The sequence below is a fragment of the Colius striatus genome, chromosome Z (genome assembly GCF_028858725.1).
Source record: "Colius striatus isolate bColStr4 chromosome Z, bColStr4.1.hap1, whole genome shotgun sequence".
Classification (NCBI taxonomy): domain Eukaryota; kingdom Metazoa; phylum Chordata; class Aves; order Coliiformes; family Coliidae; genus Colius; species Colius striatus.
Genome location: NC_084790.1, coordinates 74,954,278 through 75,015,225, shown reverse-complemented (window position 1 = coordinate 75,015,225; position 60,948 = coordinate 74,954,278). Strand labels below are relative to the sequence as shown.

Genomic DNA, 60,948 nt, shown 5'->3' with positions numbered 1-60,948 from the left:
TGTGCACCAGTCATTGAGCTATAAGAAAGCAAAGCAGATAGATATTACAAAGACCTGAACCGCTATTACTATGCTAACATACAAAGTTAGTGAAAACCTTGAAAAGAATGGCTGTGTTTTTTTTCAAATTAATGTGGCGGCTATCTTGATGAAATGGGTTTTCTTTTCTCTTTTCTTTTCTTTTCTTTTCTTTTCTTTTCTTTTCTTTTCTTTTCTTTTCTTTTCTTTTCTTTTCTTTTCTTTTCTTTTCTTTTCTTTTCTTTTCTTTTCTTTTCTTTTCTTTTCTTTTCTTTTCTTTTCTTTTCTTTTCTTTTCTTTTCTTTTCTTTTCTTTTCTTTTCTTTTCCTCTCCTCTCCTCTCCTCTCCTCTCCTCTCCTCTCCTCTCCTCTCCTCTCCTCTCCTCTCCTCTCCTCTCCTCTCCTCTCCTCTCCTCTCCTCTCCTTTCACATGAAGTATTAAAAGATCATCTGTTCTTCTTCTAAAATTAAATGGCTTGTCAAGCTTGATATTTGTGCAGTGGTGATAATTACTATATTGGCAGGTATATGATTTACTGCATTTTGTTTCTTTATGAACAACCATAGTTTTATTTTCCAAAGGTCAGGCCTATAGTAAGAACTGTATATTTTTTCTTTTTCTTTGGGATGATATCTAACATTATGAATTAGCCAGTTTCCAAGACTCCATTAAAAGTGTACACTTCTAATATCTGGTATAAGCTTCTTATTTTCCTACTACTAAAGTGAAAAACTGTCTCTGAGAGAGAGTTTACCTCAATTCATGGTGAGGACTGGAAAAATCTCACAGATCCCTTCTAAAATCCTTTTTGCCCACCTCTTGTAAGTATTTTTTTCAGAAGTACTGCAGCTGCTCCTGCTGACTTTGAGGGATTATCCCCTCTTGAAACATAATGTTTATCCTTCTGGTCCATGTAAATAAACAAGAATCTCTGGAATCTAAAAAAGGATAAGACTTTCGATTTTAAGCACTTCATTAGTAGGTGTTTGTTCTTGAAACTACAGAGGCTGACCAGCCACCACCCTGCTCAACATGTCCCAGCAATAGCTTTACGTGGAAGGTAGGACTGGGGCTAAGGTGCATTTCCCATTTCTGACTGTTCACTTGCACTTTTTACAAAAAAATTTATCATGTTAGTAAAAGCACAGATCTAAAGGTAGTAACAATGAGAAAAAGGCTAAACTAAACTGATGAGTACCTCAAGCATTGGCATCCTGTCATGCTTACAGCACAACTACATGACCTATGTGTACTGATAAACAAACAGTAACAGTCTCTGTTAGTTTTATCTGAACTTTTATTGACTATGATAACATTTTAATGCTAATAACTCTCCTAATAAACTGAAAGAAAGTACAGGCTCAGATAGGTAATACAGGAAGACACAACATTGAGAGTCCAACACAGGGCTACCAAGATGGTGAGAGTACTTTGTTGTACTTTGTTGTACTTTGTTGTACTCACAACATCTTTGTTGTGAGGAAAGGCTATGGGACCTTGGGCTATTTAGCCTGGAGAAGAGGGGGTACTGCATCACCACTTAAAAGTACCTAAAGGGTGGATGTCAGGAGGATGAGATGACACTTTTTTTCTGTAGTCTATGGCAACAGGACGATAGGTAATGGGAGGATGCTGGAACACAAAAAGATCCACTTAAACACAAGGAAAAACTTCTTCACTGTTCAGGTGAAGGAGCCCTGGCACAGGCTGCCTAGGGAGGATGTAGAGTCTTCTTCTTGGGGGGTTTTCAAAACCTGCCTGGACACATTCCCATGTGACCTCATAGAGATGAATCTGTTAGCAGGGATGTTGAATTGGATGATCTCTAGAGATCCCTTCCAACCTCTACCATTCTGTGATTTTATGCACATGAAACCACTGTGTTCTGACAGCATGCCTGGCTTATCATAGTGTGCAAAGGTTGCTAAAAGCCTTTTCCTTTCACTAAATTGAAGGCAGAAGATCCTTTCCCCACCTCTCCTCCAAACAAGTGTTTTGGTCTGTCTCAGAAGATGTTGCACGCTTTTTTAGATTAACTAAGCTTACAGGCCCTCTTATGACAGAGTATGTACTGGTGTAAATATGCTAGAGGAACAAGCAAGATTGTCAAATTAAATTGTCAAGGTTTTTTGTTTGTTTGTTTGTTTGTTTGTAATCCTCCCTTCCCCTTCCCCAATGTAGAGCCCTGCAGGAAGAGACCAAAGCCTTAGTGACCCAATGTGACTGTAAAGCTGTCTGGCAAAAAAGGGACCTGGGGGTGTTAATTGACAGCTAACTGAATATGAGCCAGCAGTGTGCCCAGGTGGCACAAGAAGGCCAGTGACATTTTGGCTTGTATCAGAAATAGTTGGCCAGTGAGACCAAGGAAGTGCTTGTCCTCCTGTACTTGGTGCTTGTGAGGCCACACCTCTAATACTGTTCAGTTTTGGGTCCCTCACTGCAAGAAAGACACTGAGGTGCTGGAGTGTGTCCAGAGATGCACAACAAAGCCGTTGAAGGGTCTGGAGCACAAGTTTGATGAAGAGCAGCTGAGGGAGCTGGGGTTACTAAGTCTGGAGGATACTGAGAGTAGATTGTAGTGAGGTGATACTTGGTCTCTTCTCCCTATTAATGAATGACAAGAGGAAACGGGCTCAAGTTGCTCCAGGGGAGGTTTAGGTTGGAGTTTAGGAAGAACTTTTTCAATGAGAGAATTGTGAACACACCGTCCCAGGCTGTCCAGGGAGGTAGTGGAGTCCCCATTCCGGGAGATATTTAAAAGCCACATAGATGATGTGCTGAGGGACATGGTTTAGTGGTGGGCTTAGCAGTGCTAACTAAGGTTGTGGTTGGACTCGATGATCTTAAAACCTTCTACAACAAAAACGACAGTATGACTGTATGACCCGGTGACAGAAAGGGGAAGCGGTGCTTTCCTGGAGAGCTTCCTGGACAGCGCCTCAGGTGCCCCGCGGGCTGCGGTTTCGGTATGCAAAGCCGCCGCAGCGACGCCGTCTCACGGCGGGCATTCCCTCGGGCTCAGCTGCTGCCCGGGCGGACTGAGGCTGATCGAGGAATGGCTGCAGCGTGCGGAAGGAACCAGCCGTTAACCCCTTTTAGGTTTTTGTAAGGCTTCCTTTTAAGCATGGCAGGCCCTAGCCGCCACGCTCAGCGGAGGGCTGGCAGAAGGCCCCGTCTCGGTCGTGCGCCCCGTCAGCAACCCCGAGTGGTCCAAGCCGCCGGCGGGGCGGCTGAGGCCCTGCCCGCAGCCCCAGGGGCACCTTTGTGCTGCCGTCAGTGCTTGACTGGCGTAAAGCAGCGGGCGCGGAAGACTATCGCCGCTGGGCGGGGCAGGCAGGAATGAGTAACGAAGGGAACGCGTCCCCTTTAAACCCACGCCCCCCGCCTCCGACACGTGGTGCACGGCAGGGGCGGGGATTCCGCGCGGCGTCACTTCCGTGTCTGTCGTGGTGTAGAAGAGCCGCGTGTGGAGCAGGACGTGAGTGTTGGGGTCCCCCCTCGCGTCCCGTCGGGGCTGCCGCCATTTTCTTTGCCCCTCGCCGCAGATGCTCAGGGTCTCGGTATCTCCTCGCCGGCTCGGGGGAGGCGCGTTGGGCAGCCGTGTGGCGAGGTTTGGCCTTTTCCTCGAGTGCCCGCTGTGCCCTGCGGGGGGGATGCCTCGCTGTGAAGAGGGCCTGGGGCGGGAGGAGGAGGAGCCGCCGCTGTCGAGGAGAAGCTGCCATGTTGGGGGGGCAAAGGGGATTCGAGTAAGGGAGAAAATGGCGGCGAGGAACCGCCCGGCGCCGTTCCCCCCACGCCGCGATCAGACCCTGCCCGCCGACGACCCCAGACCGTTTTATTTTCGTGCTGCCTTTTCTGGCTGCCGCCAGTGACCGGCAGCCGACTTGCTGCCACCTTTCTCCAGGGGGACCTGGATGTCCTGCTCGCGCCGCTCTTTTCGGGCCTTCGCTGCTTTCCCTGAGGGGGCAACACGAGCTGCGGAAAGGAGGAATACAGGAGGAAAATGGCGGCTGAGTTCCTCCTACCTGGTGTTGCTAGTTGGGCCTGGCTCGTCGTTCTCCTGTATCCATCGTCCTTGCTTGACCCATCTCTTTCCACCCTCCCTCTCGCCGCTGCTTTAGTGTCTCCTCACGCTCTGCCTGCCAGCCTCTCCTTAGGATCACCTGCCACCCCTCATTTCTTTTTCCCCCTCAGTTTTTGCCCCCACTTACCTCCATATTGTTACTCTCCCATCCTGATATGGACCCTGGGATGATGTCTTGCTGGTGCCTGTGCTCCTTGCTTATCGGTCTTCTCTTGCAAGCTCCACGATTTCATGTTCTTGGTGTGCTTATTTTTGTATTGTTTGACTCCAGCTCTTCTCTACCTCTGTCCTGCAGCGTGACTTACCTGTGTTTCCTCAAAGCATAGTTCATTTTCAGTGCTGCAGCTTCCATTGTTGTGCTTTAAGCTATTACGGCAGAAGTTGCCCCACTTCAGAGTCATGTTGATCCATTACCATTGTTCAGACCCAGTTTTTTTATTTCCCTATGTTTTTTTTTCCACTACCATTTAAAAACCAGTGATACAATGCTTCTTTAATATCTCTTTAGTCTTTCCTAGCTGTGATTTGTTACTCGGTTTCTCACTGGGGTGATTTTTTTTTTTTTTTTTTTAATTCTGAAAATACAAATGAGCTACTTAATTGTTACAAAGTTTATAGCAGCTGACAAAACATGCAGCTGCAGTATCTAACCACTAGTTTGCATACTAGAGAGGTGTAGAAGCACATCTGGCAGTACACTTTCAAGGAAAGTTGAATGAATGTCTGCTTACCTGGCAAATGAATAGATTGAGGTATTAAAACTGCAGTGGAAGTATCAATTGCGATACTGTAGTTCACAAGTGTTTTTCAGATGTTTGTATTATTGACAAGAGCTTTGGCTTCATCTTTGATGGTTATGCACCATGTGGCTTGCAAATATTCAAGTGGGCAAAATGCTCAGGTAGAAGTAATAGATGCTAGAGCCTAAATAGTTTATATTTGTGGATGTAATACAAAGAGTTCAACTGGAAGACACTACTGTCTTCTTTGCATTACAATTTGAGCCATAAATAAGAGTATGTGAAACTGGTGACAAATGGTCCATTTGTAAAGAGTTGAGAAATGAAACCACTACATTTAATGTAGCTGCAGCAAAAAGAAGAGGTATAAGAGGGAAGAGTGATCGAGGTCTCATATACAGTGTGTATTGAAGCTTTTACAAAAAAGCAGGGAAGACTTCAGGATGGTTTTGAGTAAGATGAACTGTAACAAACAGATTTGAAGGTGGCTTTCCAGCTGTAACAAGACATATTTGTTGTATAGCATTCTCATGTTATTTTTCTCTTCCTAGAATGCCTAAGTCAAAGGAACTTGTGTCTTCAAGCTCATCCGCCAGTGATTCAGATAGTGAAGTTGACAAAAAGGTGAACAATATTTCCAATTTATTACCACTTTATTAAATTTTCTGTTTCAGGCTATGGTTAAGGAATTACATGAGCATTATGTCACAACATGCATGTCATTCCATACAATATGCAGCCCAAAACACCTCCCTGTCTCCAAAACAAAAAAAAATCCCCACCTTGCAAGATTAGAGTTTGAGAGAATGGGATGCTTTTTGTCTTGGAGTAAACTTTTTTTGGTCTAAGTTGCATTTTCCTCTTTTCAAGGGATTTCTTTATAATATATTTAATCATAAGCTTGCTGCAATTCTTTGCTGCTTTTGGCAAGTGATAGAAGGCCTCTATGTAAGCTGCCCTTGGTGGCAAGAAGTTGGACTGATTTTTGAGGACAAACACACTCCACCCTGTTTTTTGGTATCTGGATTACTTGTCCAGAGGAAAAATCTCCACTTGCCCAGTCCTTTGTGTGCCACTTGCTTATCTTCTTTGCATGTTCTTTTTCTCTGTTTCAAGCTCTTTCATTTCCTGTAATACCATCTGCTAGTTTCTCACTGAAAAGCTCAACTGCCCTGAATGTCATAGAGTTGATTAATTTTAACATATGTTGACAGTTTTAAGCGTATAAATTGGGTGTTCTTGTTTATTTTTAATAGTTACTTGATTTATAAATTTGTATAGATATCATTTAAAAAAACCAGAAAATAGACTTGAACTCTTCTTTTTAAAGAAGATAATGCAGACATTTTCACGTGAAAGTGAAGAGACTTGGTCTGTTATACTGAATTTCTTCAGATGTGACTTGGTTGCTCCATGTAAATTAGGTGTTCTGTCAGATGTTTTAACAGAAAATTGTCAGGTGAATTTTTTTATTCTTTTTTTTTTTTGATAGGGAACTGTGTGCCTGGAAAAACTTGTTCTAACAGTCTATTTCAGTGGGCAGGAAGGTTTCGTGTCTTTTTGTTTGTTTTTCTATTGGAACCTCTTATATTTGTTGGAGCCATTTGCCTTTAAAAGAGGTTATCCACAATATGATTATAGTAGATGAGACCAATTTTTGATATCTTTGTATTCCTCTTTTTTAGTGGGATGGATATGGCTACTGTGTAACCGTTAGTAGAAGTAGTAACTTTGTACCATCTGCGAGTAATTTGATTTACAGGTTATACTTTCTGTGTGTTTTAGAAACCTGTATAGTTTATCCTGCTGTAGACAGAGATTGGACACTTATTTTTACAAAAGCCCCAAGCATTGATGGAGGTGATTTCTAGATCCTTTCTTATCTTTTTTTTTTTTTTTTCCTTTTTACAAGAATTGAAGCTGTCCTGCATTTTCTTTTGTGCTCAGTGGAGAGGAAGGTGAAACTTCCATCCACATTTTTATTACAACTATGGAGATCGTACAAAGTAGGATTTTTGAAAGGTGTTTTGATGTAATACAGTTCTCTTTTAAGCTGTAGTATTAAGGTGACTTCACTAGGAACAGAATGGGACTCCTTTGAAGACTATTTTCTTTTAAAATTCCAGTCTAAATGTACAGTATTGGATTCCTGTCTTCACAGCAGGAAGGTGATAATGTGCATGACCTCTAACATAAACTTTTCTGTAACTTAGAGAATTAATTGTAGTTCATGCTTTTTCTGTTGTTTTTCTGTGTTTTTTTTTTTTAATTCTTGCTCCAAGGCAAAGCGGAAAAAGCAAGCAGCTCCAGAAAAGCCTGTAAAGAAACAAAAGACTGGTGAAAGTTCAAAAGGTGCAGCTTCTTCTAAGCAAAGCAGTAACAGAGACGAGAATATGTTTCAGGTAAAATTGATGACTTAGCCTGGTTACAGTAACATGTCACATCATATTCAGTATAAATTTGATGAAGTGATCTGAATGTCTTGACAGGACAGTGCTTGATCTGCTGAAACCTTGCCCAAAGGTGAATCCAACAATAACATGCAGATGAGATACTCAGAAAAAAACATTGTCAGTCTTCAGCACTGTAGAAGAGTGAAAAAAAAAAGTTATAGCAATTGATCTGGAACTCATGTCTTTGCCCCTCGTAACTTGGGCTAGTCACTTTGTCAGTAAATATAGCACTTAGCGTGAGTACAGTGTAAATATGAGATCAGGACTGTCTGTACATGGACATGTTTTTTAATCAAGGCTCTTGAAAGAAAGACTCTTGGAAGCTAAAGTATGGACTCATCATTCCTATTTATCTAGGTCAAGGACAGCTTGGCATCCAGTATTGTAAGGCAGTGTCTTGGACTAAGTTTTGCATGTTCCTTCATTTTGTGATGCAGTTTTTCTAACTGAACATCTGGGAAGATTGTAATTTTTTACATTGTACCTGTTTTTTAGGTGAGGTGAATGTACGTTTTTTAAGTAGCAAGATGCATTGGTTATTTCAGAGTATTGCAGTTCCTGGGATTAGAGGCAGTAACTGTGTGCTGAAAGCTGTGCAAGAGTATATGTAGCTCAGAATCAGCTGTTTCAGGGGTGTGTATCAAGACATAAAGTATCTCTGACTAACTGTCTCTAATGGAATTTAAATTGTTAGAGACTTTGACTCTGAAATTTGTTAAAAGTTGTGAGAAGTGCTTATGGTCCCAACACTGAATTAAGGCCAAAAAAATGGTTTTGGACTGTAGCTGTGCCAAGTAATTTGGCAAAAAAAACCAAACCCAAACCTAATTTAAGAGGAAAGCTGCTTAACTGGTACTGTAATACAGGATGGTTATTTTTAATGTATCAGTTCTTAGTTTCCACTTTGCATGTACTTGACAGGGAGGGAGAGCTTCAATTGAAGGCCATAGCTGAACTTCCTCATTGAAGGAGGAATATCGTATTTTTAGTTCATCTGGGGTATGCTTTGAACCGTGTAGGAAAAATGAGACAGTGTCTTCTATACTAGAAACTTCTTTCTACGTTCCCGTGAGAGTAAAATAATCTCTGAAGTGCAGGTAACTTTGCAGTGTAACTTGCAAGTGTGGCTTCAGTTGATGGAAATCACACTGTAAAGCATTCATAGGATGGCCCCATGGTGTCTATGTTGTGTGTGGGAGTGGCAGCAAGTGATGTGAAAGAGGTTTGTTGTTCTCGGACTGCATTCTTAAAGTTTACAACTTCCCTTAATAAAGAGCTTATTGTGACTGCTGTACTCAGAAGATTCAGCATTTTCATAAAGATCTACATTTTATTGTTTTTGTTTGAGACTATTGTTGGTGTAATGGTGTTCTTCAGACTGAATATGAAGAATAGTAAAAATTTGAGTAGAAGGGAATTAATTCAGCATAAGAGACCAACTTGGGCTTTTTAGCTTTTATAGGCAGCCTAGAGTACTTTGGCATTTATTAGAGGATTTGAGTTCAGTTGGAGTATGAAAATTTATCTTAATCACGTTTGTGCTGTCTTACTGTGGGCCCTAAGGACAAGCTTTATTAATGTTAATGTGGAGGAGTTTAGTGTTGATACACTAGATTCCTGTCTGTGGCTTCAAGCCAATGTGAGCTCTGCATCATGTGCTTTGGTTAGTTTGACAGATCCTGTCATCTACCTATGCCTGTTTTGGATAAGGTTTGTTAATGCTGTCAGGATGCAGTATTAATGAGTACTCAGATTGGAACCACGTTGCATGATCAGACATTTCACTGGAATTGTTAATTCAAAAGTATTCTAAAGTCCTCCATCTGTATGTTGTGTCTCCTGTCTCCCCTCCCTGCACTGCTCCCCTTTTTTTTTTTTGTTGTTGTTTTAAAGTTTGGATTTTTCTTTTTGACGTAAGAGAAACAAGTTTTTTGTTTTCCCAGTGCAATGTCTTTATCTGTCACGGGCTCCTGAAAGTAGATCGGTATATGTTTGTGATGTTCTGGAGAGATGTTTGGTTTAGCACAATCATTATGAAACTTAGGTGGTCATTGATGCATTTCAACCAGTTTACTCTGTTACAGATCTCACTGTGTACAGGGTTCTTTATTGTGCTCTTTCTGATGCTATATGTATAGTTACCGGGTTAGAAAGAAGGATGCTTTTTTCCTGTATCTACTTGCACAGTGTGTATACAATTTCAACAAGAGAAACTGGAAATAGGAAAAATGGTGAAGAAAACGCTTGAAACTGTTAGAGGAAGTCAGTTGCACAGGCATGAAAGGAACTGAAACACAGTTCAATGCATTTCATTCTGAGGAACAGAAACCTGGAAATAATGCTTTTAGTGTCTTCCCATTTATGTAATTCAATAGAATAGCACAATGTAAGGAGCTATAATATTTAATAAAAGGCATGTGAACTTGTTTGTGAAGGTTGATTACCGTGAATCAATACAACCCTTGGAATGATACTGTGGTTATAGACATACAGATATTTATTAGATCAGAGAAATTATTCTAGACCACCAGTGCAAAAAGAAGGGTTCATAAATCAATCTGTGAAAGAGTTGCAGGAACTGAACATCAAGAAACATCAGTTTACTTAGTTAAATCTAGATTTTTGATTGAGTTTATTAGCCTTAATGTTAATCAAAATTGTACTGTACTGTTTAAGGCATTTAGCAGTGACAGGTTTTGCATAGAGTTCAACTAAACATTCAAAATTAAGAGTGGACATTCAACTGTCATCTAGATGTGATCTAAAACCTAACTTGATGTCAACATTTTCTTTTGAAACTGTCTCCATTTAAGGTAGATTTGATGACTTGAACAAATGTGAACTTTGCATTATGGCTCCTTGCCTTACGTATAGTCTTAGTGTTAAAATCCTAAGCCCTTTTGCTGTATTTGTAGTTGTAGCCTGCTATATCAGACTTCATTTCTTCAGTATCAGATTTCATTTCTTAGAGCAAATCTGGAATTATTTGGCAGTGCACTACTGCTCTTTAATGGCCCTCGGAAGGGAAGGTGTGGTACTTGAAGCTGTTTTTAGAGTTAACCTTAAAAGTCACTGAAGTATTGAAGGGTAAAACTAAGAAATGTTGTTCATGTAAGCAATTTAGGATGTTCTTTGCCAGCAGTGCTGACAGAGTTGGGCATGGTACCAAATTTGGTCTGAAAGAAACAAGCTACCATGAGATCATGCCTTATTTTTTACTGTTAAATTTGTAGTATGTATTTAATAAATCAATAAAAAATGCTATCTTATAAACTGTAATGTCATGTTCATTTTAAAGGATGCCTTACTGAATTAGGTGAACCGCTTCATGCTTATAGTATCTAAAGATGTCCAAACTGTTTAAAAATCAGTTTTACAGTTACTTAGCATGATCTGCATGAGAAGAAAAATTACTTTAAGTGAACATATAGCAATTCTACATGTATTTTGTGAAATAACAGCTTATGACTTAAACATCTCTGGATGATTTTAGTTGATCGGAGAATTCCTCAACCTTTCTGTTCATACTTCATGCTAGTAAGATGTGTTTGAGCCTTTGTTAAGTTGTATCAAAATGTAAGATGCATAAACTAGGAAAGTTCACAAGTTAACTAAATGTTTTAACTGGACAGAATATTTTATTTTAAAATTGTTTACTTTAGAGTATGTTCTTTATTTGTGAGTGTGTCCAGAAGGTGCATACAGAATTCTAAGAGTTTCTTTACATTAATTGTATTTGTGCCTTTATCTGATTTCTGATTCTCAAGTTCATACTATACTTTAAATATATGTGCAATAGTTTTGTGTCAAATTTGGAAAGATCTTTAATGAACCTGAATGTATAATGTAACAAATAGTTCTTGATGTGACTGCTCCCAATTGCCCACCTTCCCCCAAAAAGTGCCCTCATAATAAAGTTAAGACACTGTAGTGCAGGAAGTAGAGAATTCCAAAGTAAATTCATACTGTACTCTGTGCTGGTAAATTTGAAGGATTTGAATGGTTTTTTGAACACCTTGAACCATAAGATAAACTTTTAACTACAGTTCAGTGAAATACCATGAGGACTTGGGAGTGGGCATGGGACAGTTGATGGCTGACTGTTTCGATCTGTATTCACTGTGTTCAAAAAAAAAAATAAAAAAACCACCCAGACAAAAACCCCTCTAGAAACCATGATTCTGTCATCTGAATGTTCAATTTGCTTTCTGTACATATGGACTGGACTAAAATCTGGGTTTGAGAGTAGAGGTCTTTCCCTGTTTTCTGACAACTGCTGCAAACAAAGATTGTTACACTAGAGGCAAAATTTTATTTCAGAAAATGGTAAATTGGTGACTTCTGCAAGAAGTAAGCATGTAAAAAAAAAGAGATTTTTATTCTAGGAGAGCTACTTTCACAATTAGCTTTGAATGCTCACGTCATTTTAAGTCGTTCATCCATTTATATTGTCATTGCTTATTAGCCTACTGACTACTTTGCATTAAGCTTTTGATCTAGTTGCTTTTCGGGTGTCTAAAATAAGCTGCAGCATGAATTGTCACATGTCTGAATCTGGTACTGATAAGGAAAGTGAATGCTGCAACATGGAAAATACCTAAAAGGCCTTCATATATGTTTTGACAGATTGGCAAAATGAGGTATGTCAGTGTTCGTGACTTCAAAGGTAAAGTCTTAATCGATATTAGAGAATATTGGATGGATCAAGAAGGTGAAATGAAGCCTGGCAGAAAAGGTATTGTTCTGTTTCACATTATTTTATACTAAAACATTGTCTGCAGTTTTTCTTAATTGGCCTGAGTTTTTCTGAATAGATCCTCCATGATTTATGAAAAACAGGGAGTCAAGATATGAGCAAAGTTGTTATGGGTGTTATAAGCATAGCCACACTTTTTTTCCCCCCCCACATTGATTAACTTAACCAGTGCAATTTCTTTTATTCCAACTCGATTTCTTATTTCAACATTTCCTGAAAATACTTAACTTACTCATTTGCGATGTCAGTTTCTTTAAAACAATCACATCCTTCAATTTCTATCAAATTTTAGATTAAAATAATGAAAACATTTAATGTGATTGACTTTAGGAAAAATACATAAAGATTTTAGTTGAGGTGAAAATACCTCAAGTGTTCATGTTTTGGTACTGTGTTTCTAATCTTCAACACAGCATAAGCACTTTACCCTTTCTGCCACTCCTGTACCAGCTTTGTATGGCATACCTTCACTGAACCATTTTCTGAACTTTGCCACCTGCAAGATGAGGATGTGAGGATAGTTGTAGTAGTAGCAGTGTTTTACTTGATGTCATGTTGTTTATATTAGAAAATCCTGCTTTTAATGATTTTTCATGTTGTGCAAAGGAAGGAGGTAAGTGTGAAATGTTCTGTCCTGAAGACATTTGATACATAATCAGCATAAAGTTGTTCCATTCTTCTGCTGTATCCAGGAGCAGGTTAGCGAACAGACATTTGGAAAGCCCAAGGAGTATTTCTAGCATTTTTTACATAACCACTGAGACTGGTATTGTACAGGGAAGTTTCTTGTTTGGTTTTATTGTTGCTACTTTAAAAAGATTACCCTTAAATTCTAAGGGCTTCCAACCTGCTGTGTTCTGAGGTAAAAAAGTCAAAAGTATATGCAATTTGAATGGCAAACCTTGGGGCGCAAACCACAGCCAAGGACAAATTACGTGATGTACATAGAAGTGATTATCAATGTGGCAAAAAGCTCTCAATTTTATTGGGATAATATATGAGCGTAATTGTTATCCGATGCACTTATGCACTTATCTGAGTATCTTAAAAACAATATAAGCAGCTGAAATTCTTTAGTAAAAAAGACAGTCTCCCACCCCCCAAACATCTTCCTGTGTCAGGTTGTTTCAAACAAAAGGTCCAAAATGCATGCACTTCATGTGGTGTGTGATTCAGGGACATCTTGATAGCATTTGGTCCCTTAGTAATTATTATCACACCTGGCCTAACTGTTCTCTGAAGAAACCTGACCTCAGAAGATCAATGTAAAACTGCTCAGACTAGCTTCGTGCAGACTGCTTAAAATTATGGTGGTACTTGATGAGATAGCAGTGATAGATTAAGAGAAAGAACAGCAATGAGCCCCAAAAATGGAATTCAAAGTTTCGTCTATTTTCAGGTACTGCTCTACGTACAGGGAGAAAACTATGAAGGTAGCCTGATCACTGAGGGGGGAGAGTGGGGGTAAATAGTAGAAGAGCCTGACTGGAGAGTATGAGAGGTAGGCCTATGAGTCTGTACTTGCGTAGAGTTGGCATAGACACTGTAGTAGAAGAGTGAGGAGACTAGAGCAGAAAAGAAGTGTGTGCCTGGACACAAGCTTGAGGAGGTACAAATTTAGAACTGGGGAGATGGGTTATGAGGCACTGAAGTGATTATTAGTAGAATATCACTAGAAACTATAGTGAACTGGAAGTGAAAAAATAAATCCCATGTTGGTTTGTGAGTGCTTGGGAGTGGAATGTGAGACTCCAAAATGTTACTTACACTGTGTGTTATTTACAGTGCTTTAAGAAACAGGAAAGGAAAAAGAACCCAAACTGAATAATGGTAGCTTACAAGTGCTTAGAATTTCATAAAAGTACAGCTTTTAGGAGCCAAACTATACAGATGATTTCCTGCTTCTCACCCAGGGCCTTTTTGACTCCTGCTATCAAGGATAGCACTTTAGTTCGCTTCCTGTGTTTAACCTAATAGTTGTGAATGAATTTGTTACACTGTATTTGGGGTTTTTTTGTAATGTAAACTTTTCAGTGATACACTAAAATCTAAACTGTTACAAATGAGCCCTTTTCACTTTTTAACTGAGATGGTTGTTGAAGTAGCTCAAGCATTGACAGTAATGACATAGACTTTGTGTGTGGAACCAGCCTTGATAGTAATTATGAAGGTGCTGCATCACAATTTTCTTTTTGCCTTAAGTGTTTATTTTTTAATGCATTTCAGGTATTTCTTTAAATCCAGAACAGTGGAACCAGCTGAAGGAACAGATTTCTGATATTGATGATGCAGTAAGAAAACTGTAAAGACAAAGCCATACAGAAACGTTTATCATTTTAGTTGTTTAAGCGTTCTTTTTACATTGGCTTTTGTCTTCTAAAAATATTGTTTTCCAAGCTACTGTATATTTGGATTGCAAAACAATTTGTAAGATGGATACTTTTTTTATGTGCATTAAAAGTGTATACCGAGTGAGGCTATTTGTGTATACTTTACTAAAAGGAGATGTGTTGCTTTCACCTCATGGTGTAAAATAAAAAAAAAATCAAATAATATGTAAAACATATTTGTTTATGGCCTTTTGATTGAGGATGTTTGCTGCTAAGGCCACGTAATAGACTTTTATCTTAGTTTCATTTTAGTTAGCGGTTAATAGGAACTTGTTTTCTGAGGAGATTTCTTAAAATGTCTTCACTTCATGTTTTGTTTTATTTCATACTCTTTGGTATTACCCTGACAGCTTTCTGCTTTAGAACTTGATAGAAACTGAATACTTGGTGAAACACACATTTTTGTAGATAATTTTAAATACTGTATTTGCTGATTTACCCTATTTATTCAGATGTATACAATCTTGAGCATATAGACCTTTTGCATTACTTGCATGAAGTGTTATGCTAAACAATAACACTTGAATACAAGCCACTTGCAATTTATTCCATTTTTCTATAGCTTGCTTGTCTTAGAAAATACAGTTAGCCTTTTTTTCTTGGGCCCTAGATTTTAGAATGTGATGCATAAACTTTTACAATAATAGACATATACCTCAGAGTAAAATAGTATTTAAAATCTCCAAATGTGGTTATTAGTTAGGTTCCCTTTTCAATCTCTGCATTAAATTGATTCTTGAGCACATACTAACTAGTCATTCAATAGAAAAGAACAGTTAACCTGTCCCTGTAGGACTTTTGTTTGTTTGAGATTATTGCATAAAGAACTATGCTTGAGTTAGGCTGTAACACAGGTTAAACAGTCAAACAGGATTAAAGCCGCCTCAGCCAAAATGGTTGGCTGTAATGCTCCTGCTCTGTCTGCACTGCCCTCCCAGACCACTTGACTTGGCTTGCTTTATGAGGCTTACATGTGCACAGCTTTTGTCTTTTGTACAGAAGTTATTCAGCGTGTGCAATGGAGCGCTGGGGCAGAGTGGATCATGATTGTAGTGAACTTGGCTTGTCAACCATTGTACTATCCTGATAAGAGAAGCTTCTGTCCTGTGGAAGCTATGTTAGAGTAGAAGCTACCCCAGTTGAAGGGCTTCATGGTAGATGTCACAAACAATGGAATGAAGAAGGGAGAAAATGGTGTTTGAGTAGAACTTGGAAGAGATAAGGGGCATGCCAGTATTGAAGGTAATGGTGAAAGATCAAAGCTGCAATGAAGAAATGTATGAAATAAATGTTAGCAGAATCGGAGGAGAGTGTATTTTCTGACTTAAATGCAGTTACTCAAAACAAGGTGATGAAACAACAATGAAATTTGACAGTTTAAGACTTCATAATGAGTGTTAAACATTGTGTAGATTAAAATCCTGTTAATCTATACACAGTTTTAATATTTGTTTTATTTGGGGATATCTTATTATAGTTGTTTATATTGCAGACATGTGGAACTGCCACATGGAGACTATTTCTGTGTTAAAGAGTTTGTAATTCAATACAAATAGGTGTTGACAGGTGAAGAAATGTGACTTCATCAAATTTATATTATTTAATATTCTATCAGATACCTCTACCTGCTTTTTAACTTGGAACAATTATTGACTTACTACAAATAAAGTTAAGATGTGTGTTTTCTGTAGCTCTGGAAATTTGAGTTTTTAAGAGCTGCATGGGGATGAATAAAAAGATGGAAGAGATGGTTTGTAGTGGCAAATGCATTTTGGGGCACATCATTCTTTCTTGAGTGACACTTAACAAGCATGTAGGGTGTTTGGACCAAATAAAATAAACATGAAATATCTGCTGAAATTGCACAGATGAGTGAATGAAATAAATTGCTTCAGATCATTATCAACAGATTCTAGGTGTTTTCTGTTTGCGATATGTATGTATGGTCTTTTTTTTTCCCTTTAAATATGAAATTTTGCAACCAGATTCACCCATTTTACCTCAAAACTTTCATGTGGCTCCTTTAAAGTATGTGATTTTACTAAAGGGAACAATATTACTGTTGGTTAGATTACTGTCGTAGTAGGTCATTGGATGGAAATTGCTTATCAGAGTACAATACAGTTGTGTTCAGGAGAGTGGGGATTTAAATTTGTGGGGAATAAGGGAAAAAGGTTTAATGTAGTGATTATTATAAGATATTAATATAGTAATTAAAACTGCTGATGGAGATGTTCAAAGAAGTGAGTAACTGTTAAACAAGAACTGTTGGTTCTTAGTATAGATGACCCCCGTGCTGAATTTGTGGTGATAATTACTGGAGCTGTTTGTCTCAGTTTACTTGATAAAAGTTGCAACAGTTTGATTTATCTTAGCTTGTGTGTTTAAAAATGATCTTCCATCTGCCAGTTATTCCTGTCTGTATTAATGATAAAATATCATCTGCTTTACATGAGCCAATCTTAACATCTGCCTGGATGTCCTACAGAAAAGGTAACTAAATGAACTGGTCACTTTCAAAAATAAACTCCAAATGGGATGAGTTGAACTGTGAGGGAATTTATTGCACCTCAGATGACAGATGTGCTTGTCACTTGATTAAAAAATTGACACATTCAATGTTATTTTAAAATAAATAGTTGATTGTTTTGTATTCATCTACAGCTATAGTCTTCCTAATTTAAATAGAAAATTTGGGTTTTTTTGAATAAAGATTATTTTACTGCAGACGAAGTTATAGTTTTGGTACATGTAGAAGTGTCCACAGAAGACAATTGCGCATGTATGAGAGGGCTGTATAATAGGGGAGAGAAAACATTACTCCCTTTCCCATTGAAATGGCAAAAGAAGGATGCATTAATTCTTGACGTTGATGCAGGACATATTAGCAATATGTTTTATAAAATAAATCTACTGTGGAGCTTAGGGAGGAAAATATATCACAGTTAGAGCTGCCGAAGTACCATATGTGTGATAAATCAAACTGTCATGTATGATGTTGCTCTTATGTAGAGATGTTTATAATGAAATTAACAAATGCAGTACTAAGTTTGATATTTCTTTTAAAGGAAATGACCCTTTTATGTACTAATGTGGTATGTTACCAAAAGAATTAATGATTGTTATTCTGGTGACTCATGTTGTTAACCATATGGAATGTTTCATGTTTTGCTCTGGTGGTATCTGTTGCAGAGAGACTACTGGAAATATGAGCCCTCCAACTGTAATTACCTTAATGTTCAAATAAAAAAAAAAAAATTCAATGGTATATGTGTTACAACAGTTTGAACACTTGGAAATAAATGAAGAGTCCTGTTGTAGTGTTACCTTTAATAGAAATTCAGATTATTAAGTTGTTATGGAAACTGCTCTTTGTTTCTTGCAGCTGTTGTAGCAAATTTGGAAATTTGAAAACTTAATCATCTCAGTCCATGTTGGTGCATGGAGGATTGACTCTGTTGCCCAGAGGGTTAGAAATCTTTCACCACGACAGAAGAGTAAGTTACGTTAAATGTGGAAGCAGCAGTTACAAACATACTTTCAAATGTCAAACAGAGGGCAAGTGCCTGGTAAGTTGCCAGTGTTAAGAAAATGGCTTTTTGAGTGAGTTTCCTTTTGATCTGGAAATAAATGTAACAGTAGATTAGACAGAAAAAAGCTGCTGGCCCATTTATTGCTTAGCCCTAGTCAATGAGGTCAGTTTAGGTTTCTTTAGGATGGATATTTGTTTTTCTTGTGCTTTCTGTGACATTTCTAGGAAGTGGATTAACTGATTGTAGTCTTGAACTTAACACATTTTCCTTCAAGTAATTTCAAGTTTAACAATTTATAGCAATAGAAGGAGAAATGACTGTAGCTCGAAGGGAAGAAATGGAGTTTGGGGCTGATGGAAGGTCATTGTGTCCTATCCGTTTCTCGTTCACTGCAATCCGCTGAAATGATGGGTCTTTGTAGCTCTGGTGACTATGTATGGAAGAGCAATCTGACAGGCAGTGCTTTTCCTGTTGTGAATGAAGCAGAAGAACTGAAGTAAATGGTCCTTTGCTTAGTAATGGTTTATCAAGAAAGCTTAAATCTTACTGTCTTGTGAGCAGAGAGACATGCCATTCATTGGTCATGGGGATGACTTCAAGGCTGAGAATTTGGTGACAGCTTTTCCTTTGATACTACCCTTCATTTAACATGTTACCTATTTTTTAGTAAGAGCTGCTTGATGTAGTTTTTATTGTGCTTCATTTTTGCCTTCAAAGAATCTGTATATTCTTCATTGATGGGATGATTAATGAGAAAGGAACTCATCCTGAGGTTGGGTTGAGGTCTCAAAACATTATCCTTTTGAAGGAGGCAGAATTTCAATCCTAAAGGATCTCTGGCTACACTAATGTTAACGCAAGGCAAGGAATATCTTAGCGATTGGACCCTAATGATACAGCTGTGATTACTAACACCAAGCAGTTAATGATAATATGCCTTTTTTTAATTGCGATAAAATGTATTTTAAATAGTTGGATTATTCTTGCCAACATGTGTACTTCACAAAACTAGGATGATTTTCTGCAGTGAAAGTTCTAGACATATGCTTTACTCTGAAGTCATTCTTAACAACTCAGAAAATACCACAGAGAGACAATTCCTGGGGTAAATATGAACAAAGGTATTTGTAATTGCAGTGGTTTGGTTAATGGAAAGAAAACTCAATTGCTTGAGTAGTCAGAGAAGTTCCTAAGTGCCAAGTTGGACATGAGTGGTGTTTATGATGTAAAGAATGCCCTCCTGTCTATTCAAAACAGCCTTTGAAGAACAGTAATTTGCCATCCCTATGTATACCCTAGTAGAACTGGTTACCCTGATTTATTGTGGGTCAGTCCTCTGAGGCTGTGTAGGGCAAGCGTAGATCTTAAGTACTTGCAAGTGTTAATGAGGTCACCTCTTAGTCTTCCTTTTTCTATACTAATCAGCCCCAGTTCCTGCAGCCTTTCATAAGAAAGATGTTCTAGTCCCCTGATAGTCTTGGCAGACTTGTGCTGGACTCTCTCCAGAAAAGTGATTGAATGCAACATGTTTGCAATGTGTGTGGATAAAATACATCACTGCTTTTCACATCAAAAGCATATGAGATATGAATTAAAAACCTTCCTATAAAACAGTTTTGGCAACATGTTGGTAAATCTTCAACAGTTTATATAATATTACAGAGGAATGAGATTTTAATTTTCTGGGTAAACCTCAATAATTAACGTTTTAATGTTTGATTTTATGTTTTCTCTAACAAATATTTATTCATATCTTTATGTAAATGTCTGTTCTGTAAGTATGCAAGTTCTAGGCCAATAACAATACTGACGTTATAACTGTAGGTTAGTGCAGCATATGTGTGTACTGGTAAGTTTGTAAATGGTACTGTGATGGATGTCCTCACTCTGAGTGCCTCGTGCTTTGGTTCAGGCATCACCAACACAAAGGCCTGACTGACACCAGCCCTGCAAACCGTGAGAACCACACAAGGTTGCATCTTCTCAGGGACCCAGGAGCCTCGGCTGCATCTTATCAGGAGATAACAGCACTGGCCAAGCTGGGACTAGAGAAAACTAAAACTTCCACAGCTGCGCATGTGCACAAACATCAAGGGGGGAGTCGATCACAAGTCTGATCCCGTTACACTTTCAATACTTGTAGCCTCCCTGAGCCCAGTGAGGTCTCTGGTATGGCAGTGGGCTGCACGGTGGCAATCTCCACTTGAGAAAGGATGCCTCTGAAGGTTACTGCTTGAGGCTCAGACAACCTTTGCCTGGCTTCTGATATCTACAGCAAGGTAAGGGACATTTTACATTCGGCTTAAAAGTATGTTGTGTGCTAGTGACATTTAGATATATATAGATATGTATATACACACACAGCTGTAGATTAATTATTGGAAAGATAGTAAATAACAGAATGCTTAACTACTGTCTAATTCATCTTTTAAATCGTTATTTAAATCGTTGTCAAACCACAGTTAATTACCATTTATGTTGAGTAACTCACTGATGATAAAGCTATTTATTTTTAATATTTTTGTATCAGAAGAACAGAGACAAAATCTATTTCCTGTTTTTCATAGTACAAAATGTTGTGTGTCCTAAAGCACCATCATAAGTTAAAGTCTTGCATTGCAGTCCACAAAAGCAAGAAAACCAAGACTATAAATATATCTCAGACACAAAAGGGAAGCGATGCTAGATGAATCAAGAAAAAGCCATCATGATATGCGTTCAAAACTTAAGTCTCTGGGACTTGAATCTAAAACCAGAACAAATCAGAGAAGGAAGATACGTCATCTCTCTACAGTTGATCTTAAAGATCATTTTCAAACCTAAATGATTCTATATGTGTCAGAGAAAGTCCCATTATGAAAGGAAACCTATTCAGTTATTGTTTTGAAATGCAATAAGTTCCATTCCAGCTAGCTAACCCTGTACAACAAATTGTTGACATGTTACGTGTGGATCAGCAACTTTTTTCTGAAGAAAACTTTGATAAAAGTTGCAAAGGGAGGCAGCAAGAAAAACATGTTTCTATTGGGAAAAACAGCAGTAACAAAAATAGTACTTACTACTTACTGCAGAGAGAGACCTGGGAGTCCTGGTTGATAATAAACTAGCCATGAGCCAGCAATGTGCCCTCGTGGCCAAGAAGGCCAATGGCATCCTGGGACGCATCAAGAAGAGTGTGGCCAGCAGGTAAAGGGAGGTTCTTCTCCCCTTCTACTTTGCCCTGGTGAGGCCTCATATGGAGTCCTGTCCAGTTCTGGGCTTCTCAGCTCAAGAGGGACAGGGAAGTGCTGGAGAGAGTCCAGTGCAGGGCCACCAAGATGATCAGGGGTACGGAACATCTTTCATTTGAGGAAAGGCTGCGGAAACTGGGGCTGTTTAGTCTGGAGAAGAGGAGAGTGAGGGGAGATCTTATTAAAATGTATAAATATCTAAAGGGTGAGTGTCAGGAGGTTGGAGCATCCCTTTTTTCTATAGTAGGTAGTTATAGGACAAGGGGTAATGGGATGAAGCTGGAACACAAAAAGTTCCACTTAAATGTAAGAAAAAACTATTTCACTGTTCAGGTGAGGGAGCCCTGGCACAGGCTGCCCAGAGGGGTTGTGGAGTCTCCTTCCTTGGAGGTCTTCAAGACCCACCTGGACATGTCCCTATGCGACCTGATCTAGGTGTACCTGCTTCTGCAGGGGGGTTGGACTAAATGATCTCTAAAGGTCCTTTCCAACCCCTACCATTCTATGATTCTGTGAATCTGTGATCCCATCAGGACACATGGATTTATAGGTGTCTAGCTTGCCTAACAGGTCTCTAACTCAGTCCTCCTACACCAAGGGAAAGTCTTCCATTATCCAGACTATCCTACTGTCTTCTAGGGACTGGGCTTTCTGAGGGCTACCCTTGGCAGTGAAGGCTGAAGCAAAGAAGACATTCAGTAGTTTAGCCTTCTCTGCATCCTCTGTCATCAGGACACCGTCCTTGTTCAACAGAGGGCTCATATTCTCCCTAATCTTCTTTTTGCTGCTGATTTATTTGAAGAAGCCCTTCTTTTTTTTTCCTTAACTTTGCTTGCCAGGTTTAATACCAAAATTGCTTTAGCCTTCTTGGTTTCATCTCTACATGCTCTGGCAACATTCCTATACTCTTCTCAAGCAATTGGGCCCCTTTTCCACCTTACGTAGCCTTCTTTCTCCTCCTTGAGTAGCTCCAGTAGCTCCTTGTTCATCCATTCTGGCCTCTTACCTCCTTTTCCTGGTTTTCTACATTTGAGGACACACTGATCTTGGTCTTGGAGGAAGTGGTGCTTGAAGATTGACCAGCTTTCTTGGGCACTGCTACTTTCTAGAATCCTGCTCAATGAGATTCCTACAAGAAAGTCTTTGAAGAGGCCAAAGAGAGCTCTCCTGAAGTGCAAGGTCGCAATCCTGCTTTGAGTCCTGCTTCTTCAACACAGGATCTTGCTCCAAAATCTCAAGGTCACAGCAGCCAAAGTTGCCTCCCATCTTCATGTCCACAACCAGACCTTCTTTACTTGTCAGCACAAGGTCCAGCACCACATTTCTCCTTGTTGGTTCCTCGATCACCTGTGACAGGAAGTCACTATGTGTACTTGGTTGAGTGGCTTTGCCAGCACATATCAGTGTGGTTGAAGTCCCCCATGAGAAGTAGCAATTGAGTCTGTGAGGCAGCTCTCAGCTGTTTGTAGAAGGCCTCATCCACTTCCTCCTCCTGATCAGCTGGCCTGTAGTAAACTCACACAACAGTATCACCCACATTCCCTGCCCTTTAATTCTCACCCACAAGCACTGAACTTGCCCGTCATCCCCACCCAGGCAAAGCTCAGTGCACTTTAACTGCTCTCTGACATAGAGAGAAACTCCACCTCCTCACCTCATTTACCTGTCCTTCCTAAATAGCACATAGCCATTCATGGCTGTGCTTCAGATATGGAGGTGTCCCACTGTGTCTGTGTAAATTCAATGAGATCATGGCCCTGTATCCTCACCACATCTCCAGTTCCTTTTGCCTGTTCTTCAGGCTGTGTGTGTTAGTCCCTGCATTGTCTGCACACTTACTTAAGCAGATGAGTTTCTTGAATGAGTACAAGGAGATTCTCCACAGTCAGACATTCGCTCAGAGTGGTCGGCCTTCTGCATCGTCATGGATTAGAACTAAGGAATGATTTTAGTAAGATTGCTACTCATTCATGCTCATGTGGAAGAGGAGTAGGGTATATTAGCCCACATCCCTGACAAGATATGGCACTCTCTCAGCCATGTCTTAGATCTTAGCTCCAAGCAGGCAGCACACCCTGGTCTTTCAGTGCCTTTTAACAATGAGCCACCCCATTAAGACCACTTCTCTCTTCTTTTACTGCAAATAGTTTTTTTTAAAAAAGAACAGACAAACTGGGATCATACTCAGGTAGTCCTTTCTACTTGGGACCAGAAATTCCATCCTCTTGGTTTTTATTGCCTTGTCTAAAATACTAGTTTGGTGAGCTTACTCATCCCTTAAACTTACCAACATATACCACGGGAGACTGATTGATTGATTTTCCTCAACATGCACAGCTTAGATTAAAAGCATACTGTAACAACAGTTACTACTAGCTTATGGACAGACAAGCTCCTTCCAGCTCCTACCGTTCTAAGATTCTACCATTAAATTGTACCTTAATCACAATTTGATTTCTATTCAATCATAGTTTCCGTTTGATCATAGTTTTGTAATTATTGAGTTAAGCCCATAACAATAACTTCTCCTAATATATCACCTGTGACAGGCACTAAGTCCCAATTCCATGCAGTTGGACTTGGTAATGTTGTATGGTAGCAAGGTCATTGCAAATACTACTTGTAGAACTGGAAATCTAAACGTATGTGGTGGCCTATAATAACATTGCATTATTGAGTTGTAATCTTTTCCTCTGAAAGTGTTTCTAAACCTTCTAGAGACCTTCTTGGTCTTTTAGAGGTCAACCTTCTCCATGTTTTATGAAGGACTCTGTTGTGAAAAGAATAAAGTCTTCCTGGAGTATTAGTTTGTGATGACAAATAATTGCAAATAAGCTTAAGTACTCTGTTCTGCTGGCTGCCACAGTGATGCTGAGACACTTGCAGCACTTGGAAAAGAAATGCTCTTTTGGTGAAGAATTTTTTTTTTCTGATACCCAATCTAAACCACCCCTGGAGCAATTTGAGAACCTATCATTTGTTACTTTGGAGAAGAAACTGACTCTCACCTCACCACAACCTCCTTTCAAATAGTTGTACAGAGTACTCATATCTCCCCTCAGCATCTTCTTCTCCAGACTAAACACCCCCAGCTCCCTCAGCTGCTCCTCATCAGACTTGTGCTCCAGACCCTTCACCAGAATTGTTCACCAGAATTATCCAGAATCTCTGGACACCCTCACCTCAGTGTCCCTTAGCGGTGCAGAGTACAGGAAGACAAGCACTTCCTTCATTCTGTTGGTCACACTATTGCTGATACAAGTCAGGATGCTATTGGCCATCTCAACCACCTGGGCACACTGCTGGCTCATGTTGAGAGGCTGCTGATCACTTCTGGGTCCTTTTCTGCCAGGCAGCTGTCTTGCCACTCTTCCCCCAGTATGTTAATTTGTTGGAGATGTATCTAGATTTTCTCAGTTTTGTGGCAGTTGAAGTGAGCAGAGCTGCAATCTGGAGGCCAAATAAGATCTGTGTGCTTCTTTGCAGAACTTTCTTATACTTGCTTGGTTTTTATTTAGTGCTTATAGATCTCTACAAAAAGCTAACTGTCCAGATGTGACAGGACAAGGCATTGCTAATGTTTGTTAAACTTTTCCCTGGACAGGTTTCTGGCTCCTTTTTAGCTACCTTTGGGGCTTCTCAAGGTCAAGCTGCTTCTCCTGGGTGTATTCTCTTTGTATATGGATGACTTAAGACACTTCGACTCAAAAAGTCTCCTGCCTGCTCATACCGGGAGTAGTGGTGCTCTCGTGCAGAGCCAGTGAGCAGCCGTGCACAGCATGGGGGCTGTTGGCTGACAATGAGTAGTCATTGCCTAAGGTCAGTATTGGATATACCTCACTCCACCTCATCAAATATGGCAATTTTCCAGCACCTGATATTTCTTGAGAAGATTAGACACTTCTTTAGTTCTCTTCAGCTTCAGTTAGTTGCAGTCTTGACCCCATCAGCTTTTAATGATCTGTCTTCTAATTCCTTTTAAAATCCCATGGTCATTTTCATCTACAAAAAGTGAATAATAGTATTTTCCTCCACTCCTTTTTTTTTTAAACTTTTTTATTTAATGCACAATCTCTGCAGAACTAGGATGCATTTTCATTGTTTGATTAGTTGCAGCTGAATCCTCTTGCCTCCAGAGGGTAAGAAATGTTGCTGGACTCTGACAGAGGACTGAATTTGAGCTGCAGAGATGTGCCCGCGTGCACACAGCCACTAGATGTCAGCAGGATTTTAAGTATTAACGACGGAGAGACCAATTGGCCATTCCTGTTTAAAATGTGCGGATGTGAAGTTGATTTCTGACAACAGCAGACTTTGTAACTAGAACCAAGAGGCTGCAGGCTTTTGTATGTGTGAAACAATCAGTGAAACCAATATTGCTAGCAGCATACCAGGTGAAATTTCCTAATAGTTTCCTCCTGAAAAAGACATCGATGCCTGCTAAAACAGCTAAGAATAAAGTGACATTTAATAGTAAGACTTTTGAAGAACGGTTGTGCTTGCATTCAAGAATGGATCCGTCTATCAAACAGATGAGACAGATCACTGCCAGCAAAAATGCCTGAAGGGGCAGGAAAGAAGAAAGGCAGAGAGTGACACTTTTTGTGAAACACTAGTTAGTAGGTTTTTTCCTTAACTTCTGTTTGCTCTTTTTACCCAAGATGCACAGTATTTACCTGTCTTGAGCAAGAGTCAGTTTCCATCCCCTCTTGCTGCTTTTGCTCTTTGTGGCTATTCCTTCCTGTTCTGCCTTATCAAAGATAATAGACAGAGCTCTACAAATGTCTTCTGTAGCGTTCTGCTCCATGCCCTTTTTCTTGTCCTCAAGAGAAGACTTAATCCATTGTTTCACTAATCCATCTCTTCCTATTCACATTGCTCTTAAGCATTTCCTTTTTCTGTGTTTCCCACAGTGATTTGTAAAAGTGCAGTTAACTCTTTCTGCATTTCTAGCCTTATGTCACTGCTTCATTGCGTTTTTTCACTCAGTGGTTTGGTTTGTGTTGACAGATCTTATCCATACTATCATTAAGAGTTTGGGAGGAGTTAGGAATTGGCTGGAACAAATGGCAGAAGGCTACAACTGTACATCCAAAAGTCTCTTTTGCGAAGAACTGAATACAACATAAATAACTAATAAAGAATAACATGATAGTAGCTCATCCCAGGCTCTGCTTCATGTAACCATTGAAACTACCTCTGCTGACTTGCAAAGGGTATGTGAACTCCCATTCTCTTCCTAAAAAGGTATTTTGTTATGGTTCCCATGCTGCATGATTAGTAAAGAGCTCATAATCTTAAGTGGTTTATAACATTTTGGATTTCACATTGGGTTTTGAATGCTTCTGCTAGGAAGATCATTTTTTTAAGTCTTATTTTATGTATAACCGTTATTCACTTGGGGCTAATCCCACGTGAGTTTCTGGAGGAAGGAAAGAAGTAAGCCCCTGTGGCCTGTGAATCCCTTTGTCTCAAATGAAGAGCTTTTGAATTGTGATTGAATCCTATACTCCCTGAAGCGCTTGTATGTTTTGAAAAATTGCTATCTTTGGTAAAATCCCATAAATAACAGACTTATACTTTATTCTGAGTTGGGAATTTCATATTCTTGTGAAACCAAGTGTTTTATTTCCCACATGTTTTGACTACATTATATTGGCGCCGTTCATGTCATTCCACTTAATTGTGTCAACTTTCTCATTATAAGCCATTTTTCAGAGATTATAACTTGGATGTAAAAATTTGCTTCCACTTAGAAACTTGGTCTTAGTCCAGAAGTAATTAAAAAAATGAATACAGATTTTTTTCCATTTAATTTGTGTTGTTATTTTGAGACGGGAAGGGAAAAGAAAAAAAATAGCACTGAAAAACCTCAAAGCATGCATTGTAATTTGTTCTACTTGGACAGGGTGTAAAGGCCAGAAAAATTTAGAATTACTCAATCTGTTTAAATGTGGTAAATAGCTTTTTTAGTTTTATAGGTTTGTTGGGTGGAAAGATGGAGAGGAACACGTTTGAATATGTACACTAGAGGGGAGCAGATGTACAGAAGAGAGTTGGGGTGCCCAAGTGGAGTATCTCTCTGGATGAGTTTTAGCCAGAACATACTGTTTGTAGTGCTTCGAAGTGCACCCATTTTGTTAGTGATAACTGGTTTACTGAAGTTCCAGTGATTCTTGTTTTTTGTAGGATCAAAGACAGGAAAAAAAGGGCATTGTTTTGTGGTTTTGATTTGTTGAAAAAACCCCTCATCAGTTGAGCTAAATCAATGTATTTCTTGCTATGTATACTTACGGAAAGCTTCAGGAAGAGAACTGTAATGAAATACAATAAATAAGCCAGGTGAATATTTCCTATGATAGAAGTGGGAAGACATTTCTTTAATAAATCTACTGCTAAAGTTACTTTTTACTGTGAGAGATCAATTTAGAAGCAAAATTCAGATGCCTATGGAGTTAATTAGGGTTATGTCAAAGATGCATTTCAGCAAGGAAGTATTCTGTGCAGTTAGGAGTTTGAGCAATGATAACTGCTCAGGATGACTGGGCAAATAGCTTTACTGACAAACAGAGGCTTTAAGCTGAGAAAAAAGATGGCTATCTTCTTACAGTGAAATGTGAAAAAAGTGTGTCTCCCCATGTTTAAAACAAAATTATTGTGGAGTGTTTTATGCTTTCCAGCTTGTACGATGTTTAGGAAGGTAAAGGGAGACCTTGCATTGAATGTGAAGTTTCAGACAGTATTGAGTTCTTCCTTCCAATTTCCTAAACACAAGGAGGTGAAAAAAAAGAATATCTTCTAAAGTTGCCAAAAAGCCTCAGGTTTGAGAATGTGAGTAAATGAATGTGAGTGAATGGAACCGGAGAAATGAGTGTGGAAATGTGCTCACTCCGGCCCTGTGTTCTGGATTTGTTGTGTACACTACTTGTTATTCCAAAGTAGTTGCTTTGTTGAAAACAAGCAAGGTTTGGGGTTAGCTGGTCAATACTTCATGAATGCCCTAGTCCAATAAACACAGTGGCAAATAACTCCACACAACAGGACCTGTGTTGTCAGGATCTCAGAAGAGGTAATGAACTGAGATCAGAGGGAGAGTCAGTTATGTGGCTTTGCTCCTGATGACAAGAGCAAACAGTCTGTGATGGCAAACATCAGGGCAAGTGATGTTTCCCCTTTGCTTGGCAGTGGTGAAGTTCAGCTGGAGTGCTGGGTCCAGTGCTCATCCCTCCAGTATGAGAGAGATTAATTTACTGAAGTGAGCCCAATGGTGTGCCACAAAGATCATGAAGGGACTGAAGCATATAGCCTGTCAGGAAAGGTTGCAAGGTCTGTGTCTACTGAGCCTGGAGCACAGAAGACTTGGGGTGGGGTTATTGATGTGTATAATCCCTGGCAGAAGAGGAATAAATAAGACAGAGCCAGACTACTCTTAGAGAAAGGACAAGAGACTATGGCCACAAACTTGAAATACTTGAAAATTTATTGAAACATACAAACTCTTTTTTATTCCAAGGGTGATCCAATGCTGGAATTTGTCCTCCAGAGACTTTGTGGAGTCTTCATCCTTGGAGATATTAAACACCCAGCTGGGTCTGACTCCAGCATATCTGCTCTACCTGCCCTCTTTGAGGAAGAGGATTGGACTAGATGGTTTCCAGAGGCCTCTTCCAACTGCATCCTTTCTATGAAACATTGACTCAGTGACAGGTGTATCACAGAGCTGAAGCCAGACAATCCCCACAGGAAAGATTTAACAAATAGATTTTTCTACTAAATATTTAATTTCCAGCAACAGTTTTGTTTTGTTTTGTTTTTTTGCTTTCTTTTTTTCAATCAAGGCATCAAACTGGCCTAACTTGTACCATCACAACAACTAAAGGCTTTGTAATGGTTTAGGCCCATCAGGGAACAAAAGACCACGATTAGCCTCAAGTACCAAAGACCTGAGGATTGCCAAAAGGCAGGGAGAGCTTAGTTGCCACTTAAGGTTCAGGACAAAACAGACCAGGCCACTGGGCTTGGGGAAGAAAACAGAAAAGAATTTAATGCAACATCAACTAAAACATAACCATAAAACCCCAAAACATAACCAACATAAACAGAGTAGTACAACATTGAAGAGTTTGATCAGCCCTTTAAGAACACCTTCTCCCCACTCCTCCCCTCTTCCTGGGCTCACAGCCCTGATCCTGGTCTTTTTACCTCTTCCCCCCATGAATGGCCCAGGGGGGCAGGGAGTGGGGGTTTCAGTCAGTCTGTTGCCGATAGCTTCTGCCGTTTGTCCCTCCTCAGGGCAGGTGAGCTCCACACCAGTCCTCCCTGCAAGTCCGTGGGGTCCCTCACACACCCGGCAGCCCTGCACAGGCTGCTCCAACCTGCATTTATCCCAAAAGCTGCAGCTCCTCTCTGCCTCTTGGGCTGTTCTGCAGAGCACAGGCTTTCCAGCATGGCCTGCGCTCTCACTCACATGGAGCTGCTGCTAACTCTCGGTCTTGCCATGGCCCTGCATGGGTTGCAGGGGCACAGCTGCATTCTTGTCACGGCTTGCAGAAGGGTCTCTGGTCTGGTGCTTCTCCTTCCTTTCTCTGACTGTAGGGTCCACGTGGTCGCCTCCATCTTGTATCACTCTTACACCTCCTGCCAGCACTTCAAATTCCCATCCCCTAAATAAGTTCTGGCAGAGGCACCAGATTGGCCCAGCCGGGACAGAGGTGGGTCTGAACCCAGGAGCCGGGGGAGAGTCCAAAAACTCTTTAGCAGGTCTTCACTGCAACCCACTCCCCCTGTTACCAAGCAAAAGCTGCTCCTTGCTAAACCATGACAGGAGTGAAAACCAGGCTCAGAAACCACAGAGAGTCAATGATCCTTAGTGTTGTAGTGTCAATGGTTTTGCAAGTTTGGCCGTGAAATAAAACTTTCGAAGTGAAGGCTATTTTACTATGCTTAAGAGGACAGTTTTGCTGATTATACTACAAATAAGTTTTTCTTCAGAAATTCATTTAATGGAGCTTAGTACAAAGAAGGTTTTATGAGTTTTAAACAAATCCATGAGAAGTGTATTCTAGAATAAAATTTGACCATAATCTAATGTCCTTGAAGAGTCCAATTCTTGTCTGGGGAATGAGAGATCATGACACTGTTGTCATTAATGGAAAGGTCATGATTCAGGCCTCTTGGTTTCATTCATGAGTGAAGGTTATGGTGAGCTGAGGTTAATCCTAGCTGGCCTGCTGGGGAGCAGTGAGTTTTCAGTGGGGGTAAAAAGGTGTTTGGTAAAGAGGAAAAGAAAAAAACCCGATGAGTGAAACATACTGCCCTCTGATTAAAAAGGTGGGGAGTATGAAAGTCTGGAGTTCAATGCAGAGAAATTTGGATATGAACTTTGACAGAGTTGAAGGGATGTCTTAGGGGGAGAGATAACTAAGGGCCAGCTGCAGGGAGGAGAGGAGACAGAAATGAAACTTCACTTAAGTGCAGTCTCTTAGGCTTTGGTTTTGCAAACTGATCTGTTCAGGCAAACCCTTACACCCACGCAAAGCCCTGTTGAAGATAATGGGAGTTTGTGCAGGCTCACATGTATCAGCTTGCAGGAACGGGGCCCCGAGTCCTCAGGAGGAGTTTATACCAAGCACAAGTGACACAAGAAATAGTTGAAACACCATATCTCAGCAGTTCCCGATTTCCAACCAGAAGTGGAGAAAGTGAGCTGGTCTTATGGAGCATCCAGGAAGATAGAGTTACATTTATGTTGTTGTGCTGTCAGTGCTTCTGTTATAAGCCCCAGTGGAATTTAAATTCAGTATTGTTCCCCACACCCCCAAATATCTTTCAGGCTAAAATTTGGCAGATCAGCATTCAGGCTTGGGAGGCTGATGTCTTCCGAAATGTGAGGGCAATTGGTTTAGACACTTGGCTTTGCAGGGAATCTGGAAAGGAAAAGTGTCAGCTGGTTTCTCATTTACTTTACAAAATAATATTTTATTCTAAAAAAGCTGTATGATATGAGGAATGTTGTGAAGGTTCGTCATTGAGTTAAACTAAATTACTCCTTGCCACAGATGCTGTCAGGACCTTTGTGACTTACTTTGGAAATGGTATGGACTTTGTTACTTTGCAATCCCTATATTGTATATTCAAGTTGCACTGATAATTTCTAACCATTAATTTCAATGAGAGGACATTTATACATTACACTTTACTGTGTTTGAAATCAGATCGGTCCCAGGGAAAGACTAGTATTTGAGTATCATCACCATTGACAGCACAACTCAGCTCCAGGTATGTAATCTAATCCTGAAGGATCCCAGGGGACAGTCGTTCTCATGAGCTGTTTTGTAGTCATAGCTTTCTCAGACTCCCCGTGGAAGATGTTCTAACCTCCTCTTTTAGCCAAAGTCCATCTTGTTTGTGCCTATGAGCAAAAAATTATTTCTATATCAGTACATTTAGTATAAGACCATAATTGGGAGTGGTGAATGGTATTAGAAATAAAGAAAACTCAATGAGATCTTAAATATTTACCTTTCAAAATTTATGCCTATCTAGCTTTGTTTCATCTTGAATATGTATTTACTGTAATGAATGGTAATTTCTGCCTATTTCGTTGTGCCACAAACCAAGGATTTAACTAGTTTAATTCAAAGGCAAGTGCTCTTGGGTGTCTAGATAGATCCGTAGTGTTGCTGCACCTCTGTGAGGCCCCAGCAAGACTGATACTCTCCAGTCTGTGGGATGACTTAGGAAGTTTGCAGTTACATTTAGGAATTCTAGAAGGTGGTGGATAAAAGAAATGGGGGCTTGCTGCAGGGGACTTCTCACAAGTCCCACAACACAAGACCAAGGTGGCACTGGGGGAAGCTAGTTGCAGAGAGTTTTAAGACAGAAGTCTGTTTTTGGGAGTCTGTTGTCCCACGGGGTGGTGGAGGCAGGTACTAAAGGATGGCACATACGTAAAGGCAATCTGGGTAAAACAAGACAGAATGTACTCATTAACATCCTGGTTCTGGATGCTGGTGAAGCATGAGGGTATGGACAGCAGAAAGGAGTGAACATGTGAGGCCATGCCCTAAACTGAGTCTCCTTTAACACTGTGATATATATATATATATAAAATACTGGACTAAATGGACCATTGGTCTGACTTGAGAAGGCAGTCCTGTCTCTTACCTTCACTCATTAATAAAGAGGAGAGGCAAGGTCCTCACATGTAGGAGTCATAGAATCATTTAGGTTGGAAAGGACCCTTGAATTCAGCCATTAACACTGCCATGTCCACGGCTAAACCATGCCCCACAACTACATGGCTTTTAAATACCTCCAGGGATGGTGACTGCACCACTTCCCTGGGCAGCCCGTTACAAGGCTTGACAGCCCTTTTGGTGAAGACATTTTTCCTAATATCCAATCTAAACCTCCCTTGGCACAACTTGAGACCATTTCCTCTTGTCTTGTTGCTTGCCACTTGGGAGAAGAGACTAAGACCCACCTCCTTACAGCTTCCTTTCAGGTAGCTGTAGAGAGTGATCACGTCTCCTCTCAGTTTCCTCTTCTCCAGACTAAATGCCTCCAGTTCCCTCAGCTGCTTCTCATCAGACTTGTGCTCAAGACCCTTCACCAGCCTGGTTACTGTTCTGATCACTGTCAGATCAGAACTCTGCAGTGACAGAACTGAAGTGCAAAGTTTCCTTTTGAGTGTCTGTGAAAGCAAATGGACTTGCAGGACAGTAGATAGCACCTGAAATATGGTCCATGGCATTAGTTTTTAGCTTTGTAAGATGCAGATGTGCAGCTGGCAAACTTGATGCAAAACTTTCCTAATGTGATTGTCTTGTGGTTAGTGTTATGGCAACAGGTTAATTTGGCCCTGGGTATCTTTTCTTAGCTTATTGCAATATAATTATAAAATACTTTCTTTCAACTTTTAATAATATTTTCCTTATTTTTGGAAGATACGAAAATTAAGCAACATCTGACTGATTGCATATGACCTGCTGGAGCTAGAGAGCAATCTCTTAGTTTATTCTTAAACAAGTCTTCTCAAACAAGTTCCAAATCTATCCTAAATGGGGTAATGTTTAGATGTATTTTTGCTGCTCTGGGGCTTTACTTAAAGCTGGTCTCAGGTTAAATTTCTTTTTGTTTGTCTTTGTGTCTTTCATGTGTCTTTGACTCTTTTCAGTCTGCTTCCTGTGCAGAACTGATCCACAGATCCTGTGGAATTTGATCACTGCAAATGTGTGTGATTTTTTTTTTTCCTTAAATGTTTTCTCAGAAATTTATTTGCTGTATAACAATCTGAACTATGTGGATCTTTCATGACCATTTTTAATATTGAGTATAGAACAATTACTTCCTTTCTTCAGTTGTTCAAAGAACCTATTGAAATAACCTGAGTCCTTGAGTGCCACAATGAATAGCAGCAATTTAAGTATAAAGTTTTATCTCTCATCTGTTATATTTTTTGTGTTGCAGCTTATAATCCTACAGACTACACTTACGTTTTCTGCTACTGCAATTTACTGACATAGCCAGGAAAACAAAGAAGAAAGAAATATTTTTCTGGTGAAGAAGGGTAAGAATGCTTTTTGGGAAACTGCTGTGGCCTCTTGGGGCAACTTCATCTATTCTGTGTGTTTCCATGTAACAAAGAAGTCCCCGTATTCCTTGCCGCATTGAAGCTGGCGGCTGAGACATAGAGCAAAACTGCTGTAGGATAGTTCCCAAACCTCTCTGCTTTTGGGAGAATGAAGGGTCCTGTGGACATTCCTGCGGTGAGGATGACACAGAGGACGTAACCAAGCATGCCCACCTCAAATGTGCCCAGCTCGGTGGGACTGGTTGTATGAAATTGGAAGAGTCACATCTCTCTTCCAGTATTTATTAAGACTTACTTTCTTTGTCCTTAGAATCAATGGGATAAAAATGCTCTCTGACTTGATGTTTACAGTCAGTGTTAGTTGGCAGCAAGAGTTCCTGTAAGGCAGTGATGGATTGAGAAGAAAAAGATGAGAAAGGGCAGCTTTGCCTATTGGAACAAAAGCTAAATGTGCTCAGAACAGGAAAACTGTCAGAAGGATATACAGACAGTTGGTGGTGATTTATGTCCAAGCACAACAGCACAGTCTTAATTCAGCAAGCCACAGGCCAATGCATAGGGGATAGAGGGTAAAAGGCAGCGTCAGAAGCCTCTTTGAAGAAGAGGATATTTGAGACAAGGTGTTGAGTTAGAGGTCAACAGGCTGATCCAGGCTGGGAGATTCCTGGCAGCAGAAACTAGGACTAACTGCAAGCCTGTCTGAGCAGAAAGCAAAGCAAAAAATTATGTAGTTATAAGGAAATAATGTATTTTGCCTTATTTTTGGTTGAGGAATAAATATTCAATAAAAGTGATAAGGAGGCCATGTAACGTCTTGTAAATTCGTCAATATATTTTTCAGGAAATGTAGTCTTGGTGTGATAACAGCACAGTCAGTTCTCCTCTTCCAGATGTATAAGTTACTGAACATCCAGTATGTGACCTTTCATCACAATGTAACATGATATAGGCATGACAGAATATGGACAAGGCTATCCACAGAGGAAATAAACTTAGAACAAAATCTTTCTTCCAATGCTTAGTTGAGATATCTTTAATCCTTTCAGCCTTTCTAATCACAGTTGTCCTGCCTTTGTTTCCCACAGGAGATAGTTTGCCAACATTATTTCACTCAAGTTTGCTGAGTAAGAGAACTGCTTTTTTAGCTATAGTGTGACTTTTCCTGAATGATGAAGTTAAGGGAAAAAGAGAAATAATTTAGTCTGAATGGTGTTATAATAATTCAAATTTTTTCTTCTTCCTTGAAATCAACCAAATGGAAGGTAAAACCTCTTCTTCCAGACCATTTAAAAAACTATTTCTACCTTTCTGAACTAGTTAATCATAGAATCATCATAGCATCGTATGTTGACTATTAGTCTTCAAATACAGAGTCAAACACTGAAGAGTATTAAATGGCAGCAATCCTGTTTGAATTCAATCTCACTGACTTGGTCAGACCATAAACTTTACTCGCAAGACACCTGGGAGTAGTATCATCTCCCCTTCATGACACTGCTTGGTGTGTGTTGGTATATATTTTGAGGGAGCACAGAGAGAATATAAATCTCAGTCTATAAATTTGCTAGGTGTAAAGTATGTTGCTCATGCTGAGCAGCATTTAGCATATTCTCATTTTCAAATGTTTTTTTAACCAGTAGAAGACATCCACTGCAAATGGCTTTCTCACCTCTGTCTGCTTGTCTATATAACTATGAAGGCTGAACCCAGGGGAGAAAAGAGTGGGAACATGGATCTGGACATGGGGTGGTGAATGAGATCACCTGTTTTGGCCTTACCTGATCATGAAACCACCTAGAAGTTCAACTAGTTTGAGGTATATGAAGAAGGGGTAAAATCTGATTTTGTCATGGTTTATTCTGAATAGCTAAAGGAAAAAAACCTATAGAAGGAACATGGTAATTAAGAAAGTGAATTATTTTGATAGTTTCTATCTACCTGGAATTCTGTTGTCCTAACAAAAATGTGCATTTGGGCATCTTTCAATCTTTTGTCATTTAATTATGTTTATGAAATACAAAATGGCAGAAAAATAATCATGATTTTTTTCACTCCCTCTTCCACACAGTTGGTAACTGGCCTCTAGCACACCTGGGATATGTGGGAACATACTCATGGACTCCAGTGGGGATGAGAAAGAAAACAACTGTTCTTTCAGACGGATTACTTTGGTGTAATACTAGACACATAACACAATCTACCCTATTTTAAAAGGATGACCTAGGGTCAATGAAGTATTTCACAGAGGCTAAAATACTAATCTTCAGCTCCCTGTCAGAGCACTCTAAGGAACCTTTTTTTTTCTAAATTCCTCTGTCACTGGGAAACCATTGTCCAGTTCACTGTCTGTTTTGGAAATTACAGCCCTCACTTGCTATGACGTTTACTAAAGTAACTGACTCGCATATGATTAGTTTTGCTTTTTCACCTGCTGCATATGTAGCTGCTTAAATTCAATGTCATTGCAAACAAATCAGTAATAGACTTTGGCAGCCTTTTATTAATATCTACAGTTTGTATCTCAATTAAAAGATTTATCCTTTGGCTTATTGCTCTGTGAAGAAAGGTATTTTTTTTTTAATTCCAAAGTAAAAATTGATGGTATCAGAGCTACTTTTCCCATTGCTAAAAGTGAGTCTCCAATTGCTTTGTTTCCTGTTGATGCTCATAATATTATTCCTTCAGATAAATCAGCAAACTCAGCATATAGGATTGCTGCAGTAAATTCTGACTTAGATCCCACCAGTTGTACTTGATTCCTCACTACCTAAATGACTCAGACACTGCATTGCTGTAACAGCTCCTTAGTGATCAGAGCTGTTTGTTCATCTTCTGGCAACAAGTGTTATGTTACTTACTTTGAAAATAGATCCTATTTCAGTCTATTATTTTACATAAACAAAGAAACCAAAAATCTGCTGTAGTTCCAGAGGGAAAGGCCAAATCCAGTGTCTGATCAGCTGTTCCAATCAAATGCTCTTGAAACAAGAACTTGTTTTCTCAGTTGCAGCAGTTTTTAATGTAATCCCTATGGTCTACATGAACCTTCAGAAGTCAGAGACTGATGGTGTCCCATTATGGTTATAGTTTTATTTTCTCTGGACCCAAGTGCTGCTTTGGTCACAGTAAAATAGGCTCTATGGAAAAGTGTCTTCAAGGGTACAAAGTCTGCTCAAATGGTTTTCAGGTTTCTTTAACCAAGGTTACACTGAACTTTCTGTCCAGACTATGTTAGGTTTTTTTTTTCCCAGGTGATAGGACTCCAGGTGGGTTTTTATTTTGGAATATGTCTCCAGGGAAGGAGACTCCACACCCTCCCTGGGCAACCTGTGCCAGGGCTCTCTCACCCTTACAGGAAAGATTTTCCTTAAGTGGAACTTTCTGTGTTCTAGCTTTTGTGTTGGTCCCGTAACTGGACACTGTAGAGAAAAGTGTTGCCTCATCCTCTTGACGTGCACCTTTTAAATACTTGTAAGTATTAATGAGCCCCCCCCTCAGTCTCCTCTTCTCCAGGCTGAACTGTCCCAGATCCCACAGCCTTTCCTCATAAGGAAGATGCTCCAGTTCCGTGATCATCTTGGTGTCCCTGCGCTGGACTCTCTCCAGAGGTTCCCTGTCCCTCTTGAGCTGGGGAGTCCAGAACTGAACACAGGACTCCAGATGAGGCCTCACCAGGGCAGAGTAGAGAGGAAGAAGAACCTCCCTTGACCTGCTGGTCACATTCTTCTTGATGCATCCCAGGATGCTATTGGCCACGAGGGCACATTGCTGGCTCATGTTCAGTTTATTATCTACCAGCACTCCCAGGTCTCTCTCTGCAGAGCTGCTCCTCAGCAGGTCAATCCCCAGCCTGGGCTGCTGCATGGGGTTGTTCCTCCCAAGATGCAGGACTCTGCACCTGTCCTTGTTGAACCTCATGAAGCTGGTTGAGATCCCACTGAATGGCAACACAGCCTCTGATGAATCAGCCAGTCCTCCCAGTTTGGTGCCATCAGGGAACTTACTGAGGGTACACTCTGTCCCCTCATCCAGGTCGTTGTTGAAGATATTGAACAAGACTGGCCCCAGAACTGATCCCTGTGGAACTCCACTGGCCATAGGCCTCCAACTTGAGTCATCTCCATTGATGACCACTCTCTGGTGATACTCTTCTATCATTCAGCCAGTTCTTGATTCACACCATGTCCACTCTATATGGTAAAAATTTATGCTTTTTGAAATAATGACTATGTTGTGCTTTTCTGTAATGTGGAGATAATTAACTATATGCCCTGTATCTCATTGCTTAGAGAATCCTAGTGCTGGAAAATACAACAAAGTAGCTCCTCAGATGGGAAATGGAAGTCCTGAAAGGTGTTTTTCCTTTGTAATGTCTTTCATATTCTGCCAAGCTGCCTTTACATCATGGTTTTATTCTACCTATGTAATATATGTTTTTGAGAGACTATAGATCTGTGGAGTCTTGACACTGTACATGCTCTAACTATTAGGCCCAGCATATGAACTACCTACATATATGAACCTGCAACAAAATGTACATTGTTCCCATATGTATGCTAACACTTTTAGGAGAGTTGTCATTAGATCACAGCCAATGTAGTTGAAATATTAACTAATTTGAGTTGTCTGAAGAATGTGGTTACACCATCTCCTTCTGCTCTTCTTCCTTTTGTACCTCCTGCCAACGAGGAGGAGGAAGGAAGAAGTGCAGAAGGAACAGAGACAAAGAAATAGTGTTTGGGAGGAGAGTGTAGACGCAAAAGAATCTTACCTGGAAATCTGGAGCTTCACATATCTTCCCCCTACCCTTTCTTTCAGTGTGTCAGGCAGTTCCCACCATGTACTCTCTTGGGAGGCAGCTGAAGAGTTTTCTAAAAGAGGAGACACAGTCTGGCTTAAGTCACACTATGGAAAGTCAGTTTTAGGCATAGGGTGAGGTATCTGCTTCTCACAGATTTAAGGCTGTGCTGGAAGCTCCTGCCATCCCTCACTCTGCACCCGTGTCTCCAGCCACTTATCTGTTGTTGTTATTTCCAATTTTGATTTAATCTGTCTCCTAATGCAGCATGCAGGCTGAGGCTCCTCAGGGTGTGTGCTCCAGCTCCGTGAGATGTCTGCTGGCCATGGAGAGCCTGCTGCCTGCAGACCTAGACATGTTTGATTAAGAAAGATTTGCCAAAAAGTATCTTGTTCTGTATTCTTGGAGTGTTTATAGTCTACTTTTTTTTTTTTTTTCAGGAGTTTCTGCCAAATAGCAAGGTAGCAGTAGATAGCATATGCAATGTGTTTATTACTGAAGTGAAGGAGGCCAAACAAATGCAGAGCTGAGTCCAGAATTCTGGCTACTGCACCGATTGTGTAGGGGAAGGTCATTTCTTAGCTACAGCTGAAGGTGATAATCTTACAGATGTTTCACTTGTTCTGATATCTCCCTCAGCCCAAACTCAGCATGAATTTTACTGGAACTGGGACATTGCACTAGCACAACTCTCATGTATCTGGTTATAATTACAGCTGCCTGCAATTCTGGATTACTACAGTGCTCACCACCCCGAGAAGGCTTTATCACTGTCCTATAACTTGGCAACTAAAGCTGTTAAACTTACAGTGAAAACCAACTTCTGGTGAACCCTTTCCTCAGTTTTGCTGCAGTGTAACTGTTTGCTTAAACATGACTAATCATCACCTGAGCAAAGATGCCATCGTTCTTTGTTAGTTTTTCAATCCTCAGAGCTCCATCCTGTTCTCATTGGCACTGGAGAGCTACCAGCACAGCTCATGCAGATCTCTGGCCAACTGGAACTGGTCTGTGAGAGGTCAGAACTAGACTATGAATGCCTTATAACTCATGTCAACTTTGAGCATATACCTAGAGAAAACCACCATGTTTGCTGAAAGACAAGTTAGTCACAATCCCATGGCAGAGCACTTGCTGCTCACTTTTGTGATTAATGAATGGTATACAGCTCCTTAGATATTTTCATAAATCTGATACTCTGTACACAGTCTAAGTTTAAAATTGCTTTTTGTTTTGAAATACTCTTTCCCCTTTGTCTGCCATTTTATGTTAATGGTCAATCCCACTATCCAGGTAAGGGTTCAGCCAAGGTCGAGTCCTCATACTGAAAGGCAACCCAGATGCAAAGCAGACTAAAATGAAACATGCTACTAAATCCCTTCAGTAGGTGTACTTCTGTCGCACAGCAAAGAACAAATAAAAGGAGGGAATCTGGGAACTCCACAGAATTCAATAAATGTTAAGATCCTGTTAAGAAATTACAGAAGTGCATTGTGCAAAGCAAAATTATTTTCCTCCCAGCCTGTGCCAGAGAGCTAGTACATAGATACAAGAAGGCAAACCTGTGATTTAGGAGATGATAATCCATTGCTCTGAATTTTGTGTAGCAGTTAAGATTTTAACTTAGTTTAAATGTTCACTGCAGTGTGCTCTAGCGCCCTGGAGAATGGTTCTGCTTTTGTTGTTTAGGAGATCAGATAATGAATAAATGAATCTATCTAGATACATCTAAGGTTGCTCACTAATCTGTAGAAGGTGCTTAGTGCATCAAAAAAGCAGCACATGAAAGTCACAGTTAGGCTTTCAAATATTCTCAAAAAATAAGTGCCACAGTGTCAGAGTATTTGTGCAGTGTTGAGACTCAGACTTACTGGAAGTCATAGTCATATTAGCAAGAAGTTCTAATTTATGTGAGTAGTGATGTGTGCTTGAACCAGGCCTGGTTGAGGAGAGAAGACTGAGCTGTATAACCACGGCATTATAGTGTTATAACCTGTCTCTGTCTGGGATGGGAGATGAAAGCTCCTCTGTGTTTCCTTGTGTAATTATAGAGGCTACCTTCCCACTGATAACACCTGTTTTCCTCCTGAGTGAACAGTCTCTGAAGTGAGCAACTCTGCTAGCTGTGCATGCCTGCTGCAAATTGAGTCGTTGTGCTGACTGGCAGGCACAGGATCTTTTTCTCCTGCAAGAGAGGACATTTTAGAAGAAATTTGTATACATAATGTTGGACAAAATGTTTTTCCCATTGTGCTGTAATGTATCTGGAGCAGGGAAACTACACTTAGGATATTAAAAAAAAAGGAGGAAATAACAACATGGGACTGTCTGCAATGCAGTAAGGGAAAGAAAAATCACCAGGAGAGGCATCCTGAAGTATGCTTCCTGCATGTATTGAATGCTTTAAAACATGATGCTTTTCCTTTGAAAAACAGTGAATGCACTGGCATTACAATTCCTTATTTTTTGAAGTTGAGTGATACATTCCAGTCCTCGTAGGACACATCATTTCAGCTGAGATGGCATTTGGCTGTGGTTGCTATGACAGAGAAGAATTGTCATGTAGCATGCTTGGATGAATATGCAACAGAGTTTTGTGAGAAAAATATCTATAAAAAGGAATCAGATACTGCATTGCCATCTCTTGTAGGTTCAGTGGTCCATGGTACTGAAAAGAAACAATATTTATAAACACTTCATGGATCATTACAAAAAGGCCTTGCATTTTATTTGTAACTTTATAGGATGTTTTTCAGCTTGTGTCCTTTTACAAAAAAAAGCCTTCTTTAATAATTATTTATTTTCTTTTAGTGTGGAAAATGGTTTCAGACTCACCAAAGATGAGAACACAATACAATATTTGATTAATATTCTGTATTATTGTATCCTGTTTCTCTAAGATGAAAAATGTACTGTTATTCCCAGAGCTTGGTTAGAATAGCAAACCAGTCTCTGCAGGGTAAACCCGAACCAAGCATCTTCTTTCATATGCCCAGTCATCACTCAAAAAGAGGGGACAAAAACAGGACACACAGTGGGGCATATGGCATTAATGAGGTTTCTAAGGACAACTCATTATTCTATTGTTCTTAGTAATAATATTTTCATTTCTTTGTGTCTGGAAGCCTCAAGCTAGATGGTGGGCCTGAGGGCACAGTAGGCACATTCCTTACATGAAATAAAAGACAGTCCCTGTCTGAGCAGTTTTGGACTGCATAAAGGAGAAAACATGCAGGATAGAAGAGTTAAGGGTCCAGAAAAAGACAGAGTTCTGAAACAGGTTGACCATAAGTACTTGAGAACAAAGTTCTTAACCTTTTTTTTGCATATCGTTTGTGAAATTAACACTGAATCTTTAAATGATGAAATAATGATCTGTTTTTCAGCGGAGTCAATTGCTATTTGATTCTGGACATTTTGCTGCTCTTTTGGTGAGCAGTTAGTGTGAATGGCAGCAGTGCAGACCCGCTGGTCTTCATGAACGGTGTAGGTCAGGCAGATGTTATGGCTGTAACCCCTCGTGGATAGAATGACTGGATAACGCAGTGAAAACAGACTAGGCAGTGTTTCACAGGCAGTTACTTATGTGGCAATTTAGTATAATGTATAATTTAGTATAATGTGTCAGCTGAGCAGCAGAAAACACTGCAAAAACCCTACAGTGAGAAAAGCTAAAGGAAAATTGCACACACTTCATTCCTCCAACATTTTCAGCATATCATTAGCTGCATTGAGAACTGTACTAATAAGGCTGGTGGCTTGTCTGGCCCACCTGTTTCTAGCATGAGATAATAGTCTTTTACAGTGACTTAATATCACAGGCAATGTCTCCTAATTGTTGACCTCAGTAACATATGAACCTATTTATTAATTGCTCCTTAATGAGATTTGAGGTATGGTATGAGACACATGGATGTCTTCAGTATTTGTGTGTAGCAGAACCTGACATCTCACTATGTCTGCCCAGATCACTTACACTTAACCTCCATGGTGAGCTGTAAACCTGCAGCTACTCATGAGAGGTGCGCCCTCAAGAGAAGAAATGTAGGACAAAGGAATTGAAACTGCAGCCATTTTATTACACACCTCTCCCACATGGAAAAGGTGAATGGATGGAGCAAAGATAGTTTAATTCCATGATGTTTACTTGTGTTTTACTTGTAAGCAAGCAACCTGTTACTGACGCAATCCACAGGTAACAACCAGAATTGATGTCTCAAATCATGGAAAAACTGGGCAAATAAAGACCATGTAAGTGGAAGAGAGAGAAAAGAAGAGGAAAGCATCCTTGGGAAAATACACAAAGTGATACAGCAGTTGTGAGAGGAGAAAAAACTGCTAATGTGAGCAAAAACTTTAACAGCCTTAAGCAGAAGTCCCAAAAAACTATGAAAAGTGAGCAGAATAGAGAACCTGTGACCACTTTGGATATGTGAACTTAAGAGTCGAAACTACAGCAAGCAGTCTCCAGCTTCCCAAGACCTGCTCAGGTCATGAGATTGCACATCACTGCCTGCTCTTGTGTAGTTGTGTGTGCATCCAAGGCAGCTGGCTTGTTAGATAGTCCATTTTAATCTTGACTGCTGACTGCTGCTCAATCGTGCCCTACCTGCACTTTCCACTTTGGCAATCACATGCCCACGTTTTGAAGGATCCTGGTCCAGGAATTTGAGACACTGCCAAGGTGCCAAGTGAAATCACTGCTGTTGCTCAGAAATAGGTAGAGTAATAGTCCGTAATAGTGGGTATAGTAATAGTGGGCTAAAGACTTGGGTTTATTTGTAAAACCTAGATATGACTGCAGCCTGCAAACCGAACATCACTATTAGTTTGTGTCAGTATCTGCCACGTGCTGGGCATTTTATAGACAAACAAGAAATGGTCAGCTTTTTTTGCTTTTGGTTCTGTAAGCCTTGGAGATAAGCACCTTGTCTAAATGTGGGCAGATTTTGGTGTTGCCAGCTACACTAACAGGACACACCATTCAGACTTTTACACTTTCCTGCAAGCATTGGGAAGACACATCTTACTAAACTTTTGATCAGATCTGAACCTAGCCTATGCTAAATTGCAATTGCGAATAGAGATAAGCATGGTTTAGTAGCTCTTGTCCACAGCCCTTCTCTAATGGAAACAGAATATCTTACATGAAATAGGGGTCTTAGGTGATTCACTTATTTAACCTGACCCTTAGAAAAAAAGATGTTTTGGGTGCCTCTTTTTTAACCTGACATTAATGTTCATGAAAACGCGTCTGATAGCTTTGGAGGCAATATTGCTGTGTTCTGTACAGAAATTTTACTAGCCTTTTTTTTTTCCTTTGGCATCAAGTTGAAAGAATTGTTGGAAGATGATGCCTGCTGGAAACATTTATCCATTTCATTTTAAGAATGTGAGTAATTGCACAGTGTATGTCATGCATATTAAATGTTTCACTACAAAAACAAATTTTACTCATTATTGCTTTTTATGACATTTCAATATGTTCTCTTAGAATACACTTTTCTTTCTGACATCTGCCCAGCTCTGAAATCAGGATGCAGGACTCATCCAGTGCCTTTGTTCAAATTTCAATGGTTTTAAGATTAGACTTTGCAAAAATGCATTCCACTAGCTCTCCAGCCTGGAACCAACAACAAAATAACTGCGTGGTGGCAGGAAAGGACACAGGCTGTTGGAAGTTTTGAATTGCGTGACCTGCTGATGGAACAGCATTGTTAACTCTGTTCTCTGGCAGACAGGTTGTCAATTTAAAGAGCAGCATAATCTAAAGGCATGTCATATTGGCATTACACTGGAGGAGACGCCAGTTTTTATATAACTCATTTTTCCATAGAAATCTTAGATTTTTTGATCCCTGTGCAGGTCCTGTTCTGAGCATGAGCAGGTACACCTAAGACAGCAGAAAGGCTAGATGTAGTTAAAGTTCAAAGACTATATGATGATATAGTTCAGAGGTCTCAAATGCAGAGTGGCAAACAGAAAATATTTTTACAGACACTGTGTCATGTGGGAATGATGGAAGCAATGGTGAGGAACAGCAAAGACAGAAACTTCTGGATGTGAGGAAAAGCACATAACCAGCCCAACCCAGGGTTAAACTAATAAAACAATAATGGGTAAAACCTACAGAAAAAATATGTGAAAGGGGACATTGCGAGCTCATGTCGCTGGATAATTTTGAAAGATGGTAAAAGTAGAGTAAAGTTGATGATCAAGGCAAAAATTTAAAACGATAAGTAAAACTAGGACCACACAGCCAAACACACGCAGTCCAGGAGGTTCCTACAGATTGTTGACAACTTCCTGTCGCAGATGATCGAGGAACCAACAAGGAGGAGTGTACTGCTGGACCTGGTACTGACAAATAAGGAGTGCCTGGTTGGGGATGTGAAAGGTGGAGGTGGAGGCAACCTCAGCTGCAGTGACCATGAGATGGCAGAGCTCAAGATCCTGTGTGGAAGAGGCAGAACACAAAGCAGGACTGTGACCCTGGATTTCAGGCCAGACGACTTTGGCCTCTTCAAAGATCTACTTGGACGGATCTCATGGGATATGATTCTAGAAGACAGAAGTGCCAATGAGAGCTGGTCAATCTTCAAGCACCACTTCCTCCAGCCCAGGATCAATGTGTCCCAATGCGCAAGAAAGGAGGAAAAGGAGGTAGGAGGCCTCCATGGATGAGCAAGGATGTCCTGGGACAACTCGGGCAGAAAGCAGCCATCTATGAGAGGTGGAAACAGGGGCTGGCTTCTTGGGAAGAGTAAAGGAACATTGCCAGGGCATGCAGGGGTGCAACTAGGAAGGCTAGAGCCCTTCTAGGATTAAATTTAGCCAGGGATGTTAAGGACAGTAATAAGGCATTTTTCAAGTACATCAGCAGCAGAAGGATGTTGAGGGGGAATGTGGGCCCGCTGCTAAACGCTGAGGGTGCCCTGGTGTCTGAGGATGCAGAAAAGGCCGAAGTACTGAATGCCTTCTTTGCTTCAGTCTTTACAGCCAAGGCTGACCCTTGGATGGCCAGGACAGCAGAGGACTTGCCCTGGGTGGAAGAGGAAGAGGTTAAAGACTTGTTGGCCAAGCTTAAGGCTCATAAGTCAATGGATCCTGAGGGGATGCATCCTAGAGTGCTGAGGAAGCTGGCTGATGTAATTGATAAGCCTCTCTCCATCATTTTTGAACAATCATGGAGGACAGGTGAGGTGCCCGAGTACTGGAGAAAGCCAATGTCACGCCAGTCTTCAAAAAGGGCAGGAAGGATGACCCAGGAAACTACAGGCCGGTCAGCCTCACCTCCATCCCTGGAAAAGTGATGGAACAACTCATCCTGAATGGTATCACTGAACATATGAAGGAAAAGGTGGTTATCAGGGGGAGTCAATATGGATTCACCAAGGGGAATCCTGTTTGACCAACCTGATAGCCTTCTATGAGTGCATAACCAGCTGGCTAGATGAGGGGAGAGCAGTGGATGTCATCTGCCTTGACTTCAGCAAGGCTTTTGACAGTGTCTCCCATAACATCCTCATCAGAAAGCTCAAGCAGTGTGGCTTGGATGAGTGGACAGAGAGGTGGATCGAGAGCTGGGTGAATGGCAGAGCCCAGAGGGTGGTGATCAGTGGCACAGAGTCGAGTTGGAGGCCTGTGGCCAATGGAGTTCCACAGGGATTGGTTCTGGGGCCAGTCTTGTTTAACATTTTCATCAAGGACCTGGATGAGGGGACAGAGTGTACCCTCAGCAAGTTGGCTGATGACACCAAACTGGGAGGACTGGCTGATTCCCCAGAGGCTGTGCTGCCATTCAGTGGGACCTCGACTGGCTTGAGAGTTGGGCAGAGAGGAGCCTCCTGGGGTTCAACAAGGACAAGTGTGGGGGTTGAACTGCTGAAGAGCAGCTCTGCAGAGAGAGACCTGGGAGTCCTGGTTGATAATAAACTAGCCATGAGCCAGCAATGTGCCCTCGTGGCCAAGAAGGCCAATGGCAGCCTGGGATGCATCGAGTGTGGCCAGCAGGTCAAGGGAGATTCTTCTCCCTCTCTCCTCTGCCCTGGTGAGGCCTCATCCGGAGTCCTGTGTCCAGTTCTGGGCTCCTCAGCTCAAGAGGGACAGGAAAGTGCTGGAGAGAGTCCAGCACAGCACCAAGATGATCAGGGGACTGGAACATCTTTCATACAAGGAAAGGCTGCAGGAACTGGGGCTGTTTAGTCTGGAGAAGAGGAGACTGAGGGGGGAATCTTATGAACATGTATAAATATCTAAAGGGTGACTATCAGGAGGTTGGGACATCCCTTTTTTCTATAGTAGCTAGTAACAGGACAAGGGGTAATGGGTTGAAGCTGGAACACAAAAAGTTCCACTTAAACATAAGAAAAAGCAATTTCACTGTTCAGGTGAGGGAGCCCTGGCACAGGCTGCCCAGAGGGGTTGTGGAGTCTCCTTCCTTGGAGATCTTCAAGGCCCATCTGGACGTGTTCCTATGTGATCTGACCTAGGTGAACCTGCTTCTGCAGAGGGATTGGACTAGATGATCTCTAAAGATCCCTTCCAACCCTACCATTCTATGATTCTATGAAAAAGGAAAGTTTAAAGCAGAGTGAGTTCTTTGTTTGGGAGTGAAAGAAAGGAACTTACACAAAAGAAAGCAAAAGATCAGAGCTGTGCAGGGTCACCCCCATCATTCACACCTGTACAAGATCACTGCTGTATGAAGCAGGACAGTTAACTAGTTGTTCTCACTATGGATCTTGTCATCTGCCCTGCTTGAGCAGTCAAGGGACTTAGGGTAATTACTCCAGAGATGATTTGAAATAGGCTTATGGTATTGTTCAGAGCTGGAGCCATGAGAAGTAGAGCCATGTGAGAAGTAGAGCCACAGTGGCTTTCAATATTGTTGCAGGAGGGGAAATTTTAGCATGAGGAAGGATTTTTTCCTAGATCATGACAAATGCAGTATCTGTTGTAAAAAGCATGTTTTGAGGTGACTATAGTTTGGGAAAAGGAGGAAACTACCTCACTTCCATGCTACCTCACCCGATTCCCTCATATTTTGTGATAGGAATGGACTGAAATGTTTGAGCCCTTGAGGAAACAGCAAAGAAATGTGAAGCTTAACTAGAAGCTTTTAATGTTCTTTAATTTTCAATTCCTTATAATCTTGTGAAAGCAATAGAAAATACACTGGGCTACAAGCTATTACAGTAGATATCATCCTTGTTCCCTGTGTACAACATGCAACAATGCTGTGTACAGCTTTCCCCGCTTTGAAAGGGGATGCTTTGTGACAGGGCTTTGAGGTGGACAGGCATAGTCTTCCTTCATTTTCCCTGAAACAGCTCCTGGAAAGGCTGGTGGGATGTTAGCAGGAAAAGTGCAAGGATGGTCAAGATAAAACTCAGAATACTAACCATCAGGTCTGGGTAACAAGGTGCTTGAATAGGTGAGACCTGTAGGATTTTATGCCAGCTGGGCTTTAATGAGACTCATTTTGCTGATGATGTGTCCTATACTGAAGAAGTATCTGATTTCAGAGCTGCATCCCCAGTTTATGCAGCTTAATGCAAGAAAATATCTGAAGAAACTAGTCTATTGTACAATTTTTCTGGGAAGACCAAGGTCCAGCAATGAATTTCAAGTGTGACCCTGTCACAGTTAACATATAGCACGATTACACTACAGTGACCTGTAAAAATAGGTATCTGAAAAGTGTATGTGAAACTAGGAAGCAAAACAGATTTGTCAGCTATCATACCTAGATCTCAAAAGCATAATCAATGAACATTGTGAATCAATGATACAGTAAAGCAACCATATTCAGAGTTATCAGGTGTCAAATACCATCCCCAAATATCACCAGGCATCAGCTGTGTGTGAAATCCCCCAACTCAGCTGATGTCAGATCTTCCATTAACTTTGGTAGAAGATGAATGTAGTGGTATGAATGTGCAATCCTGGCTCCATGCCTGCTCATTTCAAGAAGAGCTTTGTGAATGTTGAATTTGGAAAGTAACTTGAATTTAAGTTAAAGGTCTGATGTCCCTGTCTCCGTCTGAGTGCAAGTGAATTAATACAGCTGTCAGTGCAGATAGTTGCTGCTAGACATTGTTTCTGGAAATAACCTGTTTCTGGATAATAGTTGTCACAACGTATATATATTTTTTTCTCTTCTAGCAGTGTTTTTTTAATTTATTGTTGAGCTTCTTCCTTTGTCACTCCTTTGCCAAAATCTCATTTAATGTCCAACACTAACAAGTATCTTTAAAGGCTTATGGAAAAGGTCATAAATATGTTCTCCATTCATGGAATTACTTCTTGCTAGAAACAAAACAAAAAGCCTTCACATAAAATCTCCCTGTGTCCCATGCCCAGCTGGCCCTGGGTATGTAACTGCACTCCTCCAGTTGTCACCAATGTGTTGGTAAATTCTTTCGTAAGTCTTTATTTTCTTAATGAAGTCACTCATGGATTCTGCACCCTGTCTTCATCCTAAACATCATGAATCTTACCTGACCGTATAATGTAACTAATATTTCTTTTCTAGAGTTGATAATGGTAGATCTGGATTGTAGTTACAGAATAAGAAAAGAGCAATTACCTTTAGTCTTTGTTGGTTAAAGTATGAAACAGTTAAGTCAACTATATGTAAATCCTTACAGCTACATGTCTGATTTTCTCCTGTGTTGAGAGTGTAGAATGTGCTGTGTTTGTTATATATTAGTTTCTTTCTTCTCCATTGAGTGAACTAAGGTTTTGTATCCATCCAACAAGAGCAAAGAAGGAGTTCCATCTCTTCACATGCGCAGCTTTTTATAACTCATCCTGCTGATGTTATGTCACTTACCAAAGAGAAATTTTTGTATGCCTGTTCGCATGTCCTGCCTGCATTTGTGCTCAGGTGATGTCTTCAAATGCTCAGCTTGTTCTGTCAACTTCCTGCCTGCCTTGCTTCCTTTCTTCCTGTTGAACTCCACCAGGACCACCAGATTCATCACTGACCATCCTCATCCTCCTTGACACTAAACAGCCTGCTAAGCCTCTTTCTGGTGGTTTGACTGCCCAGCTTTCAATCCTTCCAGTTTTGCCTTCCTGGCCTTCATGGCCTCAGGATATTTGAAGTATTCAAATAAAAAAAATCAAGAACAAGAACCTAGATGCTGTTGAGAAACTGCCTGAGCAGGCAGGCATAGGTGAAAACACCAGCAAGGCTCTGAGTGCCAAGGAGACAAACTGCAATTGGATATACTTATGAAATGTTCTGTAACAGGGAGCTATGTATTCATGCTATGTTGTTTATCTGCACACATAATTAATATGGTGTCTGATTTTACATTGGTGTGCTTGAGGGAGAGTATGATGCACAAGAGGATGGCAAGGCCCAGAATTGCATGGTGAAATACAGTGAATCCTACACTGGGAGTTGGAAAACATCCCTCTCCTCTGTTCTTCCATGCAGGAGGCAGATTTACCTTCAAAGAGCAGTCAGAAAAGGAAGAGCAGGTCAGGAAAAGAGTGGCTATAACTCTGTGGCACACATTGTGGTGATTGCATGGCTCTGAAGCCACAGGTGCCCTGCATGTCTACAAAACAGCATGTAAGCAGTGCTTGGAACAAAGATAATGAGGCAGGTTTGATCCAAGTAACAGAAGCCTGTCGCACACCTAAGTGAACAGGTGAGCATGCCAACGAGCAGAGTTTGCAGGGTGATATGGTAGGAGTAGCACGTTGCTGGCTGGATAGTCAGGCACTTTAGCATGCTAATGACATGAGTCGTTCTGCTGGGCTCAGCTGCCAGACTCTGGTTTTATTTGGAGCACCATGGAAAATCACGCCTGAGAAAATCAACTGGTAGAGTACAACTACCAGTACTCTGCCTTGCTCCAGGAGCATAAGTAGAATGTATATACATGCAGCCTAAATGATCCGTCTGTAATTGCCCTTCCCCCTATAGCCAGTCTAGAGAAGATGAGAGTCTACTAAACTGCCTAAGAGCCTATCTTTTTATCATTCTTTTTTTCTTACTGTGCAAGATGGGGCCTACCTGTCTCTAGACAGCTCTGCAAGCTGGCCCTGGCCAATTAGATAGAGCACCTGCATTTTAAACTAGTGTTTCCTGTTGTGCATTTTTGCTTCCAGCCTTATTGTCCCCTAGTAGTATCTTCTAGACTATGTTTGATAGCTACTTGGTTCAAATACTTGAATAGACTTTAACATTGTTTTGTATCTGAGTAGAGAATTACTAAATCCAAATAGCAAACCTGGAAAACCTTGTTTTTACACTTGCACTGTTTATTTACACAGATCAAGAGGCCAGGACTCCTTAGTGGTTCTATACTATCTTTGGTACTTTTATTTCATCTCCACATCCTCTCTGTTGATCTATGTGATTCAACCAACACTGACTTCAACTTGCACTCTGGAGAGATGTCAGGCAGCCTTATTTGTGTGACAGCTGCAGATCTCCAGGCAGGCACTTCAACCAGGTACCCTGAAATGTCCACAAAAACATTTTAGTTTTGAACAGCTAAGACAACATGGCTACAAGAGCTGTGCTTTGAAAAACATGCCTTCTGCATGGTCTAAGCCCTTAGCATGGTTTATAAGCGTTCTGTCACAAGTTAAATCAAGCTAATCCGTTCACTTCCCACTACATTCATGCTACTGGGAAAATAAGTTTGTTTACCTAGCTCTTAACAACTTTTACAGGGACCATGAAATCAGGAATTTATGCAATTTTTGTGCTCCTTCAACACCTTCCTTTTTGGGATCACAACATGTCCCTTGGCTGGATTAAGGAAATTTCCCGTATTACTTGCATTTAATTAAATTACTTTTTTACCATGTGCAAGTAGGAAGGCAGCTCCTGCCACTTCACCCTGTGCTCTTACACTGGATTCACAGCTTCAATAACTTTGCTTTTATTAATTCAACAGCATAGGAAGAACTCTCTTTTCTCTGCTGCATATAACTACAAGAACTCGATTCCTCAGAATTCAAGTTCTCAGCACCTCATGCATTGTTTAACGTTTACCTCTGCCCATTGTCCTCTGAAGCTGTGGCTCACTTTCCCAGTGTGAAAGCACATGTGGAAATAGCTTGATGCCCTCTTTCATTTGTTGTCCTTTTTAAAGGATTCCTTCTATCCACATGAGGTTCCTGTGTGTTTCATTCCCAGCCATGCTTCTGCCTATGTGCTATTCAGCTCCAGTTAATGATCCCTTTGAGCTTTAGACCCCGGGAGTCAGGATTTCCTGGTACTGGTTGGAAGCACGGATTCCTGACACGGCAGCACTTGGTGTGAGAATAGGGGAAATCAATAACTTCTGAGGGATAAGTTATTGCTTTTTGTTTACTTTGGCTTTTGTTTGTAAGGAACACAACGTGCTATGCATTTCTTTAACTCTTCCATCACAAACTTTCCAGGCAAAGTGAAGGGTGCTCATGCCTTCTTAAGTAGGCTGTGGCTCCTTCTAGATGTGTTAATTGCGACAGCACTGCTATTGATCTGCCTGCAGGTGAATGCTCTGCCACGAGCCTCTTGGTCCTGAACCATGAGACCAAACCTTCCCAGCCTGTTACTCAATGCATCTGCCTGGTATCTCAAGAAGGTGAAAGCCCCTAAAAAAGGACCAAGGTTGCATGGTACTATCATATCCACAGCCATCTTTTTAGTTTCTGCTGTGCTTGTTATCTCTCTCAGCTCCAAAATAGCTGATGTGCCAAAGGAATCATGAACTTCAGACCCCAGCCCCCACCACTTGTAAATCCCTTATCTGTATAAACACTTCCTGGACTGCTAGAGTTCTCATACTGCCCCAGAGCTCCATCACAATTTGACTGAACAGACTACTGAACTGGAAGATTTATGATTCTTGTGAGTGAGGCTGCAGGTTGTTTTTCTTCCAATTAAACAATGGAAATAGGGAAAAACAAATGCTGCTGTTAAAATAATCACAGAATCCATGTGATTTGGGGGACAGAAGAAGTTCACTGCTACTTTGCATGTGTGTGCATACTCCACATCCCTGTATTTAGAGAAAAAATGAAGTGTATTGCTTAATTATCAAATGCTTGGAGTTGCACTACTTGCTTAATCTCAGTTTCAAATCCCAGCTTTTAAAAGAGAACTTGAACAATGTGATCTTTTTGTTTGTTTGTTTTAAATGTCATTGTAGTGCTTAAAAGCTCACAGAGTTATCTCAGGTTTTGGGGAAAAAAGATTCAAGGCCATCTTGTACTGTATTGCAAAAAATGACTTTCCCTTACAAGTAAATTGAAGTTGGGCCAAGCTTTGAAAGTTCATTTGATATTTGCATTTCCCTTTGGTTTTCTTGCATTGCCTATGTGTGGCTTTGAGTGCATGATTATGATATTGTTTTTTCTGGCAGGGGTCAAATTAGGTGTCTAGTTTTGCAATTTTTTAAGAAAATAAGGTTTTTAAACTTTTGTATGTAATCCTTATACAGATAACAACTTTGAAAATTATTTTTTTTGCTTTATTTTTGCAGTAAGATTGGAAAGCATGTTAAGATTCAAATTCATCCTACCTACCACCAAGACTCTGAAGGAATGGTCTTCATATGATGAGTGGAGACAGATGATTCTCAGCTGAACCTTTCACTGAGGCCCATCTCTCTCTAATAACTGTATTAGGGAGCCTGAATCACTCCTAATTTAAAATAGAGGAAACGAATGCTTTAGTGTGACAAGGATTTTCATCAAAGCAGCTGTCCTGGTTCAGACCGAGGTCATCTCCAGCTCAATATCCTGTCTCCAGCAGTGGCTGCAAGTAATAGACAGGGAAGAGCAAAGCCAGGAAAAGCAAATGGGATGCTCCCCTGAAGCAGACTCCTAATCTCTGTCTTCAGCTTGGGAATGTCTTTGCCAGGTTGTGCTTTCTATGTATTTAGTAACCCTTAATGGATTTATCTTCTATGTTCTTGCCTGGTTTCCCCTTGAGCTGAGCTGTCATCTGCTGAGAATGACTTCTGTGAGGGTACCAAGTGCCACTTCCATGTGGGTGTTTTGAACCTCACTGTTAGGGGATTCTTCTGAGGTCCTTAAATCTAGTAACCCAAGGACACATATGTGAACATAGTCAATCCTGTTCTGCTAATTCCATCCCAGGAAGAAACTGAAAAGGTGTCAAGTTTTGTTCATGCTGTGTGTGCACTAAAGGGCTCTGTAACCTCATTCCCCATCTCCTGGGACTTGCATGGGCTTACAGCCAGCTCTCACCTGATGCAAATGGACAACCCAGAATCAGATCTCTGAGAAAAAGTCAGCATGAAACAACAGTGATAGAAGCCTGTCTCCTCTGCTTTGCCTGGCAGTTGTGGTCAACCTCAGGCTCTTACCCATGACACCTTCCTGAGCTGTGTTGCAGGAATGCCAGTGTGCAGTCTTGTACTTTGCTCATCCTCAACCCAACTCACTGACTTGTCTTCTTCCCTTGGCCTCATCTTTGTCTCATCACCATGGACCTGTCTGGTGATCCATGGGCTGTGACTGACCCTGGCTAACACACATGGCCTTGTGGGAGGAAGCTGTTGGTGTTGTCACCTCTCTAGTGACCTCATAATAAACGGAACATGATAATAAACATGATAATAAACTAACCATGAGCCAGCAATGTGTCCTGGTGGCCAAGAAAGCCAATGGCATCCTGGGATGTATCAACAAGAGTGTGGCCAGCAGGTCGAGAGTCTTATTGAAACATAAAAAAAACCCTATTTCACTGTTGAGGTGAGGGAGCCCTGGCACAGGCTGGCCAGGGAGGGTGTGTAGGCTCCTCCCTTGGAGGTCTTCAAGACCTGTCTAGACACATTCCTGTGTGACCTGATCTTGGTGGACCTGCTTCTGCAGGTTGATTGGACTAGATGATCTCTAAAGGTCCCTTCCAACCACTACCATTCTATCATTCTATGATTCTATGACCTTGTTGGCACCCTTGGCTTTCTTGTCTCAGGAGTGCATTATCATCACACCAGGTCATCACGGATGGTCGTTCATCGGGTCATTAGCTGGTGAAGGGTCTGGAGAACTAGTCTTGTGAAGACCATCCAAACTGGATTTGTTTAGTCTGGAGGAGGCTGAGAGTAGACACTCTGCACTCTACATAGTCTACAACTACCTGAGATAGTGGTGAGAGTAGGTCTCTTTTCTCCAGTAATGGGTGACAGGACAAGAGGAAATGGCCTCAAGTTGTGCCAAGGGAGGTTTAGATTGGCTATTCGGAGAACTTTTTCACTCAGATGGCTGTTAGACACTGGCACAGGCTGCCCAGGGAAGTGGTGAGATCACCACTTGTGTAGATATTTAAAGGCTATGAAGTGTGAGAAAGTGCCACAGATTTATGGATCTGTTAATGTTTACACATACATTATTCCATTATTACATTAGTTCTCATTGTGGAAATTAAGGGCATGGTAAAATGACATTCTTACTGTCTGCATGGAAATATGTTCAAAGCAATCAGTCTTTCAAAAAAATGTATTTTGAGATACTGTTGAAAGCCTTATTTTCTTACCATTTTGATGAATGGGTAAGCTTCTGAGTTTATGGAGTTCTTTTACAGTTACTGGATTAAGAGAACCATTCTTTTTTTATCCTTTTACAAGTTCTTGTCTAAGCTGTACAGTGCGGTGAAAGCATGAGATCTATTTGCTAGTTTGAAATTCTGTGTCCTGCTAGCTCACTGTAGCTACCTCCCTGTTACAAATCCTTTGGCCCTGTTGTGGGTTGCTAGGCAGCAGGGAAATAATGTCATTTGTTAAACAAAGCAGACAATATCTTTCTTTGTAGACTTCACACATTCTTTCAGTGGTGTGAAATTCATGTTAACAATCAGTTTGCAGTGAAAAGGTCCCAGTTAAACATTACCACAAAACCCCTGAGGCTTGTGAACCATCCCAGGGCTCACAAAATGCCATTTCCCAATGCTTCACCTGAAGCCTTAAACTGGTCAATGTTTGTTGCCAAGGTTTTCAGACCAGTAGAAGCAGGAATCTGAACCATGCTGTGTGCAGGAGAGGAGGACACAGGACAGACATCTAGCGGGGAAGGTGACACCAGTCCAGCCTTTCACTAGGTTAATTTTTTCTTTCCTTGCGCTTGGTTTGAATTTTGCCAGTATTTTTCTGGGTATTTTAGCTTTTTTATTTAACTATAGTTTGGTTAAGGATAAATCCTTGGTGCCTTGTGATAGCTTCTCTGTGCCCTCTGGACTCCACTTACCACTGAGGTATCTTGTACTGTTCCAGCTGACACATGGCCTTTGTGCTTTGCTGAAAGAAATCACCTGGGACTGATGGAGAGGGAAACTTCAGAAAATACATTCTTATAAAATTCTGCTTTCTGAGTTGTTGTTCCTTTACAAGCTTTGCCTTTTCTCTGCCTAGATTTATTTGGAGAGAGGCAGTCATTGCCAGGTGAATGATGGCAGGATAGAAAGATATTAAAAGCATTCATGTCTCCACATTCAGAAAGGAAAGAATGCATCTTTAACTGAGATTCCACTGTGCAAAGATATATCTGACCTGAAATTCCATTGTGGTCAGCAATGATTTGCTATGTGCTGACACCATCATGTATAGGAAATGTTGCAGCTCTCTAACGATTTCTGCCATATTAAGGTGTGACAGCAGAAGTGAATTTGAATAAATCATTGGTATCCACCTATATGACTTCTTAACACCTATGTGGGAGCATGATCCCTCTGAGATTCCAAGATACTCTTTCAGTTTAACTTAAACCCAAGACCAACCTCCTTGTTGCTGCATTTTTGTTGCAGATTTATAAGACCAGAAAGTCTGGTCTTTTAGAGATCATTTAGTTTAAGCTGTTTAAAATTCCCTGTATTAATAACTGTTTGGGTAGGTGTTCCCAAGTTACACAGTTTTTTTAAGGAAAAATGGGTTTGGATTTACATTTCCAGGAACAGAGAATCCAGCTCACAGATAAAATTGCTTTGGTGGGTAGCTGTGTTTATCATGAAATCTTTATTTCCATTTCCAGTTGGAGCTGATTTAATATCTATTTTCAGTGACTGGATTTCATTCTGTTTCAGCTGTTTTGAACAGCCATGTCTCAAATGCACACTTCCTTCTTAACACATCTACAGACTACAGTGAGGTTCCTCCAAGGCTTCTGTTTAGTAGGTTCTATAGATCAATAATTTTACAGCAAAGATCTCCACCTCCTCCACTTTTGTTTTTTTTGGTGAATCGTTCTCTAGACATTTTTCTAGATGCTTCCATCATCCTTCTTTTCCAGCATCTCATTCCTGATCTCAGCAGTGTCTAAAATGGGTAGATATGATGTCATTGTTCTAGCTTATATATCCAACAATTGAGTTAGCCTCATTGCTATTAGGTTTGCACTGGGAGAAGTGATTCATCCCTTGGATAAACAGAGCTTCCCTTGTTGTTTTTAGTCAGTTCTTGCCAGAGGAGTCTGCGTTTTATTTATGTATTAAGACAAATATAGATATGCATATCACTATATGCATATATATTATATGCATGTGTATGTATAGGCATATCACTATCCAGCTCTGATGTCCTGGAAAGGAAGACTTAGGTACATGGAAGTGAACTTTATGCCATGGCAACTCATTCACTTTAAGTCATCATACACAACACCATCTGTCAGCAAAGTGTTGTCTCAAGATCTTGGCCTTGTACCATCTTTAGGGTTTCAACAAGTCACTGTTAGGCAGCCAGGTAGTACAGATGAATCCATTGGCAAAAGGATTGCAGGTCATATAGAATCCTGTTGTACTGTTATTCTCTACCATACTCATTAAAGTGACCAGCGAAGTTACTCCCATCTTTTTGCTGAAGGGAAGCTTCCCCTCTCAGATTCTTTAATTTCTGTAAGTTTTGAAATTGAGCAGGATTTTTAAAACAAGAAGCTGTAGTTCAGCACAGGATATTGAAGCCACTTTTACACATTAACTTGTGGGGTCAATGGCTGTTTCTCCTCGTTATAGCAGTGCAGCAGTTTCTCTAGCTGTGATGTGTGGATGCAGTCCAGTCCTGGCCAGATCTCACTTTTCTCTGAAGTAGTCACAGCCACTGTGTTTCAGTCTTCAAAGTTGACTTTGGCTTTCCTTAGAGTGTGAAAAAAGCTCTAACACTGCTGCTATTGCCTGCTAGAAGAGGCTGTACACAAACGTATGTGTGTTTTTCTTTTCTTGCAGGAGACCCAACTGGCAATACAGGAGCAAAAGCAATCTCATTCTGATCACCCTCATTAACCCTCATTGACACAGACAGGAGACTGTGACAGTTGATGTAGAAAGCAGATGACCATTAGGTAATTACCTTCCCCTGAGTCATTAAAGGGACAACTCAGTCATCAGAGTCAATCACTCGCTAAGAGAGAGGCAAATAATAAAAGCAAACTGAAAATAGAAAGAGAGGGTAAGTTTGAGCAGCTACTCCAAACTTCCTGGCCTCGTCCTGTGGGTCACAGCAAAGTTGATCTCCACACTTATCCATCTACATTTCATGTATTTGTAGTCACCAGAGTGGCTATGCTCGGTCTTACAGGCAACAATGGGAAAAGAGCCACTTCTGGGGAAAGTTTCTAAGAATTGCAAGTAACTCTTGTTGGAGTGTTCCCCATGAGACTGGAAGTTGTGTGCCAAGTGAAGATGTGACAAGTGGTGTGATGTAGCTGTTGAGCCTACTCTTCACCAAAACAGTCCCAGCTATATCTCTCAGCAAAGCTTCTTCCAGTCTTTGCTGGGAGATGGCATTTAAGTTTCTGCTGCAAAGATAAATTCTGCTCAGTTGTAAATACAGCAAAAAGGCCACCCTAATGAGTGTAAATGCTAAAGACCTGACGTATGTGCTCAAAAGAGCAGACAGATCATGAGTCCCATAGGAAAACTCATCAAGATATATGACTGCCCATCCTCAGCCTCAAAACCCAAAAGACGGCCTTTGAAACCTGGGACACAGGACTGGAATGAGGATCAAGCACACCAGTGCTTTCATCTCATTTTTGATGGAGGAGCTTTGAGCTGCTGTGGAAGTCATTTGATCTGCCTGACCTTTTGCAGAATAATTGCTGGCTTAGAATTTACAAGTTGTTAATAATTTATTTCAAGGGAAGGTGCTTCAGCAGCAAGGCAACATTGGAGCAAGGGGAAGGTTGGGTTTGAAATGGGAAACACAGCTGCCAAGGGTAGAGTTACTTTGGATGCCATTGGAGAAGATTGAACTGGATTGAGGAGGGCAAAATAAAAGGAGTCATCCTCCTCCACTTTGAATAGATTTCTACAAGCCAATTAACTTAGAATCTTTTTCTTGAAGTGTTATGATCCAATTTTAATAAAAATAAATTATTCCAGTTTCCAAGCTGATCTCATGTTATTTTCTAGTCAGCAGAGGAAATACTGAAAATCTTGTAAGAGATCCTGTTCTCATAAAATTCCCAGCCCAATTTTGTAAATTCAGGAGGTTTTGGCTAGGCCAGATAAGCTTTGGAGAAGTATCTGAATATTCACTCAAGCTGAACCCACACTCCAGACTGTGGTGTGAGCAGCTTCCTGCACTTCTGAGCTTCTGATGTGTTGAAAAATTTTACTGACTCTGGAGGAATGAGGACAGTGAGGGAAAAAAGCCCCAAACTGTTGCCCCTCTGTAGTTAGTCTGATGGATAAGAGAAGCATAGATGGTTGCCCAAAGGCTGATGGATAGGATAAATTCAGCAGGTTAAATGTTCTTTCCCCATTGACATGCAAATAAGTAACCATGAAAGCCTTTCAGGTCCAGAGGCCTCCTGGGAAATGAAAATTTCAAAGGCTGCATTGGTAGTGATGGTTTAAGGTAAAAATTGCCTAGTAATTACTGCTACTCTTGCATATATAAGAAACATCTGCCGTAAGAAAAAGTGTGTCCCCTTTTCAGCCTCAGTGCCTGTGAAGTTCCCATCACATAATATTTGAGCATCTCCCAAACAGTAAAAAATAACCCAAAAAGAAATGTAAGAAAAAGGCGTTTCTTCAACCTGGTAAGAACACCACAGCCTTCCAGGCTGGATCTAACTCCGTGCTGGGATGGCCAAGGGCAGGACTGTGTATTTCTGTGCATTTCTATGCGTCTCTGAATCGGTATTTTGACAAATCGCCACTTCTCCCTCTGCCTTACCCAGTTTGCTGACAAGTTGATAGGATCTCTGGTGTCAGGGCTTCTTTGGGATGGATGTCAGACTGCTCAGTAATGCACAGAGTGTCCTTCACTTATTTTGGACCCACTTGATGCAGAGCAACATTTCCCATCTGGGAATTGTTAGCATATGCTAAGAAGTTGTTAATGTAATGCTATTGATTCCTGGAGGTTTTCAAAGGAACCCTGAATGCCCGGAGCGTGCAGAACGGCTGCATAGGAACCTCTGAGTCAGCCTACAGGTCTAGGTAAGAGATTCAAGACACGAACCTGGACTCCTCAAAGACTGACCAGTGGCTTTGCAGAGGTGCTTGCTCCCTTTAGGAGACTCTGTAAGGGCAGAAAGCAATGGCCTTCAGAAGAGATGGCTCTCGATCTCACAGCCATCAGTAAGGCTAGGGGTGTCAGTAGCCACTGAAAGAGACCTGAAATAAAATAGAGGGTCTTTTTTTTTTTTTTTTTCAGAAACAACAAGTGTCTGAGAGTGTTCTTGTGGCATAGGAGACTGTAGGAGGTAGCAGGACTTGATGGAGGTCACTTTTCAAGACAGGAGTTTTGTTCTCAGTCACTGCGGGAGGACTCACAGCCATCCAAATGGACAATCCAATGATGATATTCTCCTTCATGTGACTGCTGTAACACTGAAACACCATGTTTTCCCTTTGTCATGAAATGGTTTTGTTAATATCAAACATTAACTGTGCTATCAGCATTCTTACGTTAACAAGTTCTTGCTATTACCCTAGTTTCCACAGATTTAAGGCATGGGGTTGTCCTTAGTATCCCCAGTCCCTGTCTTCAGAAACATTGTGGCTGCCCATGGCAGGGCTCTAAATGTTTAGCAAATTCACTAAAAAGAACTTCATTAGCACACAAGTTCCTATGGGTCAAAAGCTCTGTCCCAAAAACGTTAGTTGGGTTTTAAAAAGATTTTTAATTTGGAGGAGCCTAGAAATTTTCTGGTAGAAATGTGAACTCCTAAAAAAGGAATTTAAGTCTAATTATGTTATAATAGAGACACTCCTTTCACATACCTTTCTAAGCATCCCATAAAAAAATGGTTGAAGAAAATGTTAGAGAGAAGTAACATTTCCCAGGACCAGTTCCTCTTCCAGAATAGTCAGCTCTTCAGTCCAAATCAGACTTCTAGAAAATACGTTCTAGTCTTGCTTCCTTTTCTG

General features: G+C 40.7%; 1 protein-coding gene and 1 long non-coding RNA gene across 3 annotated transcripts; both read left to right on the top strand.

The window, feature by feature from the left end:
• Positions 1-3,445: 3,445 nt before the first annotated feature.
• SUB1 (SUB1 regulator of transcription) lies at positions 3,446-14,522 on the top strand. Of its 2 annotated transcripts, none has more exons than XM_062018682.1 (5): positions 3,446-3,496; positions 5,394-5,466; positions 7,125-7,244; positions 11,922-12,030; positions 14,278-14,522. In XM_062018682.1, exons 2-5 carry the CDS (start codon positions 5,395-5,397, stop codon positions 14,355-14,357), a joined length of 381 nt encoding a protein of 126 aa, XP_061874666.1. In that variant the 5' UTR covers positions 3,446-3,496; position 5,394; the 3' UTR covers positions 14,358-14,522. The 2 variants fall into 2 exon arrangements, with proteins under 2 accessions (XP_061874666.1, XP_061874665.1); XM_062018681.1 differs by lacking the exon at positions 3,446-3,496 and adding an exon at positions 3,504-3,628.
• A 19,072-nt stretch (positions 14,523-33,594) lies between these two features.
• On the top strand, positions 33,595-36,285 carry LOC133628859 (uncharacterized). Its single transcript, XR_009820889.1, has 3 exons — positions 33,595-33,775; positions 35,437-35,615; positions 35,868-36,285. It is a non-coding gene; the product is annotated as an uncharacterized LOC133628859 (long non-coding RNA).
• The last annotated feature ends 24,663 nt before the right edge of the window (positions 36,286-60,948 follow it).

Coding starts and splice junctions, on each gene's coding strand:
- SUB1 (XM_062018681.1), top strand. CDS start 3,564: ATGCTCAGGGTCTCGGTATCTCCTCGCCGGCTCGGGGGAGGCGCGTTG. Junction 5,467..7,124: donor ATAGTGAAGTTGACAAAAAG/GTGAACAATATT, acceptor TCTTGCTCCAAG/GCAAAGCGGAAAAAGCAAGC. Junction 7,245..11,921: donor GAGACGAGAATATGTTTCAG/GTAAAATTGATG, acceptor ATGTTTTGACAG/ATTGGCAAAATGAGGTATGT.